General features: G+C 53.3%; 3 protein-coding genes and 1 long non-coding RNA gene across 22 annotated transcripts; 3 read left to right on the top strand and 1 right to left on the bottom strand.

Annotated features, from left to right (window-relative positions):
* Window positions 1-3,671: 3,671 nt before the first annotated feature.
* MZF1 (myeloid zinc finger 1) lies at window positions 3,672-15,242 on the bottom strand. Of its 2 annotated transcripts, none has more exons than XM_082436343.1 (6): window positions 12,862-15,242; window positions 11,527-11,962; window positions 10,951-11,134; window positions 10,380-10,450; window positions 10,161-10,281; window positions 3,672-5,288 (listed from the first exon to the last, which is right to left on the bottom strand). In XM_082436343.1, exons 2-6 carry the CDS (start codon window positions 11,920-11,922, stop codon window positions 3,853-3,855), a joined length of 2,208 nt encoding a protein of 735 aa, XP_082292469.1. In that variant the 5' UTR covers window positions 11,923-11,962; window positions 12,862-15,242; the 3' UTR covers window positions 3,672-3,852. The 2 variants fall into 2 exon arrangements, with proteins under 2 accessions (XP_082292469.1, XP_082292468.1); XM_082436342.1 differs by having other exon boundaries at window positions 13,207-15,242.
* A 635-nt stretch (window positions 15,243-15,877) lies between these two features.
* LOC309648167 (tigger transposable element-derived protein 1-like) lies at window positions 15,878-23,904 on the top strand. 2 transcript variants are annotated; one of them, XM_082436495.1, is made up of 2 exons: window positions 15,878-18,030; window positions 20,810-23,904. In XM_082436495.1, the coding sequence occupies exons 1-2, from the start codon at window positions 17,968-17,970 to the stop codon at window positions 22,526-22,528; spliced, it is 1,782 nt and encodes a 593-aa protein (XP_082292621.1). In that variant the 5' UTR covers window positions 15,878-17,967; the 3' UTR covers window positions 22,529-23,904. The 2 variants fall into 2 exon arrangements, with proteins under 2 accessions (XP_082292621.1, XP_082292622.1); XM_082436496.1 differs by having other exon boundaries at window positions 20,673-23,904.
* Window positions 22,453-36,438, top strand: LOC309648126 (tigger transposable element-derived protein 1-like). Of its 17 annotated transcripts, none has more exons than XM_082436317.1 (4): window positions 22,453-22,572; window positions 26,797-27,254; window positions 30,180-30,259; window positions 30,682-32,620. In XM_082436317.1, the coding sequence occupies exons 2-4, from the start codon at window positions 26,855-26,857 to the stop codon at window positions 32,512-32,514; spliced, it is 2,313 nt and encodes a 770-aa protein (XP_082292443.1). In that variant the 5' UTR covers window positions 22,453-22,572; window positions 26,797-26,854; the 3' UTR covers window positions 32,515-32,620. The 17 variants fall into 17 exon arrangements, with proteins under 17 accessions (XP_082292443.1, XP_082292438.1, XP_082292447.1 ...); XM_082436312.1 differs by lacking the exon at window positions 22,453-22,572 and adding an exon at window positions 24,269-24,745 and having other exon boundaries at window positions 30,702-32,620; XM_082436321.1 differs by lacking the exon at window positions 22,453-22,572 and adding an exon at window positions 24,269-24,745.
* Window positions 36,439-38,032: 1,594 nt separating this feature from the next.
* On the top strand, window positions 38,033-54,355 carry LOC309648327. Its single transcript, XR_014256579.1, has 5 exons — window positions 38,033-39,089; window positions 40,150-40,226; window positions 42,054-42,171; window positions 42,797-42,985; window positions 54,276-54,355. It is a non-coding gene; the product is annotated as an uncharacterized lncRNA (long non-coding RNA).
* The last annotated feature ends 7,657 nt before the right edge of the window (window positions 54,356-62,012 follow it).

Raw genomic sequence — 62,012 nt, 5'->3', positions numbered from 1 at the left:
TACAGTTCCAGCGGAGGTGCCCTACGACCTTCCGCCGGCTGCGCGTGAGATGTGGGCGGGGCCAATCTCCCCTCCAATCACGGCTCAGCGTGCCCCGGGGTGGGCGGGAGGAAGCGGCGCGGAGCGGTTGTGCGATTTCAGGCTGTCACCAAGGGAGCCGTCAGGCGGTGAGCGGCGCCGCGAGGGCTGGTTGGGGCGGGGGGCCGGGCCCGTGGGGCGGCGGGGGCTCTGTCTCTCAGCCTGCCCGCGTCCGAATGAGGCTCCTGCCGCACGTCCCATCCAGTCGTTGAGGCGACGTGCCGCCATCATACGGCCCACCAAGGGAGAAGTAGTCCCGGCGGCCCAGATGGGCCCGCGCTGGGGGTGGGCAGGCTCAGTCCATGGCCTCCTCTTGGCGAACGACCCCGGCCCCATCCTCACCCCAGGGAGTCGGCTCTACCCCTTCGGGTCTTGATTTGGCGTCCATCCCGGCCCCAGCCTCCTCAGAGGCCCTGCCCGGGTGCCCTCGGCGTCTTTGGGCTCCGTGGACTGGTCCCAGTGGTGTCTGTGCAGCCGCTCCCCCTTTCGCCCCTTTCCATTCTCTTTCCACCATCCCAGACGCCCCTCTTCAGCCCTCTAGTTGTCCTAGCCTCACACTCCCAGCTTCGTTGACTCCCTTGAGAGCTGAGCGCTGGAGAGGCGCCGGGGTGAGGATGGGAGAGCAGAAGATGGAAACGGCTCAGGTTTGGGGCTGACAAGATTGCAACCGTCCCAGCATTCTCAGGCTTCAGACATGGCTGGTCCTGGGACCCAGAGGGCTCTTCCAGACTCAGTTTCCCTCTCCCTCTCCGTTCTTCTCATCCGCTCTGCTCTTGCTGATTATTTATTTTTGTACAGGACGTGAGGGTTGATGACCATACTGCGGTTTCCAGCCAAAGTCTCAGGGGCGGTTTCTATTGGTCAGCCTGGTTCATGTGCCCATCCCCAGGCCAGTTGCTGAGGCCCTTCCGCTAAGGGCCCATCTGGGGATGGGGAATTGGTTCCCTGGAGAGGACTAGCCAAAGCTCGACTCGCGTGATCTCTGATCTTGTGGCTTCCCCACCGTCCAGTGGGGGAAGACTTGACCATGCAACAGAATGCTAGGCAAAGGGGGCCATGGTTTCTGGACCAGGGAGGAGAGAATGGCCTAACTGAGGCAGGGGGCTGGGTTGGAAGTGGTGCAGCTAAGCTGTATATTCCTTGTCACCTTCGTGGCCACTCAAGTGGCAGAGAGGCACAGGTGGTTTTGGTGGCAAAGGTGCCTGTGGCCCTTGGGCCTGCAGCCTCTTAGGATGCAACCTAGGGCTTAGCACATGCAGAGGTCCTGAGGGAAGCTGGGGCCAGTGCCTTGGAGGGACTGGGCAGAACGTGGCGGGTGAGTTGTGAGGGTGGAAGTGCACGTAGGGTTGTTAGCGTAGCCTCTGGGAGCTGACACTGGGAAGAAAGGGTCTGTTTGGGGAACGAGGGAGCGGGAGTAGGCAGGGAAGAGAGGCTGAGTGCTGTGGGCCTCCAGGCTGGAGATGGACGGCTGGGATCAGAACAGTGCTGGGGCGTGGAGAGAAGTGGATAGATTCGGGAGGCTAGGCTTCTGGTGAGAATAATTGGATGGACGTGGCATGGGGAGGCTGGGCTTGGGAGTGAACAGTATGGGCTCAGGTACAGGCTGGCTGGGCACTGTTGTAGCTTTCTTAGATGACTAGTGCTTTGGTATTCCTCTCCTGGGTGCCTCATATGGCTCTGGCCAAGTGGGGCGAAGTGGTCATTCTGTCCAATCCCTCAGCCCTGATGATAGTGTGGTAACACTTGGTTCTCGACCTGCAGCCACATGACTGGATTGCAGAGGTGTGCCTGGCCAGCTGCAGAAATGACCTTTCATGGGTGGCCCTCACATAGCTGTTCATGTTGATATCTTCTCAGAGGGCTGTTTTGGCAGGTGGGTCCATGGACTTCTCAGGGCTTCGGGTGTGGGGCCCTGGCCGGATGTCTCCATGCTTTTCAATTTTTCCTGTGTGAAATTTCATGTTTTTATGTAGTTGTATCTGCACAGATTTCCCTTCATGATTAACACGAAGATGATCAAAGATGAGAGCTTTCTTGTTTTCTTTGTTTCAGATTATAAAAGTCATACAAGTTGTAAAAAAAAGAAAAAGAAAAAAAAAAAGCCATGTTACAGGATTTATAAAGTTCCGGCAGCATTCCTCTAACCTGAGACCACTGGCTACCTCAGTGTTCATTCATATGCCTTCTCTGATCTGATTCTCCCAACCCCTCCCTGCCTTCCTCTCCCCTCTGATTCTACAGATCCCAGACCAGGTTTCCTAGAATCCCCTTTGTGATCAGAGAGAACCGTGAGTGCTGTCAGAGGGTCCGGGGACGCCCCACCCCTGACTCTGCCACACAGGAGTGCCCCTGCATGGGGGGGGTTGCTGACTTTGCCAGACGTAGTAGATGCCAGAGTGGCTCTGGTCTTGGCTGGGGCTAGACTAGCGGGGAGGTGGGGAAAAGAGAGGGATAGGGGAGGGGAGGAAGGGGGGCTGAGGCAGGGAGCATGCCTTCTCTAGCATGTCTGTAGGAAGCCTCTGGCCCAGGCTGGCTTGTCTTTCCCTGATACCAGGGCCCAAGTCTTGAGGGGATCAGGGTGACTCAGTGGCAGGGGCAAGTCCAGCTGCACTTCTGGAAGAAGCTTGGACATACAGGCCTAGAAGGGCTGTTCTGGAACCCTCTAGGCCAAGGGCAGGCTGACACCCTCCTGGAGTGGGGTTTAAGTCCCAAGCCAGACCCTGCTGCATGAAGATGCCCTCTTTGGAGCTGCCTTTCTCCATTGTCTCTGGCACTTACAGCACCCATGGGTGGAGTGGGGGACTGTGTCAAGGCCTGAGCAGTAGGATGGAAGGGGAAGATGGGGCAAAAGAAGCAATGGCACCGGAAGAGGCTGGAGGGTTCCAGAGACGCCCGCCCTCAAGTCTGCAGGACACGGAAGTGGAACTGGCAGTATCTGTCCATCTTCAGAAAGCTGCTGCCGGCTGTGCTTCCTGCGACTCGTTACTGAACACACTCACGATAGAGCCCTCCCAGCGTGCGGGAGCCCTTAGGGGCTGTGCGTGGGGCCGGGGAGGGAGGAGAACGGCGCGTGATGGGAACGATACTAGAGGGCTGGGGAAATGGCCTGGGGCTTGCAGCCGCCTGCGGGTCGCGGACTGGCTGGAGTCTGCGGGGAACAGAGGAAAGTCTCGCAAGAATATGGATTCCCAGGTAAAGACTTGTAGCTTTCACACCTAAGAAGTGGCTCCCTAGGTTTAAAGTTTCATAAACACATTCTCAGGCCGGCTCTGGCTTGCTGGACACCAGCCTGATACTTCAGCACCTGATGATGTTGGCTGGCTGGGGAGAACTCTGCCAGTCCAGGTCCTCATCTGGCAGCTGGCTGGGCCGGCAGATGTGTGGGTCGAAGGGAACATGGGCAAATAGTACAGGAGCCGTGGTGCAAGGGGGGCACCCCACAGATATGGCCAGGCTCTGCTAGGGGCCACATCTGCAGGGGGCTCTGGCTCTTACAGGAATCATGTGGTTGCAAAGAAAGTGGTGGACCTGTGGGGTGGGCAGAGAGGGACCCAGGCAGGTGGGGAGGAACTGAATTGGTGCAGACCCAGACGCAGGTTCCGTGTACTGTTTATTGAGCACCTACTGGGCACCGGGCCCTAAGAGGGCTGGCTTGTACCCACGTTATCACAGGCCTCACAGCATCCCCGCGAGGTAGGTGTTCTGCAGCAGCGCCCCCCCACCCCCGCACGGAGGACCGAGGTGAGGGCGGAGAGGGGGTGCAGCGCGCGCTGGCTACTCTGCACTGTGGACGCGCTGATGCTGGATGAGCTTGGTGCTCTGGTGGAAGCAGCGGCCGCAGTCCTGGCAGGCGAAGGGCTTCTCGCGCCGGTGGGTGCGCAGATGCTGCGTGAGCGTGGGCCGCTGGCGAAAGGCTTTGCCGCACTCGGGGCATGCGTACGGCCGCTCGCCCGTGTGGATGCGCCGGTGCTGCGTGAGGTTGGCGTGCTGCCGGAAGCTCTGGCCGCAGTCCGGGCAGGCGAAGGGCCGCTCACCTGTGTGGATGCGCTGGTGCTCGGTGAGCCGCGAGACTTGCGTGAAGCCCAGGCCACACTCGCTGCAGTGGTAGGGCTTCTCGCCGGTGTGCGTCCGCTGATGGCGAGTGAGCTTCAGACGCTGGCTGAAGCGCTGGCCGCACTCAGGGCAGGCGAAGGGCTTTTCCCCCGTGTGCACGCGCAGGTGCTGCGTGAGCGTGGGCCGCTGGCGGAAGGCCTTGCCGCACTCCGCGCAGGCGAAGGGCCGCTCGCCCGTGTGGATGCGCCGGTGCTGCGTGAGGTTGGAGCGCTGCCGGAAGCTCTGGCCGCACTCAGCGCAGGCGAAGGGCCGCTCGCCGCTGTGCACGCGCCGGTGCTGCAGTAGCACCGAACGGCGGCCGAAGCGCTCGCCGCACTCCACGCAGCCGAAAGACTTGTCGCCCGTGTGCACCGCCTGGTGCTCCAGCAGCACGGCGCGCCGCGCGAAGCTCTCGCGGCACTCGCTGCACGGGAAGGGGCCTGGGGGCTCCGGCGCGCCAGGAGGCGCGGGGGGTGCCGCGCCGGGGCCCGGGGGGTCGCCGTGGATGCGCTGGTGCTGCAGCAGGTTGGAGCGCTGCCGGAAGCTCTGGCCGCACTCGGCGCAGCGGAAGGGCTGCTCGCCCGTGTGCACGCGCCGGTGCTCCTCCAGGCGCGCGCTGCGTACGAAGCCTTGGCCGCAGTCGCCGCACACGAACGGCCGCTCCTCGGTGTGGGTGAGCTGGTGGCGCAGCAGGTGCGAGCTGCGGCTGAAGCTGCGGCCGCATTCGCCGCACACGAACGGCCGCTCGCCCGTGTGTATCTTCTGGTGCCTTAGCAGGTTGCTGCGCTGGCTGAACACCTTCCCGCACACGTCGCAGCGGCCACCTCGCACGGCTCCGGCGCCTGTGCTGGGGCGACCTCGACCCCGGCTCCGGCCCCTGGGGGCACGCCAGCGAGCGGCAGCCAGCCCGGGGCCCACGCCCTGGCGGGGATCGTACGTGGGGTCCTGCTCACTTCCCGGGTCGCTGGAGAGCACCAGCGCGTGTGAGAAGCCACCTTCGAGGGAGGGTGACTCGAGTCGGCCCGTGAGGCTGGCCACGCCGAGGTCCCAGGGGAGGTGGACGTGGGGGCTCACAGTGTCTGGGCCAGCAGAGATGCTGTCCATCTGGAGTGTAAACCCTGCATTGCAGAAGGGGATCCACTCATTCATGACAGAGAACCCACTTGTGCCCAGAGCCACTCCAGCCCTGCGGAAACGGTGCGAACTAGAGCGACCTGAAACTGACCAAGGAGGCAGACAGAAGTGATGTGGGCAGGGGCAGGGGTTGTACCTGTGCAGGCTTCCCTAAGGAGGTGACAATGGGACAGACCCTTCAGGAGGTGGAAGACTGAAAAGCTGGGGACAAGCTTTCCAGGTCTGACTTAAGTTTGTAAAAACCACCTTTCTGGAAGGGCTGTAGGGCAAAGGTGGGGCAGGTGGCCCTTGCACTGTCCGGGTGGGTGATGATGGTTTCCACAAAGGCAGAGCTGTGGGTGGGTCTGAGGGAGGCTGGAAGTGGAGCCAATAGGAAGGGAATAGGGCAGGGGGTAGAGGCAGGGAATGCAGGCAACCAGGACTTTTGTCTGCCGTGCCTTCCTTGAGATGCCCACGGGACTCCCGAGGGTCAGAGGCCACACGCAGGCTGTGGGGCACAGGAGTTGGGCCCAGTCTGCCGGGAAATGTGAACATGGGTGCTGTGGCATGTACATGGCCTACGGAGTCCTGGGCCTGCATGTGATCAGACAGGGGTGGGTGTCTGCGGATAAAAGGAGCAGGTTCCAGCCACGCTGTGAGCACTCCATCATTAGATGCTGGGGGAGGCAGGCGATGTGAGCACAGGCAACGGAGAAGAAGGAAGTTAAAGCAAGGAGACTGGGAGACTAGCAAGGGCTTCAGTAGGTGACAGAAGACCTATCAGCTGCCAAAGAAAACTCAGAAAAACTATACTGTGTCAAAGGAAATCATCTGTGCACAGCAAAAACCCTCCGAGTCAAAAGACGAATGACAAACTGAGAACTCTCCAGAGGCAAGAGACTAATTAACCAAAGTAAGGTGCGCCAATCAATCAACAAGAAAGACGGACAACCTGACAAACGGGAAAGGGCAGGAAAAGGAAAGGAAATGTCACTGATGCTTAAATTCTGTAAAACATGCTCAGTCCCCTCCTAGTAAGCAAAGTGCGTATTAGGGCCGTACTCGTTACCGGTTCCACACCCTAACTCCAGGAACCCAAGCATTTGTGTGCACCGCTGGCGAGCATCAACAGAAGCCAGTGTGGCAAAGTGCATCAAAGCGTCCAATTTCCCACCCTCTGATCCAACAGTTCCACGTCTAGGTGCTTCTCCACCAGTTGTGTCCCCCCTGTGTGAAATGACCGATGTAGGAGGTTTCTCAGTTCTCACTGAAAAGTAACCCAAAGGAATGTCAGTAGGGGCCTGTGTGGATAAACGGGTGTGTCCACGGTGAGCCCCAGTGGGCTCTATGCAGCTGTCCAAAGAGGAGGGCGCTCGTTGCTGTGTGTTCAAGTGGGAAGATGCGTGAAAAACGTCAGGCGTGGAACAGGGAAGATTAAGCATCCACGTGTGTTTTAAAAGCGGGCAACGAGTATGCACCTGAATTTGTGTTTGTTCTTCTACGCAGAGAATCTTTCTGGAAGTACACACAAAAAACCGGTGATGTTGGCTGTTGGGGTGCAGGACCATGTGATACAGGAGAGGGGCATTCCACTGTATACTCCCTTGTGCTTTCTGAATTTTCTAACACGTGAATGTCCTAGCAATTCAAAATGTTCTCCTGATAAAAGCACTGGCTGCACAGAAGATGTTCGGTTGAGGGCAAGGGGAGCAGCCAGGAGACCTTATGGGGAGACCAAGGCGGCTGAGGTGAGCTGTGGTTGACTGTGGAAGAGTGCAGCCTGAGGAAAGAATGGGACTGCAGAGAAAGAACCCGCCGAGGAGCCTGGGGTGGAACTGCCGGTGTGGCTGGAGAGAGCAGAGAGACCGGGGGGCTGTGGGCTGAGAGAAGCAGGTCCAGGCTGGAGCGTCAGCTACACAGCATGAGCCAAGCCTGGCCAGCCAGCTGAAGACTGAAACAGCAGAAGGGGCATGTATCAGATGCTACTCTCTCAGCTTCAACATGCACAACTGACAGACGGAACACAAGAAAAGAGCTTTCAAAATACCTGGGGCAGCTCCAAAGCAAGAAAGGACGGTGAGATTCAGGAATCCAGAGCCTGGTGCACCGTGCTGTATGGTGCCGAGGCTGTGGACACTGAGGACGAGAGCCAGGCTCTGTCATGAAGTTGGGGGTTGAGGACACAGCCTGGGTGAGCCCTGTGCACCCGCGGACCTTTTGCTTTCAGTGAGGCTGCAGAGGTATCTCCATTGAATGGCTAGGGGCCCAGACGAGCCTTCCAGTTCAGAGTTATGCTGGACCCTGTGGCAGTCCCTCACCCAGGATGACGCTTAGGGCAGGGACAAAGAAGAAGCCCCCAGAGCTGTGAAGGGCAGGCTGTCAGCAGTGCACCCAGTGGGAGCATTCACACCCAAGGAAACTGAGCTAACTAACAAGGCCGGAAATAACATAAGGTACTTGCAAATTCTCAAAGGATGGATCAGTATCCACAAAACAAGGACGTTATGAAAAAAGAATGAGTTTGGATCCTTATTGATAAAAAACAGCAAATGGGGACTTCTGGGTAGTAATGGTATCTATTTAAATTTGTTTCATTGTGAAACAACATTAAAAACCACCATAAAGGTTTTGTTTTGTTTTTACAAGGCATAAAGTCCACAGAGATGAAGAGAAGAAGAGAGGAAACAAACAAATCCCTGATATTTTCTACTCTGGAAAGCAAAATGGGCAAATGGTAACTGTGCAGCAGACTGGAGAAGGCGAATAGTAAGTCAGCAGTGGGGAAGACTGAAAGAAATCAACCCGTTTTACCCCAGAGGTTGAAAAGTTCAGGAGTTGGAGGTACCAGGTATCTCTGGCCAGGCAGGTGAAGGGGCAGGGGCACCAGGCGGGCTGGGGAAGCTGTTTCAGAAGCTGAAGCTGAAGCTGGGCAGGGCTACTGCAGGGAACAGCCCTGGGTCTGTCTGCACAGAATTCTGAGGAAGCAGTGGGCAGTGCTGTAGCTCTGACTTCTGGACCTCCTCTCCCATCCTGGCAAAGGGCTGGGTTGAGGGCGGGAGAGGACCCTGAGGGAGTCAAGGGAGTTAAGGGAAGTCACATTGGGCGCTGCGACGCTAGCCTCTCTCCCCGGATACTGGCAAGAGGCTAGGAGTGCCTTCTTAGAACACTCAGAGGAGAGAACTGAAGATCCTCACAGCAGGGGTGCCTTCAAGCAGCCCAGCCAGACTGCCCTACGACTGCTTCAGTGGCATCCACTCATGCTCCACCCACCCACTCACGTTTCCCAAGAAGTGAGTCTCCTTGGGGAGTGAACCCCTCACCCTCCCCTCCCAGCCCCGATTTGTTGTCCTGGCCGATAAGACCCTCACCCATCTGCTCAGAGCTGCCAGAGGGACCAGAGACCACACTGGAAGAAGAAAGCTTAAAAAACAAGTTATTGTTATCCTCAGAGAAATAAGGAAAGATGTTACAACTGTAAGAATAACAGAAGGTGGTTAAAAAAATGAATGTTCAGGGAAAGAAGACACTCCTGGAAATTAAAACTCTGCTAGAAGATATGCAAATCTCAAAGGAGGGTCTGGAGGCTATAACTGAAGACATTTTCCAGAAAATAGAGCAGAAAGAAAGGGATGGGGAAATCGCAGTGGAGAGAACATTGGAGGATCTGTCCTAGAGTCCGATAGCCAAGTAACAGGCATTCCAGAAACAAGAGAACAGAACAATGGAGGGGAAGGAAATCAAAGAAACAATGCAAGCCAGTTTCCCACAATTGAGAAATGTGAATTTCAAATTGAAAGGGCTCACCAACAGTGGTGATAAAAAATGTTTTGACCCAGTTTCACAGCAATTAAAAAAAATGCTTTGAGACAGAGTTAATAAAAAGAATTCTTCAGCCAAAATTCAGTGTAATACAAATGTGTTTCAGATATGGAACATAGCTCAGAACTTTACTTCCCACACCAGAGTTCACAGGAAGGTTCACCAGAACAAGGGGGTGGGACTTCCCTGGTGGCACAGTGGTTAAGAATCCGCCTGCCAATGCAGGAGACACGGGTTTGATCCCTGGTCCGGGAAGATCCCACATGCTGCGGAGCAACGATGCTCGTGTGCCACAACTACTCAGCCTGCGCTCTAGAGCCCGCGAACCACAACTACTGAGCCCGCGTGCTACAACTACTGAAGCCCGTGTGCCTAGAACCTGTGCTCCGCAACAAGAGAAGCCGCTGCAACGAGAAGCCCGCGCACTGCAACGAAGAGCAGCCCCCGCTCATCGCAACTAGAGAAAGCCCGCGCGCAGAAACGAAGACCCAACGCAGCCAAAAAAATAAATAAATAATGAATAACAAGGGAGTAAACCAACAAAGAGAAGGGGTCCAGGGAACAGGGAGGACAAAGAGGCAGGGAGCCTGGCCGACGGCAGACCGTCGTAGGCTGTGTGGCTGAGGGGGACAGCACAGGGCATCTGGCCTGAGAGCAGGGCACCGCTCTGTCTTGCCCAGGCCCCACCCTGTGTCAAGGTCCCCCCTGTCTGCCCACCCTGTCTACTAACCTGCTGTCCCTCTCTGCCCCGCCCCCCAATCAGTGGGATGCAAGCCCAGAACCCGGGGGCCATCCAGGGTGCCGGGGCTGGGAGCGGACGTGGGGAACACAAGTCCTGCTCTCAGGAGGTTTTATTGGGGGCGGGGAGCAGCAGCTGGAGGGGCCATGACGTTAGTGGGGGGCTTGGCTCTCGGGGGTAGGAGATGCTAAAGCAGGTTGAACGCTGCAGGCGATGGAAGAGCTCGGGGAATGCCGGAGTAAGGGGGCCACCTGAGCAGGGCCAGGAGTGGGAAGGTCAGGGGTGGTGCTGCCCGTGCGGAGGGCCCCATATTACTCACCTGGGGAGAAGATGCTCCCAGCTTCCTCCTGCCACAGGGCCTCAGGGTGCTCCGTCCATGAGGACCCCTCAGGCCCAGCTTCACTATGCGGAGAGGCCTGGTCCAGCGCCACACCACAGCCCTGAAACCACAGTGGTCACTGCTCGCCTGTGTCTGGCTAGGCCCAGGGAGGGACCTACCCAACCCCCACCCACTGAGGCTCCCAGAGCAGGGGCTCACCTGGGCCTCCTCAGGTAGGACAGTGGAAGTGGCCTCCTGGGGGTTGGTTAGAGGCCCAGAGTCCAGAAGCTCTGGAGAGGAAGGGTGGGGTCAGGCGGCTCCAGGGGCCCCCCACCCTGATGCCCTCCTCAGTGGTGTGCCAGGTGCTGGGGTCCAGGTGAGGTGAGACCTGGGTGTAGACTTGGGGCTGGGCATGTCAGGGGGGCTCTAAGGGTCCACACAGGAATGGCAGAGAGTGTGGGTGGGCATGTCTGGCACCTGCCTGGGAGGCGTATGAGAGAAGGGAATGCTCCCCAGCACTTTGGGGTCCTTCCTCAGCTGTGCCCACCCATACTCCAGCCTTCTGTCTGCTCTCGAGCAATCGGCTAATGTCCCCCAGTGGATCTCCTCAGGGAGAGAACCCCACTTGCCTCCCACACCAGGAAACCCCAATAGCCAGCTCCATGCCAGTTGAGAACATGGAAGGAACCACAGTGGTGACAGTCAGGCTTGGCATGCGAGGGATAATGACGGCCACTGGCTGGGCGGGATGTGGGGACCACCAATGCATGGGCACGTTGCCTACCCTCACCTGGATCCTCTGTAACCCCAGGCTCCTCTTTCACCCGTAGGCCCAGCGACGACTCCTGTGTGGCCCCATGGGGCATCTCAAGCCCAGGTTCTGGAGCCCGAGGTGTGACTTGAGGGAGGGGCTGGAAGTCGGAGGGCTCCGTCTTCTCCGATAGCACCTCCTGGCCTTGCACCTGGACTGTGACCTGGGGAGGTGCCCCTGCCATCAGGAGCTCAGGTCGGGAGTTCACGGGCATCCACCCTATCTTGGGACCCCAGGGGTCCCGACTGACTAGGTCCTCTAAGGACCCATGTCCACCAGGGACTGAGCAAGGCGTGAAGGGACCACCTGCAGTTGCTCTCCTGCTGCTGACACCCACCCTCTCTCCCCACCCTGCATCCCTTGTCCATGCCTCTGGGTGATGGAGGGATGGGCCAGTGAGGCTGGCCCTGGAACCCCGTCTGCCCTCACACAGGGTCTGCCGCAGGTGACCACTTCCAAACCACAAGGGACCAGTGTCTGGCTGAGCATGGCACCGCCCAGGAAGAGGCAGAGATGCATACTGTTCCAGCCCCGACCCCAGGGCCACTGACTCACCCATCTCCGGGGCCCTCCTGGCTCCCGGCGCAGGCCCTCGACCAGGGCAGCGGCCTCCTCAGGGCTGCCCGGCTGCTGTCCCCGCACACGGGCCTGGATCTCGGCGGGCAGCGCGCCCAGGAACTGCTCCAGCACCAGCAGCTCCAGCACCTGCTCCTTGGAGTGCACCTCGGGCCGCAGCCACTGGCGGCACAGCTCCCGCAGCCGGGCCAGCGCCTCGCGGGGACCCACTGCCTCCTCATAGCGGAAGTGCCGGAAACGCTGTCGTGCAGCCTCTGGGCCGGGATCCCATGGAGCGGCTTCACCCTCCTCCTCAGACTCCTCCAGCTTCACCGTGATGGGTCCCTCATCTTCTGGGGGTGCGTGGCCCGGGGAGCCCAGAGCCGTGGGCCTCATTGGAAAGAGCAGGCTGGGGCTCTGAGGCCAGCGTCTCCCCCTGGGGGAGGAAGGGGGTGAGGCGGCTGCGATGACAGCGGTGACGATGCGCTTTGAGAGCCTACTGGATGCTGCGCTGTTGAATCCCGAGACCCGCCAAGTGGAAGGAGGATGAGGAAACGGAGGCACGGAGGCCGTCCCGTGCCAAGGACCTGTGGGGCTGGTGAGCCCTCAGTGAGCCTCTCTAGCCGGGCCTGTGCAGGGTCTCTGGTAGCCCCCTGTTCCTGGGCTGCTTCTTAGGCCCAGAAGGCACCTCGTCTCTCCCCCAAAGCCCACGCTTCTTCTACACGCACCACCTAACCCCTGCTCTGCATCCCTCTCCCTACCAGGTGAATGCCACCTACAACATCCACTGCCTGGGCATCTGCACCACTACCACCCCTCCCCCCACCAACGCCAGTCTATCACTGCAGCGTCCACTCTCCCGCCTTGTCTCTCAGACCACTCCCCTCCCAGCGCGGTTTCACAGCGCAGCCTGACTGCACCTGCCCCACCCCACACCTGTGCAAGGTCACCTGTATGGCCCAGCACCCAGACACCATTGTCCCCCCATTCAGCCCCATTCTCTGAGCCCGACTTATCACAACACGCAATGCCCCACTATCTCCTCCGTTTCCTGATTTAGGTGGCACTAGGAGGTAACGGGGGAGTTTTCAGAGGGGAGCTACAAAGGTGCCGAGACCACTGGACTGCAAGGAAAGTCGGAGATTCTGCCCAGCCTATTTGCCACGTAACCTCGGCATGTCGCTGTGCCACTGTGAACCTCCGTTTCCCCCACCCCCACCACACTCGCGCTGCTCCTTCTGCAGCTGGAGGTACAGTGCGACCTTTGTGGAGAGATTTGAGTTTATTAAGGAAGTGGATTCGATTTCGAGGGCCGCCTGACCCCGTGGGTCTAACCTTCGCTCCTCAAGGTTCCAAGTCAACCTGAAACCCCAGGAGACAGCTGGGCCTCCGTAATCGGGCCGGCCCTGCGGAGCTCCCTGAACTACATTTACCAGAAGCCTGGGCGGGCACCTTCTGCTTTAGGGAGCCGGGGCAGGTCCGGGTGCCGCCATGGCAACTGGGGGCGGGGACTCCAGATCCTGTCGCCGTGGCAACGCGCAGTGATTGACGAGCCTCGCGCGACAGCGCTGGGCCCGGCCACGGGGGGCACCCAGGCCCCTGTCCTGCGCTCCCGATCCCGCTGGGCCGCCGCCCCCGTCCCCGCCCGAACCTTCCCGGTTGAGGGGCCCCCGCCCTCACCTCCGCGCTCAGCGGGCCGCTCCGCGCTCCTGAGCATGCGCACTCGCCGACCTGCCCTCCCTGGCCGGACTATGTCTCCCAGAATGCTCCACGCACCAGCCCGAGCGCCGCCTTGCCCGTCCCCCACCCTCGCCTCAGTTTCCACCCTCCTCCCGCTGTGCCCCGGGGCAGCGTTGTTCGCAACGATCGGGTCACACTCCGGGCCGCGTCTTCCCGCGCTCCCAGCCTCAAATCCAGGCGTCCAGGCGCCCGTCGACGCGAGCAAGCTTCTCAGGGGGCAACAGGCGGCCGCACCGCCTTCCCAACCGCGCATGCCTCCACCAAGTCACCCTGAATTCTCTACGGGGCTTCGGGGATTAGCAGGGTTCTGCACCAATCAGGGCCCTCGCTAGGACGCCGTCAGCCCCCGTCTCCATGGCAACCCCCTGCGGAGACCCGGCCACCCGTTCCACTGCCCTCAGGACTGCAAGCGAGCCTCTCCCACTTTCGCCTTGGAGAGAGGCTCGGCCGGCTCCTGTCCGGGACGAGGTCAGCCAGTCCTCCGCGCGCGTGCGCGGCGCGATGACAGGTTTTTTTTTTTTTTTTTTTTTTTTTTTTTTTTTTTTTGTGCTCGCGGGCGGTAGGCGGGCCCGGGCGTCTCCATGGTAACCAGTGGGCCGTGCAGGCGGTTTCCAGGGCAACCCTGGATACCGGCCGGCGTCTGAAAGAGGATGGGAGAGGTAGGGTGAGGGTAGAGATGCGGAGCGAGAGAGACAGGACAGACAGACACAGGCTCGGGGGCGGGGAGAGTTGTGAGGAGAGACAGTGAAAGTAAGTGAACAGACACGGACAGAGACACGGGCAGGACAGAAAGAGACCTAGGTCAGAGAGTCAGGGCTGGGCAGACATGTGTGTCAGAACAGTTAACAAGAGGGAGAGCGATCAGGGCGGGATGGAGAGGAAAGGAGAGACAAAGATTTACAGCGACAAGACATGCAGCTCGAGATTCAAGGGACAGACAAGGATCAGGAGTACAGAAGCAAGAGGGGAGAAAGGGACAGAAATTAGAGATACAGTAAAGTGGATCGAGAGTTTTCAAAGACTCAGAGAAGGGTGACAGCAAGAAGAGAGAAAGACGGAGCGGGAGGGACACATGTTAAGAAAACTTATCCAAAACTTGCCATTAAGAGAAAAAAAGATGACTAGAAGAGCTAGCACCGTCTCTACCAAGCCTGCTTCAGGCCATCTGATTCCCTAAGTGAAGCAACTTTTTTTAAAGTTAACTGCTTTTGATCAGAGTCCAGATACTGTGACGTTAGATGCTAACGAGTAAAAGGTTGATAGGTTGTAAATGCCTTCTGTCCAGTAGAGAAGGGTACCCCAAGTTTTTTGTCACCCAGTAGGACACTAAGCAGAACACTAAGATGCCTGCCCACTGCCCCATGGGGCACTACCGATCCGACTTGGCGCTTTTATTTCACTGTTCGTTCTTTCACCCTTTCTGTTGTTCCTTCTCTCTCATCTTCCCAGAACCACCTATGTCATCCTGCTAGTTCCCACCGGAGGTAAACAGATATTTGACACGTGCTCACGGAGTTTGTCTTTAGCTGTTTCGAAAATTATATTTTGACAGTCTAAAGGGAACCATTTCTCCGGAATGGGGGACAGACAGGGAGAAAGAGAAAACAGTGAGACAGACCCAGGAAAGGAAAAGAGGTAGCGAGGATGGTGGGAAAGAAAGAGACCAGGTCCGGGCGCGGAGGCTCCGGTGGGCCTCGCAGTGAGCTGGACCCTGACTCGTCCCGCGTGGGGAACACGAGCCTCAGCTGGGCCTGGGGGTGACCCTCGGGGCGGCTGGTCCAGTCATGGCAGACTACTGGAGGTCACAACCAAAGAAATTCTCTGATTACTGCAGGTGCTGGATTGCGACAATAGGTCTAGTGTTGAACTTCATGAAAGAGGAAAGAATCATAAGGAAAATGTGGCAAAGAGGATCAGTGAGATTAAACCGAAAAGGCTGGATAGGGCAAAGGAAGAAGAGAAGGCATCAAAGGAGTTTGCTGCAATGGAGGCAGCTGCCCTGAAAGAATACCAAAAGGATTTGAAAAGCCTTGGCTTAGAGTCAGAAACTTCAGAGCCAAGCATATCACCAGTAACCAGCACTATCCCACCCGCCTCTGCATCAAATCAGCAAAAGAAAACAAGAAAAAAAAAGACCCTTCAAAGGGCAGATGGGTAGAAGGCATAACCTCTGAGGGTTACCATTACCATTATGATCTTATCAAAGGAGCATCTCAGTGGGAGAAACCTGAAGGATTTCAAGGAAACGTTAAAAAGACGGCAGTGAGGACTGTTTGGGTAGAAGGTTTAAGTGAAGATGGTTATACCTATTATTATAATACAGAAACAGGGGAATCCAGATGGGGAAAACCTGATGATTTCATTCCACACTCTGGCGATCTGCATTCTAGTAAAGTCAATGAAAAGTCACTTGGTACCCAAGAAGAGTCCAAATCATCAGATTCACGTTGTGATTCTGATGTGAAACACCAAGCAGAAAAAGGGGGGGGGGAATGGGACTTCCCTGGTGGCGCGGTGGTTAAGAATCCCCCTGCCAATGCAGGGGACACGGGTTCGAGTCCCGGTCCAGGAAGATCCCACATGCTGCATAGCAACCAAGCCCGTGCGCCATAACTACTGAGCCTGCACTCTAGAGCCCGCGAACCACAACTACTGAGCCCGCGTGCCGCAACTACTGAAGCCCGCGCGCCTGGAGCCCGTGCTCCGCAACAAGAGAAGCCACCGCAATGAGAAGCCCGCGCACAGCAACGAAGAGCAGACCCCGCTCGCCGCAACTAGAGAAAGCCGCGCGCAGCAACGAAGACCCAACGCAGCCAAAAATAAATAAATAAAAGAAAAAGGTGGGGGGGGGGGAAGGAGAGGTCTCTACAGAAATGCAAAAGCTAAAAGTAAAGTTTAAAGAAAAAAAAATAGTGATAAAGGAACTGAATCGGAAACACAGAAAGAAAAAAATGCCCAAGGGTATTCATCAGGTCCAAATGAAGAAAAATCCAAAGCTCATAAAAAATCAGACCCATATGGAGGGACTTCCCTGGTAGTCCAGTGGTTAAGACTCTGTGCTCCCAATGTAGGGGGTCCAGGTTCTATCCCAGGGAACTAGATCCCCTATGCCAAAACTAAGACCTGGCGTAGCCAAAATAAAAGTAATAATAATAAAGAAAACTCCTCTGTGTTTGTTTTACATTACTTAATGCTAAAATTTTAGACTTATTCTAAATGTATTTTATGTGAATTTAAAATAACTCTTTTTTCATGTGAAATTGATTTTTGTTCCTAAAATGGAAGCCTACCACATTGCATTGTAATACAGTGTATTATGTTCAGTGTCTAAAAATTGCTAATTACATCATAATATAAGATGCTATGTATCTGTTATTTAAAACATGGAAAAGTAAGGCCTTTATTCAATTCTTACTCGTATGAATATACTTGTACTGCACTGAAAATGCATTACTTTTTTTTTTTTTAATATTTATTTGGTCTCACCAGGTCTTAGTTGCGGCAGGCAGGCTCCTTAGTTGTGGCATGCGAGCTCTTAGTTGCAGCATGCATGTGGGATCTAGTTCCCTTGACCAGGGATCGAACACAGGCCCCCTGCATTGGGAGCACGGAGTCTTATCCACTGCGCCACCAGGGGAGTCCCGAAAATGCATTACTTTTGCACACTGATATTATTCAAGAAATAAGAATTAGACCATGTAAGAGAAGATTCACAACCTGTGATAATTCAGTTCTGAGGATCCCGTCAGAAGGCTGATGTAGAAAGTGTATGCATATTGGCTTACCTTACTCAATTTAAGGTCAAGGGCCAAGAACCGGGCCTGCAGCTCAGGTCATGCTTAATATGGAATGAAAACTGGACCAAAGATGTATCTGCCTGGTTCAATGTAAGGCGACAACCATTGCTTAAGCATTTTCACCTTGAGCCAGGCACTATGGTAGGAACTGGAGATGTAAAGGTGAACAAGACATATCTCTGTTCTTCATGGCTTCTCATTCTGACGGAGTCCTTTTTTCCCTAGTCGTGCGCTCTGTGTAGAGGCCTTACATATACTGGAAAATATTTTTTAGGGTTTATTTAAAACTATGTAGATGAAGTCTTGAACAAAAATAGTAAGTTCTCTGACTTCAGTAAAATGTTTTGGTGTTCCTTTAGAGAAATTGGAAAGTTCCCATTTCCTGGTTAAATTTCTTAAAAAGTGGAATTTTCTTATTTAATCCATTTGAAGTAGGTACCTTCTCTTTATTATTCCAAATTCTTAAAATTATATCTTTTTGTAAATTGTACAGTAGTTAACATTTGGTAGTAAATATTTGTCTTTTTAAGGTTACTAGTGTACATGTAAGAAAATTATAGGTTATTAAAAACTTTATGAAAGAAGAAAAAAAAAAGAAAGAAAAGAAAGAGACCGAAAGTAGACGGCAGGAAAGACAGGAGAGAGAAATTAATAGGCGAGAAATCCGGCCTTGGGCAGAGGCGGCCTTGGGCGCCCCCGGCTAGACTCTGTGCTCGGCGGCCTCGTCGCCGAACTACGTTTCCCGGTAGGCCCTGGGCGACTGGACGCAGCACCTAACGCGCCGTCGGGGGCGGGGCCCACGCTGCCTCCTCCAATCCCGGCCGTCGCCCGGCAACCTCCGCCTCCGCCGACAAGATGGAGGCTGGCCTCGGCCGCCGCCAGGAAGCGGCACCTGAGGCCGGAGATGGGGAGGGGCCGCAGCTCAGTCGGCCCACTTGAGGAAGCCGGCCCACGTCGCCGTCCGGAGGTGAGAGCGGTCGGGCGCGCGGGAGCCCGGGCTCCGGGGGGAAGGGGCCGAGGCGCCTATACCCTTGGTTCCCGTGGGGGGAAGGGAACGGACGCGCGCGAGGGGGCCAATCGGGGCCTCCGGCGGCCCCGCGGCCTTCTGGGAAATGTAGTCTGGCGCCTTCCCCGTCGGAGGGCTTGGGGACTTTCTAGAGCGGGAGGGAGAGAATGAATGAATTTAATTTAAAATTGTTGGTGAGGGACTTACCTGGTGGTGCAGTGGTTGGGAATCGAGCCTTGGTTGGGGAAGATCCCACATGCCGCGGAGCAGTTAAGCCCGTGCGCCACAACTACTGAGCCCGCGTGCCACAACTACTGAAGCCCGCGTGCCTAGAGCCCATGCTCCTCAACAAAGAGAAGCCACCGCAGTGAGAAGACCGCGCACCTCAACGAAGAGTAGCCCCCACTCGCTGCAACTAGAGAAAGCCCGTGCACAGTTACGAAGACCCAACGCTGCCAAAAATAAATAAATAAATAAATTTATTAAAAAGAAAAAAATTGTGGGTGAGCAGGCAAAGGCAGGGATGTGGAGACGGAGGGATGGACGCGTGAGTGGTTCGGGATTTGGGGCCTCCTTCCAGGCAGGAAGTCTTCCCCATGCCCACCTCCCCTTTAAGCCAGGTGCAGCCCATGGGTCCCTGAAGGTACTCTTCCTCAGTGCCATGGACACTCCCAAAACACAAAGACCTGTCAGGCACTGTCCTTGTTTTTCACACGCATTCCTTAAAAAAAAAACTTTTACTGTTTTGATCAGGTGCTACTTTCACATGGTTTGAAATGCAAAAGGGACAAAGCGAGAAGCCTGCCTCCATCACTATACTTCATTAAATAATTCAGTCAGCAAGTGACTGTTGGATGCCTCCAAAGTGCCAGGCTCTCTTCCTGGGCCTGGAGACCCAACAGAGTGCTCAGTAGGTACAGCTCCTGCCCTCCGGCAACGTGTGATGGATGCATAATAAAATATAGGTGGGGAGGGCCTCTCTGGTTAGGTTACATTTGAGCAGAGACCTGCAGAAGAGGGAATAAGCCATGCAGATTACGGGGAAGGGCCCCCACTGTGGGCCAAAGAACCACAGTAGCAAAGGCCCCTGGGTCGGGAGTGCCCTTAGTCTGCCCTGAGGATGTGGTCAGGAGTACGCAAAGGACAAAGGAGGCCCTTGACAAAGCTGGTGATGATTGTGGCTTTGACTCAGAGATGTGGGAGGCCTGGGAGGGCTCTGAGCAGAGAAGCGACTGTTTTGTTTGTTTGCTTTTTTTTTTTTTTTTTTGCCGTGCCGTGCGGCTTGCTGGGATCTTAGTTCCCTGACCAGGGATTGAACCTGTGCCCCCTGCAGTGGAAGCCCGGAGTCCTAACCGCTGGACTGCCAGGGAATTCCCCCCTGACTTGGTTCTTACTGAATCATTCCGACTGCTGTGTGGAGAACCACCTTCCTCCTCTATCCCCAAGTACTCCACGGTGGTGGCAAGAATTAAGGAGGTTACCTTCTGTGTTAGTTTCCTGTGATTGCTTTACCATATTACTACAGACTTAGTGGTTTATTTATTTTTAAATTAATTAATTAGTTTATTTTTGGCTGCGTTGGGTCTTCGTTGCTGCATGCGGGCTTTCTCTTGTTGTGGCGAGCGGGGGCTACCCTTCATTTCGGTGTGCGGACTTCTCATTGCGGTGGCTTCTCTTGTTGCGTAGCACGGGCTCTAGGTGCGCGGGCTCAGTAGTTGTGGCTCACGGGCTCTAGAGCGCAGGCTCAGTAGTTGTGGCTCATGGGCTTAGTTGCTCCGCGGCATGTGGGATCTTCCCGGACCAGGGCTCGAACCCGTGTCCCCTGCATTGGCAGGCGGATTCTTAACCACTGCGCCACCAGGGAAGTCCCGACTTAGTGGTTTAAAAGAACACAAATTTATTATCTTAGAGTCTTGGAGGTCCGAAATCTGAAATGGGGCTCCTGGGCTAAAGTCAAGGTATTGGCAGGGCTGGTTCCTTCTGGAAACTCTAGGCTTCAGTGGTCACATTGCCTTCTGACTGAGTGAAATCTTCTGTGTCCTCTTACAAGGATCCCTCTGATTACGTTTAGGGCCCACTGGGATAATCCAGGATAATCTCCGCCTCTCAAGATTATTAACTTAATCACACCTGCAGTGTCCCTTTTGCCCTGAAAGGTGAGCTTATCATAGGCTCCTGGGATTGGGATGTGCATGTGGGTGTGGTTAGGAGCCGTTATTCAGTCTCCCACACTGATGTTTCATGTCTCTGGATGGCATGGAGATGCTTCTACTCATCAGTGTCTGAGAGATGGGTCAGGATTTCTAGACTCTCTTTGCATCTCCTTGTGGTTGCAAGAGGTTTTCTGGGGGAAGAACAAAGTCTCCCCGCAGAACTTTTTTTGGTCTCATAAGCTAAAACTAAATGAAATGCTCCTCTACCTGCAGAGAGTGCTGGGAAGTGCGTATGCAGTGTCTTTAGCGTTAGGGAGAGAAGGGACTGGGCCTGCCTCTGAGGCAGTGGTCAGCAGGGCTGGGGGCCTTAGGTCAGAGCATGGGAAGGCCAGGAAGTGGTCCAGGCTCTCATGTACTCGCACATTAATGCCCACGTGTTCTCCTCTTCAGGCAGAGGAGGGCGTGGCAGGAGAGGCCCAGAGGCCATTGTGGGCACGGCAGTAGCTACCGCGGACGGGCAGTGGGGAGAGAGCTTGTTGAGGTGCATGGCTCGGGGAAGCGGCATGAAGACAACCCCCCACCCGCAGGTGCTGGGGAAGGCGCCCCTTGGGATCGGCCTCCGCCACAGTGCCAAGCGGGACCGGAAGTCCATCACCCTGCATGTGAAGTTGGAGGTGCTTCGGCGGTTTGAGGAGGGTGAGAAGCTGACGCAGATCGCCCGGGCCCTGGGGCTGGCCACCTCCACTGTTGCCTCAATCCGCGTGAACAAGGACAAGATCCGGGCCAATTCTCAGGCAGCCACGCCCGTCAGCACCACCCAGCTGACCCGCTGCCGGGGTGTGCTGATGGGCCGCATGGAACGCCTCCTGAGCCTGTGGATCGAGGAGCAGAGGCGGCAGAACCTGCCCGTCAGCACGCTTCTCATCCAGGACAAGGCGCGCCGGCTCTTCGCCCAGCTGCAGCGCGAGCAGGGCAGCGGCGCCCAGGCCGAGACGTTCGGGGCCAGCAACGGCTGGTTCGCCCGGTTCAAGGTGCGTCACAATGTGCTGTTGACGGGTGAGCCGGCTGTGGCCGACGCCCAGGCTGCCGCACGCTACCCCCCAGTGCTGCGCACCGTCCTGGACGAGGGCTGCTACTCACCGCGGCAGGTCTTCAACGTGGACGAGACGGGCCTGTTCTGGAAGCGGCTGCCTGAGCGCATGCTTCTGGCGCTGGAGGGGACAGCGGGGCCTGGGCCCAAGGCCTCTAAGGACCACCTGACCCTGCTGCTTGGTGGAAACGCGGCTGGTGACTTCAAGCTGAAGCCCCTGCTGGTGTACCCCTCGGAGAACCCGCGCGCCCTCAGGGGCTGCTCCAAGGCCAGCCTGCCTGTGGTCTGGCGCTCCAACCGCAATGATTGGTTGACACCTAGCATCTTCCAGGAGTGGTTTACCGGCTGCTTCTGCCCAGCCGTGGAAAGCTACTGTGCCAGCCATGGCCTCCCACACCGCGCCCTGCTGCTGCTGGACAGCGCACCCTGCCACCCCGTCCACTTGGGTGGCCTCTCAGCCCACGTGCGTGTTGAGTTCCTGCCCAAGAACACGTCAGCCCTGATCCAGCCCATGAACCAGGGTGTCATTGCCGCCTTCAAGGCCCATTATCTGCGCCGCACACTCAGCCAGCTCGTCCAGGAGACGGCGGGTACAGACCGGCCCTCCGTGCGGGAGTTCTGGCGCAGCTATACTGTCATGACCGCTGTAGACAACATCGCTAAGGCCTGGGCAGAGCTGCAGCCTGCCACCATGAACAGTGCCTGGAGGAAGCTCTGGCCCGAGTGCGTGCCCGCTGATGCCCCCGAGCACAATGCCGTCCCCCAGCTCCATCACAGCATTGTGACACTAGCCAGCCACGCAGGCCTCGGGGATGTGGCCGAGGCCGACGTTGCACACCTGCTGCAGGCCCGTGGGGAGCCCTCGCCCCGCAGCACCCCCCGGGAGATGGAGGTCGGGGATGTCAGTGGCTCTGGGCTGCCCTGTGAGGCGGGGAAAGGCCTGGCCTCCAGAAGCCCAGGGTCAGATCTCATGGAGGCCATGGTGGATGTGGAGACCGAGGAAGCAAGTGTGGGTGCACTGCGCCCTGAGCACCTGGCCCAGGCGCTGTCCCATTTCACTGCTGGCCTGCGAGTCCTCACAGAGAACGATCCCAACCGGGAACGCAGCCTGCGGGTGTCCCGGGGTGTCCACTGTGCCCTCACCCACCTCCGAGAGCTGCAGCGGGAAAGGAGGCGACAGGCTCGGGCAGTTGTGGGGCCTCAAGAGGCCCCATGATGGTGGCAACAAAGGAGTTGGCAGAAAGCCTGCACTCACCCCAGGTGGGGCCCACAGCGGGTGGGCAAGTGGCCAAGGGCACAAACCTTGAAGGACAGACCTCTTTGGCTGTCCTGTGTGATTTAGGGCTTGGGCCTGACGTCAGATGAGCTTTGTCTGATGATGTGTTGTTTCTGGAGGGTAGACACTGCCACTTCCCACCCATGGTTCTCATACCTCATGCACTGCCATCTTTGTACAGTGGAACACAGAGCGTCAGGCTTGGGGAACAAGAGGGTGGTGTTCTCTGATTGGCAGATGAGCTGCGGGACCCAGGAGTGCCCATCCGTGTCAGAGACACACCCTGTAGAACAGCAGTTGCCAAGCACAGCCCACCAGGGTAGCCTTCCTTGTGGTGAGGGGCCAGGGTTGAGACAAGCCTCTCCTATTTGCCAACCCTGACCTGCCTGTGCACCGTTGTGACTCTTCCTAGCCAACTCTAGATGGGGGTTTCCTACTCTCCTTGCTCACCTTCCGTGCCATCCTCACTCCTTCTGGCTTCCACGGCTTGTGTTGTCTGAGGTTTCTGGTACCTTCCCTGTGCCCGAGCCTATGGGCGTGTGTGGCTTTCCTTGGTTTGGAGATGTTTTCTTCCCTGGGTTTCTGTGCCGTGGTTGTCTTGGCTTCCCCCCAGCCTCTGAGGCTGAGCCTTCTGTCACTTCGATGGTCTCCCAGATCTAGAGCTCTTTGGAAAATCTCAGCCATTCTTGAGGGCTCAGTGGCCACCTCAGGGTCAGCTCCCAGCACACTGGCTGCAGCCCAGCCTCTCCCCAAGGTTAGAAACATGGCTCCGATTCCAATGGATTGACTCCTTGGATGGTCTTGTTATCTCCCGTCATTCCAGCTTGTTCTCCTGTCCCCCTAGATTGTAACAGCAAGCGCACTGGGGTATCCACTAGACTCTGTAGACATGCCATATGGGCCACCAAAACCCAGAGTCATCAAGGGAAGGAGTTCTTGTACTCCAGCTAGGTGAGCCACAGGTGGTGAGACAGGGCTGTCTGGCCTCCTGGACTCCTTTCGACTCAGGTACCTGCATGTGTCCGTGAACGTGTGCGCGCGACACACACACGCATGCTAAGAGTAAAGCTGGGAGAAAGGATTCCTTCTACCTCTGTCCCAGCTAACACTTGCAGTGCTGGGCCTGCTGTCAATACGTAAAAGGGGCCGGAGGCCAGGGAGGGGTTCCAGGGTCCAGCCTTCCTGGGAGAAAGGTCAGATGAGGTCCCTTGTTTGCTTTCTTGGGGAGCGTGGCAAAAGGGATGGCAAGGAGAAGTAGAAGAGCTTTTCTTAGGAGCCTGGTGACTGACTGGATTAATAAACTGCACAAATTATGAGCACTTGTAATGTGCTGGGTGTTGGGGAGACCAGGGTGGGAGAGACTGGCTTCAGGAGCTGCCGGTCCAAAGGCTGTTACATTCTGTGTGACAACGGCTATGACGGGCGACTTGTGAGGGACCCAAACCTAGCTGGGGTCAGAGGAGAGAACATGATAGGGAAGGCTTTCTGGGGAGGTGCCGCCCCAGCTTATGGAAACCGGTCATTTCAAAATGCCAGGCATCAGAGAGGGGCCTGTTTTAGGCGGCCCAGCACGGTGTGGCTGGTGAAGCCCTGAGGACGGGGAAGCAGGAGCAGCCCCGACGGAGGCAGAGTGCGGCACAGCAGCTGAAAGAGGCAGGTGACCAGGTGGGAGGAAATGCCACATCCGCCGGGCGGCAGGAGTAGAGAGGCAGCTGAGGGGCAACCTGGCACAGTCGAACGGACGGAAAGCGAGGGGATCTGAGGTCGCACGGGCAGGGCGTGGCGGAGACGACGCACGGATGGGCCCATCTAGCTCCACAGCTCTTTACCTCGGAACCCGGGACACAGCCAGGACCTCAGGGAAAGCGCCGCGGAGCGTCGGCAGTCGCACCACTGGCGCCCCCTTGCAGGCCCCTGAAGAACTCCATTTCCCGGCGGCGCTGAGCGCTGGTGCTAGCTGCCTTCTGGGAAATGTAGTGTCTACAGGTCCCGTGGGCTGTTACTCTGGCGGGCCAAGGACTACATTTCCCAGAGGGCCTCGCGGGACAGGGCCGGGCTTGCGTACGTTCCACTTCCGGGCGCCGGACGTCGCCAAAGAGTTGCAGAAGTATATTGTTACCTCCCCCTCACCTCCGGGCGCTAGCCTGTCGTGGGGAGGTGGGTGGTTGCTAGGGAAGGGAGGGAAGGGGCGGGGTGGGCACAAGGCACCGGAAGTAGTCCTTGGGGCGGACGGAAGCTCGTGGTCCTGGGGCCCCAGGGTGGTTGTTCTTTGTTCCTGCAAGGTGTTGTTTGACGCCGTCCGCGTGGCTTCCGGGGGCGGTGAGTCTGGGCGCGACGCGGTGGAGGCGTCGGAAAAGCCCGGGGTAGCGTGTGCAGCTGGCCAGAGGGCAGCAGGAGAAGGGGGACGTTGGAACACTAGCCGCTTTCCGAGGACTCCGGCGAGTCCGCGGGGAAGGGCGGCGCGTGGGCTGCTGGGACATGGAGTCCGGCGGGGCTGGGCCTGCCCCGGAAGTGATTCTGGCCCGAGCTGGGCTCTCGCCACGCCTCGGGGGTCGGTGCACGTGCACCCGCGCTAGTCCCTTTCTCGGCGGAATTCCTGGGCTTCTGTCCACCTTTCCACCCAGCTCCCCCTAAACTTCTCACCTCCCCTGGAAAGTCTTCCTGGATCTCTGCAGCTCAGACCACCTCTTTGCTCCTGCTGCACCTGCGTGCGTGCCTGTATAAAGTGAGAGTGCGGGCGGGGTGGGGGGACGCTCACCGCATACGGGGATTAAATCCAGATCCTTCCCTGGCCGAAGGCTGTACAAGTTCGCCCAGGCCACACAGCCTTCACATTTGCTGATTCCGCTGCGCAGACCGTCCTCCACTCTAGCTGTCATCTCAGGGTACTTGGGGGAGAGAGCCGGGGGTTGGGGGCTGTTGGATGGGGCGGCCTGGTTCAGGGGAGCCCTGACCAATGCTTTAAAGACGTGCATTGGCATTGAAAATGATTTGTGTTCTCTTTTCTTAAATATTTATTTATATATTTTTCTTTTTGGCTGTGTGGGTCTCAGTTGCGGCACGCGGGATCTTCATTGCGGCGCGTGGGCTTCTCTCTACTTGCGCGCGGGCTTCTCTCTACTTGCGCGCGGGCTTCTCTCTAGTTGCGGCTCGCATGCTCAGTAGTTGTGGCGCGCAGGCTTAATTGTCCCGCGGTATGTGGGATCTTAGTTCCCGGACGGGGCATTGAACCCACACCCCTTGCATTGGAAGGCAGATTCTTAACCACTGGACCATCAGGGAAAAAGTCCCAATCTGTGTTCTTTTCTGACGTTACAGTGGTAGTAAATGGCCGTTGGCAGAAAAATTCAGATGCTCTGCAAACATTACAAAAGAAAAAGCAGATGTCCTACTCCAGTTTCTTTCTCCAGAATTGACAGCTGAGGCGTTGCTGGTTTTCAGGATCCTTTTCTGAACACTTGTAGCAGTAGCTCCTGTTTTTTGTTTTGAAATTTTAACATTAGTGGGATCGTGTCAAGTGAGGAGGACCACAGCTTACTTTCTTGTTTAGCACTGTAGCGTGGACGTCTCTCTCACTGTCCATTGTTGACCTTGACTAGTTGAGTTGGGCCGAGCCTCTCAGGCCTCATAGGATTGTGCCATGAGGGAAGGAAGTCTTTCCAGTGTAGGAACCAGCTCTTGCTCTCCCCGTGCGGCTGCACTGCAGCGGTCCCCACTACCATCTTGGTCTTCCAGCCTGTCCCCCACATCACTCTTTCTAGTGCCCCACAGACTGCATCCTTCGCTTGCACAGAGCCTCCCTGGGATTGGACCCTCCCTGGGCACGGACCCTCCCTGGGCACTGAGTTTCTGCTAGTTCCCGCCAGCACCTCTGCTTGGCTGCTGATGGGATTCTCTCTGCCACTGAGACACTGGACATGTCCACGCCCCATCCCCAGGAGCAGCCCTCCTACCGGCCCAGTCTGGCCTGAACTCCTGAAGGCTTCCCTGCAGGAAGGGCTCCCTCACTGTCCTAACCAGATTCCCAGTGTGAGGCATCCTCTTGAGGGCACAGATAGGGAGGTCGAGGCTGGAGGTGTCCCCCTTCCAGGTTGTCAGCTGGCCAGGTGTGGGGACAGATTCCGCCACAGCAAGTGACCTTGCAGGGTGTGAGTCGGTGGAGGGGTGTGGGTGGTCCATGGCCCTGACTGGGTGTGTGTGTGTCCCAGGAAGACGGTGTGTGTGGCCTGAGTGAAGGCAGAGAGGCCAGCTTCCCCAGGTTTCGCCATGGCAGCCGACCCAGCACCCATCGGTCAGGAAGAGCTCGTGATCATCAAGATGGAGGAGGATGAGGCCGCCCTGTGGGATCCTGAACCGTTCTTCAAGCCTCAGCCCCAGACCCTGTTGCCTGGGCTTGGTAGGGACCCCCGGCAGTGCTTCCGGAGCTTCCGCTACGAGGAGGCAGCAGGGCCCCGCGAGGCGCTGGCCCGGCTGCGCGAGCTGTGCCGCCAGTGGCTGCGGCCCGAGGTGCACTCCAAGGAGCAGATGCTTGAGCTGCTGGTGCTGGAGCAGTTCCTGGGCGTGCTGCCGCCTGACACCCGGGTCTGGGTGGAGTCCCAGTGCCCCGAGAGTGGCGAGGAGGCTGTGGCGCTCGTGGAGGACCTCGCTCAGATGTTGCAGGAGACTGGTGAGCCGCGGGGGAGTGGGCTTGGGGGCAGGGAAAGTGCAGGGGGACACAGCCCATGACGCCGGGTCCTGAGTGCCTGCCCGCGCTGCCCAGGCCCTGTGTCCTCATCTCTGGGAAGAAGACTCAGAAGCTGTGGCATGTTTGGAGACTTTCCTAGACTCTGAGCCTCCCAGAGGTGTGAGCCTGGGGTTGGCGTAGCACTTCCCCTGCTCAGGTGCACTGGCCTTCTTTCTCTTCCTTTTCTCCTTCCTGGCAAGGTCACGGAGTGCATGCCATGTGCCAGGCCCTGTGGGTCCAGCAGGGGAGGGAGAGAGGCAAGGTCCTTGGCCTGTTGGAGCCCAGTCTGGTTTGAGAGTTGGACAGTGAGACCTCGAATCACAAGTAGGGTGTCCTTCTTTTCTCTAGAGGGGGTGGACGCAAGAGGAGGTGGGCACGGAGGTCGGCCCAGCCAGGGGTGGCTTTGCAGTTCGTGCTGTGTGACGTCGTCACCTTGGACGTGTGCTTGCGCACCTGTGAGGAGGTGACAGCCGTGCAGCAGGGAGGAGAGATGGTTGGTCACCGCCTCGGTCCACCCTGGCATGTGTTTACTTGTTTACTCGTGTATTTGTGCAGTTCCTTTTGCCTGCTTGGCCCCTTGTACCGAGGGGTGGAAACCGTAGCACTTAAACAAGCAAACAAAAACCCAGCTTTATTAGGCTCTAACCCACATAATCAAAAAATTGTACACTTTGTGGGTTTTAGTACAGTCACAGGTTTGTACAACCATCACCCGTGTCTAATGTCATCACCTTCAAATAAACTCCGTGCCCGTCAGCAGCCACTCCCCATTCTTCCCTCTCCCAGTGCCTTGGCAGCCAGGAACCTGCTTTGTGTCTCTGTACACTTTCTTATTCTGGACGTTTTATTAAATGGAATCATACATGGCTTTTTATGGCGGGCTTCTTTGATCGACTCTGATGTTTCCCGCGTTCATCCGCAGTGCAGTATGTTAGTGCCTCACACGTTTTTATGCCTGGTCGTATTCCATTGTGTGGTTATACCACATTCTGTTCATTCGTTTATCTGTTATGGCTATTTGGGTTGTTTGTACCTTTTGGCTGTTACAATTAATGCTGACGTGAACTTACGTATACTTTATTCTCTTGGTTATATACCTAGGAGTGGAATTGCTAAATCACATGGTAACTCTGGCCTTTTGAGGAACTGCTAACGCACCACTTGTTTTAAGAGAGGGAATTTAATGGAGAGAGTGTAACCTAGGCATTGAAGGAGTGAAAAAGTACAAAAAGAACTCTAAGGTGTCATGGCGGTAGGAGCTGCAGGGAGCTGTGTCCGCTCCGGGAAGAGGTCGGAATTCTGACAGTTAGAGACTCAGAGGAGGGGCTGGGAGGTGGGGCTGCTGCTGGATGGTGCTGGGGTCTCCCAGGGGTACAGGATGAAGCCGGTTCTGCACATGTTGCAAAAGTTGCTGCTAAGGAAAACCTTGCTAATGCAGGACTGGTTTTCACCCAGGCATGAACGTGAGGCGCAGGTGAGACACCTTGTACGCATGGGTCCACAGTCCTCCCAGGGTGTCTGGCTGTCGTGCTGGTCTGTCCTCTGAGCCATGGGCAGCGTTTGTCGTCTTAGGGGACTGTTCCCTGGTACCGGTTCCCAGCTTCCCACTGAATGGATGCTTAGGTGATGCATGCTAATCTCTATTAAAAGAGATTTTGCATCGTAAGAGTGTGGACGTTGGCAAAGCAGCCTGCTGGCTCTGCACGGACTCAGGCCTGGTGCTCCCGAGGGTCCTGTGGGGCATGCATGGTTATGTCCACTCAGCCCTGAAGCCGCACGGTCTCACGTTTACACGAAAACTCCTGCCTTTGCTGCGTACCCTTACCTGCTCTCAGCCTGTTGCTGGCCCCTTCGATGCCCCCACATGGGAGAGGGTAGGGGCTGGCCCTGGCTTTCTCTGGGTGGTTTTGGAGGTGACTGCTCTGATGCTATCAGGGAGACCAGAATGATGTCCCAAGGTCTTCCTTGGCTGTCGCTGTTGCTGTGTGTTCAGGGGTCCCCAAGACCCCCCTTAGCCTCAAGTGATTTGCTAGGAGGAGTCACAGAATTCAACAAGGCTATTATATTCGTGGTTGTAGTTTATTACAGTGAAAGGATACAGATTAAAGTCAACAGTGGAAAAAGGTGCCTAGTCTGGGAGATACCAGGCACGAGTTTCCGGGTGTCCTTTCCTGTGGGAGTCGTGTGGGTCATGCTTAATTCCCCCAGCAGTGATGTGCAGCAACACGCACAGGATGCTGCCACTGGGGGGCTCGCCTGCAGTGACGTCCAGGATTTTTACTGGGGGTCAGTCACCGAGGTATGGAACATGACTGACCTTAGTTACTCAGCCTGAACTCCCCCCAGAGGTCAGACCTGTACAGTGCGGCCCAGGGTTACTCCCATGTCACATCGTTAGCATGAACTATCTGTGTGACCCAAGAACTTAGGTAAACAAAGATGTTCTCATCAGGCAGAATCTTCCTAGGGCTTAGAGGTCCCCTCCCAGGAGCAGATCAAGGGCCAGACTTTCGTTTGGAGTGTGGAGGGTTTGGACAGCTCAGGCCTGCTAAGTCAGCCCTTTACTGACCACCCAGCTGCAGCTGAAGGAAGCTTCTAATGACTATTTCCTTGGTGTTTCAGTGACTTGGGTTTCAGGGGCCTTGGGTGTGCTCTTGAGGTACGTATGTGTGTGTGCATTGGAAGGGGCTGCCTGTCAGCCAGGGTAGGGTGTTGTGTGTGAATCAGAGGGCAGGCGGTGTCTCACCTGGCTCAGAGTTCCCGGCCAGTGGGACATGTTGACCTCCGGATTGAGTAATGGGCCTGGGTGCCTCACCCCTTTGTCCCCAGGTTGGGCCTGCAGACACTAACACTGCTGTTTCCCCTCAGCACTGGCCCAGGCCCCTCCCGAGGACCAACGGTTTGGAGACCTGGCAGAGCCGGCCAAGCCCTTCACGGATGGAGCTCAGGTGAGCTGTGAGTCCTCCAAAGTCAGAGATGCCACATCCTGCGGGACCCTGCCCGCCCCCCCCCCCCCCCCACCTTCTTCACCCCAGGCTGTGGAGGGTCACATTCAGCAGCTGTGCACAGCCCCCACCCCCACCGCCCCTCGCCCTCAGGCTGGGCTCAGGACCTGCCCTGCACCCTCTCCCAGCTCCTGGGTCTGAGGATGGGGCCTCCCCAGGCTCACACCATTTGAATACAGAGTACAGTAAGTCCCCTACACACAAACCTCCAAGTTACGAACTTTCAAAGATGCGAACATGCGTTCGCATGTCCAATCACGTAAGTTAGTTCACGTGTCTGGCGTACATTGTCATGTGCGTGCATCCTCTACAAGTGGTTGTGCTTTTGTGTACTTTACAGTACTGTATAGAGTACAGTAGTACAGTATCTTTATTTCAAGCCCAGGATGTCCGGAAGCAAGCGTAAAAGCAGCGGTGATGTAGCTGGTACTGCTAAGAAGCGCCACGCAATAACGATGGAAACAAAAGTGAAAATAATTGAGAGAGTGGAGCGAGGCGAAAAGATGGTAGACGTCGCTCATTCTTATAACCTGAATCGTTCAACCATCGGCTCAATCGTAAAGAACAAGGACAAGATCATGGAACATGTGAAGTCTGCTATGCCGATGACGTCGACAATAATAACGAAGAAGCGTGGAAAAGTGATGGAGGAGATGGAGAAGCTTCTCAGTGTGTGGATGCAGGATCAGCGTCAGCGTCGAGTCCCACTCAGCTTAATGCTCATTCAAGAGAAAGCTAAGAGCCTTTATGAAGACTTGAAGAAGAAACACGGCGAAGAATCAGAGGGCAAATCTTTTAATGCCAGCCGTAGCTGGGTTCACCGGTTCAAGGCTAGAGCCAAACTTCACAATGTAAAAGTAAGTGACAAGGCAGCGAGTACAGATACAATAGCTGCCCGGGAATTTCCTGAAACGCTTCGAGAAATTATTGATGAAGGCGCGTATTTACCCGAGCAGGTGTTTAATGTGGACGAGACAGGACTGTACTGGAAGAGGATGCCAGACCGAAGTTACATCAGTAAGGAGGAAAAGTTGATGCCAGGCTATAAAGCATCAAAGGATAGGCTCACGCTGTTGTTTGGTGGCAATGCTTCCGGTGATATGAAGCTGAAGCCTCTCTTAGTTTATCACTCAGAGAACCCAAGAGCCCTTAAAAACATAGCCAAGGGCTCTCTTCCTGTTGTGTGGAAGAGTAACCCCAAAGCCTGGGTTACACAGGCCATTTTCCAGGACTGGTTTTTCCACCACTTTATCCCGGAGGTAGAGAAATATTGTTTGGAGAAGGAGGTCCCATTCAACATTCTTTTGCTGCTTGACAATGCTCCGGGCCACCCCCCATTCATGGATGACTTTCATCCCAACGTCAAAGTAGTGCATCTGCCACTGAATACTACGGCGCTCATCCAACCTATGGACCAGGGAGTTATAGCGACTTTCAAGAAATATTACTTACGTCACACTTTTCGTCAGGCAGTTAAGGCGAGTGACGAATCAGGAACAACCTTGCGACAATTTTGGAAGGACTATAACATCTACAAGGCCATAAAGAACATTGACTTTGCCTGGAGTGAGGTTACGGCCGTCACCATGAATGGGGTTTGGAGGAACCTTTGCCCGAAGTTTGTTCACGATTTTCGTGGATTTGAGAAGGTGGACGAGGAGTCCAAAGAGGTCTTCAGCAACTTAGTGACCCTCAGCGAGAAGCTGGAGCTAGATCTGCAAGAGGACGACTTCATTGAACTCCTTGCTGTGCAACACGAGGAGCTGACTAACGAAGACCTGATGGAATTGGAGGCCCAGAGAAAGGACGAAGAGGGGCAGGAGGAAGAAGAAGTAACTGAAGAACCGAAGAGATTCACGACGCAGGAAATGGCACGGGGGTTTTCTTTATTTGAGGAGGCACTGGTAGTTTTTGAGGCACAGGACCCGAATGTAGAACGGTACACGAAGGTGGCAGCAGCCGTTCAGAATGCAATCCAGTGCTACCGTGTCATCTATGACGAGAAAAAAAGAGCTACCACCCAGACATCACTGGATCGTTTTTACAAGAGGGTAGATAGAATTAAATCCAGCAAGGAACCAGAACCTGTGCCGTCAACGTCAGGCGTGAGTGAAATTGCAACTTGCCCTCCGTCTCCTATTGCTGACGATCCTTCAGCTCTACCATCTCCCACCTCCTCTTCCTCCTCCAGTCAGTAACTCTTCCTGCCTGTTCCCTCAATGCCAGCCCCTGGGTGCCAGCTATTGTACTGTACTACGGTACTTTTCAAGGTACTGTACTGTAAGATTAAAAATGTTTTCTTTATTTTTTTGTGTGTGTTTGTTTTTTATGTATTATTCGTGTGAAAAGTATTCCAGTACAGTACTGTATAGCCGATTGTGTAATTTGGGTACCTAGGCTAACGTCGTTGGACTTACGAACACATTGGACTTACAAACGTGCTCTCAGAACGGAACTCGTTCGTACGTAGGGGACTTACTGTAGTTGCAGTCTCTCTTGCACAGAGATAGAAATACAGCAGTCGTTATTTATCCTCCCATTTTAAAGAAAATTTTAAAATGTATATAAAACATGTATGTGCATTATAAAGTAATTCAAACCTTCAGAAAAGCACATAAAGTTGAAACCCCACAGCCAGTCTTCCTCTCTGGAGATGGCCACTGCCACCCACCATACATCCTTCCTCTTTCCTGTGCACAACGTGCAGTTCACACACATGGGCGTGTGTGTGAACGGGGCACACAGACATTTCCAAAGGAAGCCCCATTAATGCTCTGCACCCCACTGATTTCACTGCGTCTCGTGTTGAGTTCCCTTCCAGTGGCACAGGCAGTTCCAGCCTTTCTTTTTAGTGGCTCTCTTGGAGTCATGTGCCCAGCCCTGCTAGGGCATGTGGGCCGCTGTCGGTTTCTCATCCCAGAACACACACCCTCATCTTGGCTGCTGCCCCTGGGCCTGCCTGTCCTCTGGACGGCCTCAAGACACAGGGACCAAAGCTTATCTCTGTGTCACGGGGCGCCTGCATGTCTTTGATCCTGGTGGGTAACCCAGGGGGCTTCCCCAGGAGGACAGAGGGACTTGCTCACACATGGGAAGGAGGGCAGACCAGCCAAGGAGCATGGCTGGGGTCTCCTGCCAGGTGAGGGGGGAGAGTGGACCACACCCTGGCCTTTCCCACCCTTGACTGCCATTCCTGGGTCTTCCTGAGACACTGCGAGGCCTGGGAACGCCTGCGGTGGCCCTGCCTAGATCTGCCCAAGTCCGGCTCAGCCGGTGTCCTGCCGGCAACTCTCAGAGAACACCCAGGGCTGCTTTACTGTCAGACTCCCATCACCAGTCGAGAGTGTAGAGCTGGGCTGTGAAAGATGCTGCTCCTGGAAGAAACAAGGTGCTTGGCCCACCGCCCTGTGGGAGGACACTGGGAAGTGGGTCTCCTTGGCCACCTCGGGGCCCCAAGGCGGGAGGCAGGCCTGCTCCTTGCCTGGTTCTCCGGGAGCCCGTCTGGGTAATTGAACCCTGCACAAGTATTTCCTCCATTAAAAAAACCAAAAACAGGGACTCCCCTGGTGGTCCAGTGGTTAGGACCCCACTCTTCCACGGCAGGGGGCACGGGTCCGATCCCTGGTTGGAGAACTAAGATCCCCCATGCCGCACACAGAACAACACACAAACAAAAACCTTGAGTCCTGACACCCTTAATTACATTGCTCAAGGTCTTGCGAGCTCGGGGCTATGAAGCGTGTTGGCTCCAATTGGACAGCTTGTTCCCCTCCTTTCCCCGGCTGCCACCAAGCTCTGAGCTGAGGCTTATACACTGTGGCTGCCTGTTCCTGGGCCCAGCTATGACGTGCTGGTAATTTCTGCTTTCTGTATTTGGTCTGACATCAGTCTGTGGTGTAATACGCCACCCTGGATGCTTCAGGAGGCCGGCGAGTAGGTGACTTGGGATGGTGGTGTCAGCGGGGGGCTCCCTCGGAAAGTGGTAGTGGGTTTTCAGAGGCTTGCTGCAATCCTGAGGGTGAAGTTTATTTAGTCCACGGGGCCAGAATTCATCGAGTGGCCGGATGTGGCCCCGAATCTCCCACCTAAAGAGACTAGTCAGTGACTTCTAAGGGTTTTACCCAGGCCCATCGGCACTTCCCACCGATAAACGTTGTCTCCCCATTTTACAGCGGGTCAGGGCTGGGGCGGCAGCGGCCCTGAAATCAGCGGGCACAGGGCGGGAACATAAATATTCTCTTGTGGTGTCCGGAGAGAGTGATGCGGGCCTGAAGCCCCCCCTGAAGAGGCCGCCGAGGGCGGGCCAGCGCCGAAGTGCCAAGCGGGACCGTAAGGCCATCAACCTGCAGGTGAAGCTGGAGGTACTGCGGCGCTTCGAAGCCGGAGAGAAGCTCAGCCGAATCGGGAGGGCACTAGGGCTCTCCACCTCCACTGTGGCCACCATTCGTGACAACAAGGACAAGATCCGAGCGAGTTCCCAGGCGGCCACCCCGCACGCGGCCTCTAAGCTGACGCGCAGCCGCAGCCTGGTGATGGAGAACATGGAGCGGCTGCTGAGCGCGTGGATCGAGGAGCAGACCCGGCGTGCCGTGCCGGTCAGCGTGGTGCTCGTCCAGGAGAAGGCGCGCAGCCTGTTTGAGGAGCTCAAGCGGGCGCAGGGGGAGGGCGCCGAGGCTGAGACTTTCGGCGCCAGCCGCGGCTGGTTCGCGCGCTTCAAGGCGCGGCACGGGCTGCGCAGCCTCGGGGCCGGGGGCGAGGCGGCGCGCGCAGACGCAGAGGCTGCGCGCCGGTATCCGGTGCTGCTGCGGCGGGTGATCGAGGAGGGCGGCTACACGGCCCGGCAGGTGTTCAACGTGGACGAGACCCGGCTCTTCTGGAGGCGGCTGCCGGGCAGGACGGTCCCTTCCACGGCGGAGAAGCCAGGCCCCGGGTTCACAGCCGCCCAAGATCTCCTGACCCTGCTGCTCAGCAGCAACGCTGCCGGCGACTTCAAGCTGAAGCCGCTGCTGGTGTACCCCTCGGAGAACCCGCGCGCCCTCCGGGGCTTCTCCAAGCCCAACCTGCCCGTGCTGTGGCGCTCGCACAGGAAGGCCTGGGTCACTGTGAGCCTCTTCCAGGAGTGGTTCGTGCACTTCTTCTGCCCCGCCGTGGAGAGGTACTGCGCCCGGCACGGGCTCCCGTATAAAGCTCTGCTCGTCCTGGACAGCACTCCCGGCCGCCCCGGGAACCTGGACGACCTCTCCGACCACGTGCGCGTGGAGTACCTGCCCAAGGACACCACAGCCCTCATCCAGCCCATGACCCAGGACGTGGTCGCCACGTTCAAGGCCTGCTACCTGCGGAGGGTCTTCCGCCTCTTGGCGGCGAGGGCGGGAGGCGCCGGCGAGCGGTCAGCGGCCCCGGACTTCTGGCGGGACTACAGCATCCTGGACGCTGTGCACAACATCTCCGAGTCCTGGGAGGAGGTTCCGCCTGCGACGTTGAACCGGGGTTGGAGGAAGCTGTGGCCCGAGTGCCTCCAGCACGACGCTAGCCCCCGACCCGGGGAGGCCCTCCCGCAGATCCGGCGGGACGTCGTGGCGCTGGCGCACGGCTTGGGTTTCGGGGAGGTGGCAGAGGCGGATGTGGCTGAGCTGCTGCAGAGCCAGGGCGCAGACCTGTCCAACGAGGAGCTGGTGGGGCTGGAGCAGGAGCGGGCAGCCGGGGAGGAGGGGGAGGACAGCTGGACGGCCTCCCGCCAGCTCACGGCCAGGCACCTGGCCAAGGCCCTAGCACATTTCGATGCTGGCCTGCAGATCGTCAGGGACGACGACCCCAACCTGGAGCGCAGCCTCCGCGTCTGCCGGGGCGTGAACAACGTGATCAGCTGCTATCGGGAGCTCTTCAAGGAGAAGAGAAGCCCCAAATAGTGTGTGTTGAGGGGGAGGGGGTGTTGGGAGTTCTGAGGCCTCCGGACTTTGTTGGGGAGAGGGGGTCCTCCCTCCCCATCTTTCACATGGAAGTGACACTGGTCTGCATGTTTCCATTTCATTATATTAATCCCTCAAATGTTTTTCTGTCAGCAAATAATTTAGTGTCTCAAGTGAACTTCTCAAATATATGGTTTTAGAAGCCTTGATGAATTCTCAAGTGACTTTATTGCATCCTGGGCCCTTTTGGAGCGGTGCATCCTCGGTTTCCTAGTGGAAGCCCACGAGGAAACCGGCGTCACTGGGTAGCACCCCTGGCACGGTATTCCTGCCACCTTGCTCACTGCACTGAGCTCTCCCTGTATTCAGAGCTGGGGGGCTCACGGAGCTGAGAGGGGTTCAGAGAGGGGTTCTGCTTGTTTTCTGGCCCGCTCACCTTTCAGCTGGGCTTCAGGACCTGCAGGTGGCAAAGGCTGGCCCCAGATGAGCACCCAGAGAGACTCAGGGCTCCAGAGAGTGGGCCTGGGTGGGAGGAGTGTCCGGCCACACACCTCCCATCGCTGTTCTCCCGGGACACTGGATGCGTCTTGTCATCCTCTTCTGTCCTCTGAAATGATGCTGTGCCCCTGCTGACTGGCCGGGGGGAGGGGGGGGGCGGGAGGAGAGACTACAGCCCGTTGTGGGTGAGCTGGTGAGGCAGCACACTCACCAGGCTCCCCGGCCCCGGCGCGGGCGTCCTCACGGCTGCAGGCACCCCTGCAGGCCTGCTGCTAATTCTCCCTCTTCTTGTCTCTCTCCTCTGGTGCTCCCTCTCTCCACCAGTTTCCGTTTGACTCCTGCCATGCCCCTTTGACTCTTCTTCCCGTGGACACGGGCTCATTCCAGGCAGTGGTGGCATTTGGAGACAAGGCCCCGGATGCCATGTGCACACGATGCCCCACAGAAGGAGGGGTAAGGATGTGGGTTTTGGGGTAGGGTTGGCCTTACTGCAGGACGCACGGGTCCTCAGGTGAGTGGGGCCTGTCTCCAGCCAAGGGGCCCTGTTAGAGGGAGCCTTCCCTGAGCCTGCCTTCCTCCTGCAGGAGGTAGGGGGCAGGGGGGTGGGCGGGCTAGCCCGGGAGATTGGTTGGGGGCTAAATTTGGCCTGAAGGTTTTGCTGGGGAGGCCAGGGGCCCTCACATCTCCCATCTGCTGTCCATACACCCCTGTGTACACCTGGCTGAGGTATGCCCAGAGCCGACCTCTGATCACATGCACAAAGCAAGCACTCCCTGCTGGCTGGACCTCTTGCATCCGAGCAGGTAACTCTTCTGCCCCAACTCTTGGGCCATCGTGGGTACCCGCAGCTCTAGGCTCTCCTGGGGGTGGCCACTGTGGGTATACCTGACCAGGGATGCTGGTCTGCTCCTCCTGCTTGGCTGTCTGCACCATTCAGTGTAGAATCAGAGCCAGAGGAGAGACTGACTTTAAAGGACACTTTTGGGCATATTAATCACGTAAGGCTGTACACGGGTCTTCTCTTCCTGGCTGGGGTCTGGCTGGACTCGGGGTGTTTTCCAGCGGTGCTGGGCGCGGAACCGGGCCCCGGGCGTTGGGGGCGGAGCAGGGTTCGGGCGCTGGGGGCGGAGGCGGGCCCCCGAGCGCTGGGGGCGGAGCCGGGCCCCGGGCGCTGGGGGAGGAGCGGGGTTCGGGCGCTGGGGGCGGAGGCGGGCCCCGGGCGCTGGGGGAGGAGCAGGGTTCGGGCGCTGGGGGCGGAGCCGGGCCCCGGGCGCTGGGGGAGGAGCGGGGTTCGGGCTCTGGGGGAGGAGCAGGGTTCGGGCGCTGGGGGCGGAGCCGGGCCCCGGAGCACAGGAGGCGGAGCCGGGCCCCGGGGCGCTGGGGCCCTTCGGGTCCGGGCCAACAAAGAACAGCCCGGATACCCACGCCCACGGCTGGGCCTGCTGGTCTCTCCGTCCTTCTGTCGGACACAGTGTTCACGTTCCCCTGCTGCCCCGGCTGGCCTATCTCCTGTCGGGTGGTAAGCTCTTCGTCCCAACCGCCGTCACCCGGCTCCACACCCCTCCGCCAGCCTCAGGCATGACCCAGGACCTCCCTGGGCTTCTCCCGCCTGCCCCCCTTGGTCGGTGTCCTCAGTCCACCTGTGCTGACAAGTGAGGGTTTCCTCCAGACGCTCCCAAACGCTTCACCCCAACATCCTCCCCGGGGTCGGCCCCATGTCCTGTCGGGATGTTCCCCTGTCACCAAGCCCCAGCTACGTGGCAAGGGCAGGCATTGGGCTTGCAGCAGGCACCGCTGTGCGTCCTGCTGTACACACAGGCATGGCCCTGCCCCAGGGGGCAGGGAAGGCAGCCCTAGCTCAGGATACGGGGAGACGACTGACTGACTACAGGGCGGCCGTCAGCTCTCGGCTCACCAGGCAAGAGCAGCCGGGTTCTCGCTCCTTGGACCCTTTCTCACCTGTGACCCGGATTTGTTCCCACCCCCGTTGTCCCTCCATTGGCCTCGCTCTTCTGAGCAGAGCAGGACAGTGTGGTCAGCGGTCACAGGCTGAGGCACAGGGACACTGGCTGACCCGCGTGCACCCATGCTGACCCCACGGAACGGGCACTGCACCAGGGCTTGTGCAGTGTGGGTTCACCTGCCCACAGAGAGGCCGGGCCTCTGTTCTGGCTCCAGAGGTCACCTTGAGTCTGACGGGAGTGTCCGTGCTCCGTGGGCCTCGCTCCAGGCTGGTCTGTGCTGATGGCGTGATGCACGGTGGGGCTTCCTGAGTCGCCCCCGGGGGCTGGAGGCCGAGGTCCGGCACATGGTGGTCCTCATGTCGACATGACCGACCCCAAAAAATCCTGCACCTCAGGATTCAGGTGGGCTTCCCTGAGTGGCCACACCCAAGGGACCCCCGACGCTGCTCCTGACCTCTGCCTTCGGCTGATTTTAATCTACATCCTACGCAACTCTGTGCCAGCTGCAAAGAGAGGGAGCTTGTTCATACACCCCTCCCAGCGCATGGGGCTCTCGTGGACAGACCCCTCCTAGGATATAGAGCTCACCTGAGCAGGTACCCAGCAGCCCACGGGGCTCTCGTGGTCAGGCCCCTCCGATGATATGGAGCTCACCTGGACAGGCACCCAGTGGCCCACGGGGCTCTCGTGGTCAGGCCCCTCCCAGAATATGGAGCTCACCTGAGCAGGCACCCAGCAGCCCCCGGGGCTCTCGTGGTCAGGCCCCTCCCTGGGTATGGAGCTCCCCTGGGCAGGCACCCGGCAGGGCTGGGCACCCAGGAACCGTGCACATGGCCCTCGTTGCAGAGCACCCCAGCCCACCTGTTGGTCAGAGCTGACCCTGAGCACCTCAGAGCAGGACCTGAACTAACAAACAGCAGCTCCGACAGGTCTGTGACCCTGGGCTTCACTCTGTGTGGCCTCCCTCGACCGGGTCTTCCAGAGGCTTCCACTGCAGCCGGGGCACCAGGCCTCTGTCTCCATCCACCACCCCTCCTCTCCCTGACTCTTGGGTTCTTCTCATTGGGAGAGGGTCTTCTTGAAGTTGTCTCCCACTCGTGGGCCAGATAAAATGATTAGAAAACAAGCCAGATTGCAGCCCCATGTCTGTCCTGACCCTCAGGGTACCTGTTCCTTGGACCTGGCCGGTGCAGCAAGGCCCATTTTCTGCAACTCTGAGCCCCTGAGGGGCGAGGATTGGCTGACCTAGGCAGCCTGACCCGGCCGGCCAGCCCTCCCCAGGTGTGCCTGGGCTGAGGGCTATATAAACACCGCCTCCAGGCAGCAAGAGCCCCTGCAGCTGTGCCTGACGCCATATTCTCTGCCCCGTCAGCAGTCTCGGGGTTGGGCTGGTGGGAGGGAGTAGGGCCCACGGCTCTGTGGGTGGCCCGGTGTGAGTGGGGCTCTGCTGGACCTTCCGCAGGAGTTCTCAAGCTGCCACCTGCTAAAGAAGAGGATGTGTCACCAGTACCTGCTGTTGGAATTTCTCCCCGGGCAGAGGTGAGGAAGGAAAAAAGCAGTGGGGGCCGGGACAGGAGGGGTACCTCAGGCAGGGAAATGGAAAGCTTCCAGAAGAGCGCCCGGGGCCAGGACCATCCTGGCTGGCCTGCAGGCACCAAGTCGGCCTGCGTGCTGTCGCTGGTGTGACTCCAAGCCCCTTCCTCTAGGCTTTAAAGTCTTTGTACATATTCAGGTGTTTTATCTGGGAAGGGTGGGAAAAGTTCAGGAGCACCTGGCCGGGGGGTCAGCTCACGTTTACTCAGAGACGCCTCCTCACAGTCCCCCAGCTTTGCAATGAGGACGGTCCTGGAGGGGGGTCTGCTGGCTGCATGGGAGACGGTTCCCCACCTGTGACCAACTTCAGAATTGTTTACCACTGGAGCAAGTGTCCTGATAGGGTTTTCATCTGTGTAACTAGTGGGTTCTTAATTAGCAACGTGAAGGGTGACATCAGAAGTCCTGAATCAGGATGGAAATACTTATCCCCAAAATGTACAGGTGTAAAAACCTGGGGAGGCCGTGTGCAGCCGGCATCCTTAGGGATGGGCTTCCGACTGACCCTTCAACGTTCTGGTGTCCAGCCACTGCTTTAGGATTTCTGGGGCCCAATGCTGACTCTCAGGGCTCTGCGATCCAGCCTTTGTTGGCCTTTAATGAGACCCGCACTTCCAGGATCCTACAGAGCAGGGTCTGTGTGACTGTTCTGTGGCTTCTGTAACAAATGACCACAAGCTGGGTGGTTTAAAACAACAGGAATTCATCCTCCCCCAGTCCTGGAGACCAGACATCTGAGATCAAGGTGTTGCAGGACGGAAGTCTTTCCAGAGGCTCCAGGATAGGGTTCTTCCTGCCTTTTCCAGCTTCTGGGGGCTCCAGGCGTCCCCAGGCTTGCAGCTGCATCCCTCCCATCTCTGCCTCTGTCTTCACGTGGCTTCTCCTCTGTGTCTGTGTCTCTCCTGTTTTGTCTCTCATAAGGACTCTCTCAATTGGATTGAGGGTCACCCTAACCCAAGATGACCTCACCTCGAGATCCTTAACTACATATACGAAGACCCTTTTCCCAGATATGGTCCTGTTCACGTGTTCTGGGGAGACACATCTTTTGGGGCCAGCATTCAACCCATTACCTGTGTGTAAAATAACCCTCATTTTAGGAGATTACCAAGGTCCCATATAGACTGGCACAGACAGCAGCCATGTGGATGGGGGTCTGGGGAGAATGAGGACCCTGGAATCACCTGGAAAGGATGAAGGCCTGACTTCATTAGGTGAGCTCTTCCACCACGGGGTCCGTGGAAACAGCCACTCCACTCTGTCCGTGGAAAGGGACCCAGTGCCGAGTCCAGAAGTGGTTATATTGCAAAGCTGGCTCTTCTGGGATTTCATCATCAGTAGCATCATGTAACAGATAACTACGGGCTTGGGGGAATCGCTTTCTGGCACGTGATGACAGCAGTGTCACTTTAGGCTCATCAAGCCTAGAATAGGAATGTTTGAAGGAGAAGAGTTTGGGAGATTGCCAAGCTTGGTTGTCAAGGAAACTGAGCAGGTTTGTCAAGGTTGTCAAGGAAACTTCTCAAACTGAAGGCAGGGCTGGGAGAGCTGAACTCCAGGGATCTTTTAAAGAGGCTGCTCTGAAGCACCATCACCTGAGAGGTGGTCTCAGCGTGAGCTGGGGTTTGAGAAAAGTGTGATGAGATTAAGCCTGACTTTCTGTGACAGCTGGGGAGGGGTTTGTAAAGCACCTTGACTTTTTGTTTTTTAAAAGTCTTTATTGAATTTGTTACAATATTGCTTCTGTTTCGTGTTTTGGTTTTTGGCCGCAAGGCATGTGGGATCTTAGCTCCCCAACCAGGGATCGAACCTGGACCCACTGCATTGGAAGGCGAAGTCTTAACCACTGGACCACCAGGGAAGTCCCAGCACCTTGGCTTTTAAGGCAAAGGTTTGTTGCTGGAACAAAGTGTCTCCGAAAAATGGGCTGAAACTCAAGCTGTCTCTGCCCCCTTCTTGTGAGAGTCCAGGGCAGGTGGGTGTCAGGTCCCAGGCTCTGTCCCCCTTGTTTCTCCTCCCTGCTTCCAGGTGAGGGCTGCAACCAGCAGGGTGGGGTGACCAGGTGGGCATCATGCCCTCTGTCCTAGGATGCAGGCTGGGCAAGGCCCTCACCACCTCCACCCCTTCCCCTTGGTAACACGAGACACTATGCCCCAGCTGGAAGGGGTGGGAAGGCTGGGAGGTGCAGGGTAGCCGTGAACAGGAAAAAGGGAAATGGGTTCTGATGGGCAGCTGGGCGGCTCTCCTGTGAGGGTCGCCCAGACGCTAGCGCACAGACTCTGGGCCCTGTGAAGCTTCGATGCTTTGTGGTTCTGGAAATCCTATAGGAGACGGTCCACAGCAGGTGAAGCTAATGCCCTCAGTGGAGGTGGTGAAGCCAAAGATCTGCAGTTCAGACCGAAGGTGCCGATGTACATACAGGACAAGACCATCTCGTGTGAATGGACTTCAGGCACGTTTAACATGAATGCAGTCATGTTAATGCCTAGCACCTTCTATCTTGTGCCTCTCCTCAGGGACCCCCTCCTCAGTTCCTGAGGATCCTGTAACTCCCGTACAGGGGGATGGAGAGTGGGCTCTGTCCAGTCTGAGCCCTGAGTTACCCTGCGTGTGAGTCTGCTCAGGACCGCCGTAACAAATACCACAGACTGGGCCGCTTGAATAACAGACCGATCTCCCAGTCCTGGATGCTGTCTGAGTTCAGGGTGTGTGCAGGCTGGCTTCTCCTGAGGCCTCTCTACTTGGTGCTTAGACAGCCATCTTCTCCCCAGGTCCTCACGTGGTCTCCCCCTGTGCCTATCTGTGTCCTAATCTCTTCTTGTAGGACAACAATCCTATTGGATTAGGATCCACCCTAGTGACCTCATTTTTACCTTGATCGCCTCTTTAAAAATCCCATCTCCAAATACAGCCACATCCTGGGGTCCTGGGGGTTAGGGATTCAGCATGTGAATTTGGGGGGACATGGCTGAGCCTAGGAACCAAGTGTGCCTCGGTCCTTCCTTCCCTCAAGTCACACGAGGTGATGTAGTGGCTCAGGGAGAGGCCACTCGTGCAGAGTCTGTGTCCCAGCTGGGGAGCCCTTCTCTGCTCTGTTTGATCAGGCAGTGGCCGTGCCAGTCCCCTCCTGAGGTGAGCAGTTCTGGGGTTTCCTGCCGTGTCTCCTGGCTTGCTGAGGTGCTCATTGTCAGGGAACCCAGGAGCCAGCAGCCTCGTGGGGGTGCCGGGGACTCTCAGGGCCTTGGCAGATGTCTCTCCCAGCAGATACCCTAGCGAAAGTGGGGAAACATTTGGGGGATTGCAGGTGGAGGAGAATCCACAGTCTTATTTATGCTTCAGAAAGACCACGTTGGGGTGGGATGTGAGGTGCACCATGGGGGCAGGAAGCTTTGTCAGGGCCTGATGGAGGAACCAGGCACAAGATCGGGCTTGGGCCAGGGCTGTGGTTATAGAGGGGAATTAGTGTGGGAACTGGCCACAGACTCTGGAAAAGGAGCTGACAGTCACTGGGGAACAAGCAGAGTGGGAGCCTGGGAGGCCCCAGTGTTACCGAACCTCTTGGGTCCACTTGCCCGAGTGCAGTAAAGCCAATCTACTGACACCGGGGTCTGGTGAAGGAAAGTGCAGCTTTAACTGCAAAAGCGCCAATGCAAGGAGGACAGGTGTCTTGTGCTCTAAAACCCCAAACTCCCTGGAGGATTTCAGCAAAACAATTTTAAAGGCCAGTTTATGGAAGGGGGTCGCAGGGTATGAGATCAGCTGGTGCACAATTCTCTGGTTGATGGTGAGGTAACAGGCGGTTAACACTCTAAATTCTTAGGCACCAGAAGCTCTGGGGCTACCTGTTCATGATCATCAAGTAGTTGATTTCTTCCGTTTGGTGGTGGTTTTAGCATCTGTAAAACAAGTCAGGAAGCGTGCATCAGATGCTGTTATCCAGGTACTTCAGAGAGGAGCTACAGCAGAGGATGTCGGGGAGGGGTCTGTCCTGGGAAGGCCCCATAGGGTCCTGCTCGGTTACACCCGGTGCCTGGGCTCGGCAACCTGGGAAGGTGGGGCTGCTCCTGGGTGTGGGGAGCTGCAGGATCCCGGTCCCCTGAGGGCCCTGTTAGCCCCCAAGGTGAGATGGGGGTGCAGTGGCTGGACAGAGGCGTCTGGCCTGCGAGAGGGGTCCAGGCTGGAAATGTCACGGGAATCATCGCAGGGAGGGAGAGGAAAGGCCAATGGGGGCAGGTAGGTCACAGCAGACTATGTGCAGGTGACTGCAGTCCTGTTGGAAGCAACTCAGAGCCAGAAAGGAGTGGCCGTCAGGGGCTCAGCTCCATTCTCTTGTTCCTTTGTAAAACCACTGTGTCAGAGTTTGAGACACTGCCAGGCGACGTCTGGGGCCAGTGCTGCCATGGCTTCATCAAAGGCGCCCAGGGGGAACACAGAACCACTGCAGACCCCGCCCATTTCCGCACTGGGGATGAATCCCATCGGGGCTCCTGGGCTCACAGACCTGAGGGAACCTCTGTCCTCAGGACTGGTCTTCCTCCTTCCTCTCACCTGCTGGTCAGAGGCCCAGGAACCCCCAACCTGGCTCCACCCCCAGGGCCTGGATTCTGGGACAGCTTCGGGGTAAGCAAGACCCTCATGTTCCTTTATCTGCCTGGGGGTGAGAATGTCTTAAACGCTGCAATTGACTGATTATGGAGGGCTGAGTGTTTCCAGCAGGTATGGGTGGAAAGATGGGGCGTGAAGTTCCTATGTCTGCAGGGTCTTCCCAGCGTGAAGATCTGTGTGTTTCCCCCGACCAGTCAACATACTCCCAGGAAGCCCAGATCCAGGATTACGAGGGCAGAGGCTCTCCCCTTGCTTATCTGTAACTTCCCACTCCCACACCAAGGAGCCTGGCTCCCACCATCTGCCATTTGTCTATGCATTGCTCCTTTGCAGGTTACATGTGCAGAGGTTTCAGAATTGTTAGCTACTACACCCTGGAAAGAACTTCGTAAAATAAAGCCCACTGTATATGTACGGTCCATTTTGCCTTTAGTCTACAGATTCCATTCATTTCCAAAGGTAACTTAGATCAGCAGATTTTACCCCATCCCCTTCAGTGAGTTTTTTCCATATATTTCTTTTTTTAAAAAAAATTAATTAATTTATTTTTGGCTGCGTTGGGTCTTTGCTGCACACGAGCTTTCTCTAGTTGTGGCGAGTGGGGGCTACTCTTTGTTGCGGTGCGTAGGCTTCTCATTGCGGTGGCTTCTCTTGTTGCAGAGCACGGGCTCTAGGCATATGGGCTTCAGTAGTTGTGGCTCTCAGGCTCTAGAGTGCAGGCTCAGTAGTTGTGGCTTGCGGCCTCAGTAGTTGTGGCACACGGGCTTAGTTGCTCTGGGGCATGTGGGATCTTCCCGGACCAGGGCTCGACCTGTGTCCCCTGCATTGGCAGGTGGATTCCTAACCATTGAGCCACCAGGGAAGTCCCTGGATAGCCTCTTTTGATGCACAAAAGTTTGTAATTTTGAGGAACTCCAGTTTATCTATTTTTTTCTATCATTGCGTGTGTCTTAGTGTCAGATCTAAGAAACTATTGCTAAATGCAAGGTCATGAATCCCTTGGTTTATTCGAGAGTACTGTCATCGCTCGGTATCCACTGGGCTAGGGTTTAGGTCTGGGGTTTGAATCAGTGTTACGGTTTAGGGGTCAGGGTCAGGGGTCAGGGTTGGAGAGTCAGGGTAGAGGGTCTAGGGGTCTGGGGTTAGGGTGTTAAGGTTAGAGGTTAGGGTTCTTTAGGGTTAGGGTTAGGTTTAAGCATAACTGGCCCCCATTGCGATTCCTTTCTCCTCTCTGAGGTCTCCAGGATGGATAGGATTTGCCCAGGGTCACACATGAGTCAGGGAGGTGAGCTGGACCACTGTTTTTCTACCCCCCAGTCCTGGGCTCTGAGAGAAGAATGAAATGTCTGTACTGTCTCTGAGTGTTTCACATTGAACTCGATGTCAGTCACGGGTTGTGGAGGGTGCCAGGATCCATGCATGGTTGCTTCCTGCCCTCCCATCTGGGAAAGGTGATGCTGGCCCTGCTCTGCCTGGGCAGCCCCAGTTCCAGCAGAGTGCCCAGAGAGGAGGGCGCTCAGTGGACATGTGTGGATTAATGCAGGACTGGGTGTAGCAACCTGCCAGCCCCCTGCCTACTTGAGGGCTGGTGGGGCCCTCCTGGGACTGCAGGCATCCTTTGTCCCATCTGAGTGGGTAGCAATAGACAATCAAGTCTCAGGCAGGACAGTCCTTGGTCTCTGACCATTCAGGCAGGCATCTGTGGTCCTCTAGCTCAGTTCAGCCTGGGCCCTGTCAAGACCCCATGGGCAATTAGTGAGCTGACCATGCTGCTGAGCAGTGGAACAGCTACCTGGGCACTGTAGACGTTCCTATGAGATGTTTCAACTACCAACATCCACGTGGCTGAGAAAAGGGCCTCCTCTTCGCAGCCTTCACAGCCTCGTAGCCTGCCAAGAGAGGTAATAACCCTCTAAATATTTGAGTGTGTCCCTGACACAACAACCATACAGGAGACCATGGCCCTTCAATCCTTTGTCTTTTTAGTTGTTAGAAATTTTTTTTTTTAAATTTGTGTCATGCTTTATTTATTTATTTTATTTCTTTATTTATGGCTGTGTTGGGTCCTCGTTTCTGTGCGAGGGCTTTCTCTAGCTGTGGCAAGCGGGGGCCACTCTTCATTGCGGTGCGCGGGCCTCTCGCTATCGCGGCCCCTCTTGTCGCGGAGCACAGGCTCCAGACGCGCATGCTCAGTAATTGTGGCTCACGGGCCCAGCCGCTCCGCGGCACGTGGGATCCTCCCAGACCAGGGCTCGAACCCGTGTTCCCTGCATTGGCAGGCAGATTCTCAACCACTGCGCCACCAGGGAAGCCCCAGTTGTTAGAAATTTTGACATTCATATTCATTAAGAATAAAAGTTATGGGAGTAACTGGGCCTCCCAATGAGAGGTTCACAGTGACACTGCATTGTCTTGGAGAGCCATATGCATCCATGTGGCCTCTGGAAAGCCTGCCAATTATGGGTTCCATGGCATGGAATAATTCTTGAGCCTCCCATTACTTCATTGCACAAGAGTTTCCTTACCAACCTAGCATTTGGTTTCTTCCCTTAGTAAAGGAGAGAGAAGAAACTGGAAAAGGAGCAGTATTGTTTTTCAGGGATGGGTAATTAATATGGCCAGGGAGATGGCATAACTCAAGGGCTCCCACCTCTCAGGGACAGGAATGCGGTCTGTGTGTCTTCTGAGGGCACATGGGCTGTTCTGGGCCAGCCTCTGAGATGTGAGGACCTGATGCCCAAGGCAGGAGACTTGAGTTTACCACCACCAATGATCCTGCCTTTTCAGCAAGTGAAAGAACTTCTTGCAGTCTTGGGAGGACAGTAAGAGCACTGGATGAGTAGCTGCAGCCCCTGACCCTGAGTGAACCCCTTTCTTCCTTTTGTGTCAGATTCTGTGCTGTGCAGTGAGCGGTCATTGACTTAGAATCTGTTGCTTTCTGCCAGCCAGCATCTGTTCTTAGGCCCAAGTGCCTCAGTTTTCCTTTGGGAATTACATCTCACCTGCTTCCAGTCCAAACAGTTGCAGAAGGATGAGCCCTTGTTCCACCCAGCTCGAAGATGGGTTTACAGCCCACATCTAGCCAGTCCCATTTTCCATCTTCTGGTGATGGGTCAAGGATGAGAATGCAACCCAAGCCAGATCAAAGGCATTTAAAACCTCGACTTTCTTGGAATCCAAGAAAAAGAGAAACTCTTTCTGGGAAAATGGATGGTGAGTGGTTGTCAGCCTAGAATAGCTGTTGGCCCAAGGGCAGTGAGAGAGCCTGTGCCTGTGAATGGGGTCCCCCAAAGGCACTGAGCAGGACAAAGTTTTGGAGAGAAGCAAGGTCACACTGAGACAGTGTGAGCCACTGGACCTGCCAGGTCCAAACCCATTCTTCAACTTGCCACTTGCAAGTATTAATTTATTTCTACCCTTACAATAAATACTAATTTATTTTACTTCAGTAAGTGTGTCCAGTTGCTGGGAATAAAAAAAGTCCTAGTTGACACATCCGAATCAATAATCCCTGATCCATCCTCAGGTGTCCTCACTGGGTGGGCATGGCTGGGGGAGATGAAGACACTGGGTGGGGTCAGATACTAGGGGAGCTGCCAAACAGCTCTGTCCCTGTTCCTTCCATGTCCTGGGAGAGGGAAACCCTGGAACAGTGATAGGATAACCAATAAGGGAAGAGGTTCCTCAGTGGTTAATTGGTCTTTTTGTATTTTCCTTAATTTAGGGCCCATTTTGGTAATGTGTTTTTTACAAAGAAATCACCTGTTTCCTCTAGATTTCCAGTTTGTTACAATAGGTTTTTCTTATTTGACTTTTAATTTTTCCCGTCTGATTATCTACAGAATCATCACAAACAATGAACAAATATTGATACTTTGTTATTAACTGAAGTCCATAGCCATGTTCCCTTTGTTATACCTTTCCTAGTTCCAGGATCACAAATGACATGTGATCTTCATGATCTCGGGTGCCTCGGCCTGCAGCGGCTTGAAGCAGGGTTTTGGTTCGCGGCCAGTGATTGAGGTCGGGTCGCGGCGGTGAGAGCACCGAATCCTGGCCACTAGACCAGCGGTCAGTGACAAGCCCCTGGCCCTACGGCTTCGCAGAAAAGAATTCCCACAAAGACGGAAAGTATTGAAACAAGTCAAGTATTTATTAGAAAAAAAAAAAAGAGTAGAGTACGTGTGGATAGACACACGGGCGGTCTCAGAGAGAGTTGTGCCCTAGAGGCAGTTTGAATCACTTTTATGGGACATTCTTCCATGTCTCCTTTGGCGAATCATTTTGATTTGCCTGGTTCAGAGTCTGGATTTGGTGTATCTCGGGATCTTCCCATGCGTGCACGTGCATCTCTTAGCCAAGATGGATTCTACCGAAGAGGCCTATGGGTAGACTTAGCCCCTTAGCATCGGTCCCCTTTTGACCTCCAAGGAGCCTCTCTGTGCATGTAGTCTGGGAGGTCTCCTGACTTGGAGAATGAGGAAGATGTGGTCTCTTATCTTCTATCTGGGCAGGACCCAGCCTCCTCTCTCAATTGTCTGTTATTCTCATCTCGGAGTATTGGTTCACAGGGAACGAACTCAAACCGTTTGCCCTGGGGGGCCCATCTGTCTCCTGCCTCAATCATGTCTGTTTAGTCTCTTCTGGGCTTTGACAGTTGCTCAGACTCTCCTTGTTTCCATGACCTTGACAGTGTGGAGGAGGACTGGTCAGGTATTTTATAGACTGCCGGGCACTGGGATTTGCTTGGTGTTTTGGTCGTGATTAGACTTGGCTTTGAAAAAGCAGACCACAGAGGTGAAGTGCTTCCTCTTCACTGTATATCAAGAGCACAGGCTCTCAAGGGAACGTCTCACTGATATTCTCAACTTTGGTCACCTAGCTGAGGTAGTGTTTGTCAAGTGTTCCCACAGTGAAGTTAATTTTTTTAAAATTTATTTTAAAATTTATTTTATTTATTTGGTTGTGCCAGGTCTTAGCTGCGACAGGCGGGCTCCTTAGTTGAGGCTCGCTTGCTCCTTAGTTGTAGCATACAAACTCTTAGTTGCAGTGTGCATGTGGGATCTAGTTCCCTGAGCAGGGTTCGAACCCAGGCCCCCTGCATTGGGAGCATGGAGTCTTAACCACTGCGCCACCAGGGAAGTCCCATGAAGTTAATTTTTCCCCATGTCCATCCTGTGTGTCTTATTTAGGAGGAAGTCATAATGCAGAACCCACACTTGAGGAGAGAGGGGTTAGTTTCACATACTTGATGGACAGCTGAGTGTCTATATGAATTGTTTAGAAGCTTTCCGTGTAGGAGATTTCTATTTAACACCATTCATCAAAAACTATGTGATTTATTTTTAGCAGTGTGGATCCATGAATAATTATTGTAAACTTTTGGTTATAATCCAGCACTACATTATTACACTCCTTAGTTCATTCTTGCTTTGGCTGTTGAGAGCTTTTTCCATTTGCTCCTGTTTTCATTTTACATAATTTTTCTTTTTTTAAAAATTATTTATTTTTGTCTGCGTTGGGTCTTCATTGCTGCTGCATGCAGGCTTTCTCTAATTGCGGCGAGCGGGGGCTGCTCTTCGTTGTGGTGTGCAGGCTTCTCACTGAGGTGGCTTCTCTTGTTGTGGAGCACGGGCTCTAGGTGCATGGGCTTCAGTAGTTGTGGCATGCAGGCTCAGTAGTTGTGGCTCGCGGGCTCTACAGTGCAGGCTCAGTATTTGTGGCTCACGGGCTTTGTTGCTCTGCGGCATGTGGGATCTTCCCGGACCAGGGCTCGAACCCGTGTCTCCTGCATTGGCAGGTGGATTCTTAACCATTGTGCCACCAGGGAAGTCCCTTACATAATTTTTCTTTTGTGGGGTTTTATTTCTTTTGGAATTTGTTTACTTTCTGATATTTTAAGATTATCCTGCTTCACATATTTACTGTTTCAGCCCTAGTATCAGCCCTTTCTTCAAAGAGCCCTTGTTCCTTTTATTAGAGAATGATATTAAAAATGTACTTGTGGTAGCTAGATATGCTCAGCTGACAATGCTTGGAAGTATATGCACGTATCCCAGCCTATGCATATACACATAATTACACATAGTTCCACATGGAAATTTTTATATCTCTGTTAGGCAAAAGATAGTTTATACTGATGTCTCCAACCTGATTTGTTATGACATGGATGTCGTAACCTTCTCCCTTTGTTTGTAACTTCCCACTCCAGTGCTAAGAAACCTGGCTTCCACCATTTGTCATTTATTGAATTCAGTGCTTGTTCCATTCGATGACTCATGTAGTAGTTTCAGTACTGTTAGGTACTACCCACCATGGGAAAGAACTTTTGAGTCCACTGTGTATGTATGGAGCATTTTGCCTTTGGCCTACAGATTCTGTTCATTTCCAAAGTTAATTTAGGTCAGCCCATTTTGTCCCACCACCAACAATGAGTTTTTTCATACATTTCTAAATCAGTTAGATTCTTTGTTACATTCTGTATTCCAATCTTTGACACTTCCATATGCTAAGTAATTAAATTTGAATAGATTATAATTTACTCATTGGGTTGTAAAAATCTGTGAGTGTAGACAGATGCATAGTGGCAGGTGTTCATTGCTCTATTGTATCATATGGACTATTTCAACCACATATTCCATAAACTGTTTCCAAAACATGTCTGTTTTGCCTTTTCTAGAATATCATATAAATGAGGTCGTACAGTGTGCAGCACTTCAGACTGGATTCTTTCACTTAGCAATGTAAGTGTTAGATGCATCTTTTTTTTTTTTTTTTTGCATGGGTTGATGGTCCATTCCTTTATATCTCTGAATACTATTGCATTGCATGTATATGAGAGGAAAAATAATTTTCCCTCTACTCTTCTCTGTTCTTCATTGAGATCCCCCTTGTAATGAAAGGGAGATGAACTGGAGAAAAATAATCAGAAGTTTAATATATACCATGCATACCTCCTTGTATACTTGAAAGATACCCAGGAAAACTGAGTCACTCCCTGAAATGGCCCAAGCCATTACCTTAAATGCTATCTTCAGCTGATAACAAAAGAAAGATGTTAGGGAATGAAGGAAACCATTTAAGGGAGGTTATTAGGCAAAGCACAGTAAACAAGGGCTATCGTTGTTATGCAGATTTATATCCAGGCCTATTTCACTGACAAGATTTTCTTAATATTTAGTCATTCAATTCCTGGTCCGGAGAGGGACACACCCTTACAAATGGAGATATCCTTAACAAATGTAAATTTACTTCATAAAAGGAAATTTTCTACTTGGTTTTCAAAGATTTTCCTGGGTCTGCTGTTTTTTAAATTAATCAGTCCAAAATAATCCTTTTGTCAAAGGGACATATTTTGGGGTGGTGTGTTCTGCTCCCCTTGACATGTTTGTGCCATAATTTGTTTATGAATTCACCTACAGAGGACATCCTGATATCTTTACGTTTTTAGCCATTATGAATAGAGCTGCTGTGCATAACTTGATGCTAGTTTTTGTTTTTTAATACATAAATTTATTTATTTATTTATGGCTGCGTTGGGTCTTCCTTTCTGTGCATGGGCTTTCTCTAGTTGTGGCGAGCGGGGGCTACTCTTCGTTTCGGTGTGCAGCCTTCTCATTGCGGTGGTTTCTCTTTTTGTGGAGCGTGGGCTCTAGGTGCGTGGGCTTCAGTCGTTGTGACACACAGGCTCTAGAGCGCAGGCTTCAGTAGTTGTGGTATGCAGGCTCAGTAGTTGTGGTTCACGGGCTTAGTTGCTCCGTGGCATGTGGGATCTTCCTGGATCAGGGATCGAACCTGTGTCCCCTGCATTGGCAGGCAGATTCTTAACCACTGCACCACCAGGGAAGTCCATATGCTAGTTTTGGTTTGAACACAGTTTTTCAAAGCAGTTGTCTAAATACAAGAGGTGTGCTTCTTGGATCCTAAAGGGTGAGACTGTTTAGATTTGGAAAAAACTGCCAAACTGTCTTCTGAAGTTGGTTGTACATGCATTCCACCAGCATCATGAGTATATTCCTGTATGCTCATTTAGTGTCTGTATATCTTCTTTGTCCAGGTGTGTGTTTCAATCTTTACCAATCTTCATGGGGTTGTTTGGTATAATTTGAGTACAAATCCTTTATCAGATATGTCTTCATAAAGATTCTCAGTAAAATAGAAGTAGAATGGAGTTTTCTCAAGTTGATAACAAAAATCTACAAAAACTGTAACTTCACATTATGCGTAATGGTAACAAACATGAAACTTTCCCACTAAGTTCAGTTAAAATTCAAGGATGTGGACCTCCCTCGTGGCACAGTCGTTAAGAATCCGCCTGCCAATGCAAGGGACATGGGTTCGAGCCCTGGTCCAGGAAGATCCCACATGCCACGGAGCAACTAAGCCCGTGTGCCACAACTACTGGGCCTGTGCTCTAGAGCCCGCGAGCCACAACTACTGAGCCCACGTGCCACAGCTACTGAAGCCCATGTGCCTAGAGCCCGTGCTCCACAAGAGAAGCCACTGCACTGAGAAGACTGCACTCCACAACAAAGAGTAGCCCCTGCTCGCCACAGCTAGAGAAAGCCTGCGCCCAGCAGCAAAGACCCAACGCAGCCAGAAATAAATAAATAAAATAATAATAAAATAAAATTCACTTTACAAGGATGTCTCCTTCCATCATTTCTTTTCAGTATTTTACTCAAAGTCCTTTCTCACGCAATAAACCAAGAAGAGAAATAAAATAAATACAGATTGGGTGGGAAAAAAAATAAAAGCAGCCCAGTTAACAAGTGGACCAACAAAATTTACAAACACCTCACCAGAGAAAACAGACACTTTGCATGTAAGTATATGGAAGAATAATCCAGATTACATGCTGCCATTAAAATGCAAATTTAAAATGCAATGATATACCACTACATTAGCCTTAGAATGGCCAAAATGTGGAACAATGACAACAACAAATCCTGCAGAGCAATAGGAATTCTCATTCGTTGCTGGTGGAAATGAAAAATAATAGAGCTTCTTTGGAAGTGAGATTGACACTTTCTACAATATTGAACATGCTCTTGTTATACAGTCCAGCAGGTGTTCTCATGGATATATGCTGAAAGGAATTAAAAACATTTGCCCATACAAAAACCAGCATATGGGTATTTTTAGCATCTTTATTCAATATTGCCAAAATGTGAATGAAACCAACGTGCCCTTCAGTAGATGAATGGAAAAGTATACTCTAGGGTATTCTGGGAATGGAATAATTTTCAGCACTGAGAAAGTAACCTATCAAGCCATAAAAATATATGGAAATATATGGGAAATTCTTTTTTTCTCTTTTGAAGTATAAGTGACTTAAAATACTGTTTCTGTTGTACAGCATAGTTGGTTTTTTTGTTTGTTTTTTTGCAGATTACATTCTGTGATGCTCCAAGGACAAAGGACGGCCCTGCCAGAAAAAGTTTCAGCCTTTCACCCCCTACCGGACTCTTTAATTGCCCTCCCTGCCATGTTGCGATGGTTATGAAATTCCTGGGCCCACCTGGGTGACGGGACCTGTCCCAAATAAGGAAAGGAATCTGCCCTGTCCCACTTTCACACTATAGAAGGAAGGTATATGTGCCTCGACCAATCAGTAAACGAAATTTTCACCTTGGACCATTCCTTTGTTTTCTGGCTGTAAAAACTGATCAATAGCACATGTTCAGGCTCAACTCTCCCAGACTGCTAGGAAGTCGGCCTGCTGTTCTGGCAGCGACCCTTCCATCTAACAAATTCTACCTTCTTTACATTCTGCCTTATGTCTGGAAATTCTTTTCCAACTGGCGTTTGGACCATGATGCATTCTATTATAGGTTATTACAAGATACTGAATAAAATTCACTGTGCTATATAGTAAATCCTTGTTGCTTATCTATGTTATGTGTAATAGTTTCTGTATGTTAATTCCATACCCTAATTTGTCCCTCTTCCCCTCCCTTTCCCCTTTGGTAACCATAAGTTTGTTTTCTATGTCTGTGAGTCTACTTCTGTTTTGTATATAAATTTATGTATTATTTTTTTAGATTTCACATATAAGTGATCATATAGCGTTTGTCTTCCTCTTATTTCTTTCATTAAGCATAATGTTCTCTAGATCCATTCATGTTGCTTTTTAAAAAAAAATTAATTAATTTATGTTTGAGTTAGGTCTTTGTTGCTGCACACAGGCTTTCTCTAGTTGCGGTGAGCGGGGGCTACTCTTCCATGTGGTGTGCGGGCTTATCACTGTGGTGGCTCCTCTTGTTGCGGAGCACGGGCTCTAGGTGCGTGGGCTTCAGTAGTTGTGGCTCGCGGGCTCAGTAGTTGTGGCATGTGGGCTGTAGAGTGCAGGCTCAGTAGTTGTGGCACACTGGCGTAGTTGCTCCGTGGCATGTGGGATCTTCCCAGGCCAAGGCTTGAACCTGTGTCCCCTGCATTGGCAGGCGGGTTCTTAACCACTGCGCCACCAGGCAAGCCCGAGGTTCCTTTTAGAAAAAAACTTCTCAGGATTAAGGTGATGGTGACGTGGTCCAGATCAAATGTCTTGGTGGCAAGCTGGGGAAAATCATAGGAGAAGATCCCAGGCCTGTTGTCTGTCAGCTTGGGAATGATGTTTGAGCAGTGGCCAATGTGCTTGAGTGCAGTGTGTGAGGAAATAATGATATCCACATCCTGTCGTTTATCTGGTCCACAAGTTGAGAGCAAAGAGCTCAGTACAGAGTTCTTGATGTAAGGCTGTGCAGGGCAGATGGCCCACATATCAGGTGTCTTGAGTGGTGGATGACCTGTGACAACAAGTTCTTGACAAATTTTTTAGTGACTGTGTGGACAGTAATTGGTTTGGAAAGGTGCTGTGGGAGAAGACACCACAAATATACAGTATATTCAAATTACCTCTCAATCAAGAGAAAAAATAGAAACAACAAATAAAAATATTTGGAACCTATGAAATCAAATTTCACTGAAAAAGAAATAAAAACAATCAATTTACATATGAAGAGGCACCCAACCTCAATGATGGTCGGGGAAAATAAATGACAGTGCCAATATAATCGTTTTTGTTCTCCATTATATTGAAAAAGTGCCTTTGTAGCATCTCTTGTCATCATCCGTGGAAAAAAGCCCTTTGACGTACTCTTGCAGGGAGTATACATGACTAATATCCCTTTTGAGGCAGTTTGTCTCCTCTTTTGCTTCTTCAGGATCTGGGCTTTAGGGGTTCTGTGGGGCTGATGTTTGTGTAATGACCTTGATATTTTCTGTGTCCTTGGGCCTCTGGTCAGTCTCTTTCAGGCATTGATAATTTGATTTCCTGAAGTAGAAGAAAAAAGGCAAACAAATCATATAGAGGTTGAATCAAGAGGGCAGAACAGAAGAACGTGGAGTTCACTCCTCTCACAAATACATCAAAAATACATACATGTGGAACAATCCTCACAGAATACCTACTGAATGCCAGCAGAAGATCGCAGACACCCAGACGTGCAAGAAAGATCTCCACGTAATGAGATAGGATGAAAGAAAAAAAGAAGCAGCAGCAGCAGCAGCAGCAGCAGCAGCAGCAGCAGCAGCAGCAGCAGCAGCTCCCTCCTGGGAGGGAGCTGTGAAAGAGGACAGTTTCCCTCACCCTGGGAAGCCCCTTCACCAGTGGGGACGTGCGCTGGGACAGAAACAGAGCTGCAGAGGCTTGGAGGAGAGTGCAGCAGTCAGTTTGCAGCAGACAAAACAGAGACCTGCACAGAGGACCTGTACTCCCTTGCTGCAGTCCTCAGCCCAAGACGTGTGCCTGCTGGAGTGTGTGGGTTTTGGGTGCTGAAACGTGGGCTTCAGAGGAGAGACCGAGGGAGTGGGCTGGGTTTGGCCGCACGCAGACAGCCCGAAGGGGCTGGAGTGTGGTATGTGCCCAACCCGGGGTGTATGCGGAAGAAGACCAGGCTGGTCATAGAAGCAAAACATCATTGTTGAGGGGCAGGTGAAGGGAGGGGCAGGTCCACCACAGCAGCCTCTTTCTTGGTCCCACCTCTACGACGACCTCTGGGAGCACACAAGCGCCAGCAGGTTGCCCACACGTGGAGGTGGGGCTGAAATCAGAGTGGATCCCCAGGTACTGCCTGACTTAGGAAGCAGGGCTGATACCTGAGCCCTCTCCCCATGGCTGTGCAATTTGCAGATTTATGCCACTGCCACTGGCTTTATAAACTCAGTGCCTGTGGGACATCCGAGTGGACAGTGGGCACTCCCGTGGCTGGGATGGGTCCAGCCTTAGTAGCTGTGGGCTTCGTGGGCACGGGCACATGAAGGCTGGGCTGGGCTGGGGTCTAGTCTGCTTCCATAGCTGCCACGGTGGGTCCATTTGTGGGACTACTGTGGTCCTGGAACCTGACATCAGTGGATTAGCACCTACGGATCTGCGCTGGTGGCTTTGTGAACACTGTGCCTAAGGGACACCAGGGCTGATTGCCTGCATTCCCACAGTTGAGGCGGGGCTGAGGGCAGTGCCAACAACAGTGTACTTTGTGAGCCCACACTGTGGGTGACAGGTGGCAATGCAGAGCACACTTCCTGGTGGACAGCTCCAGCAGAGGAATGCTCAGTGACTCCCCTCCCATTGGGAGTGCTCCAATCCAGCCTACCTCATTATGCTCTCTAATCCAGCACAGAAACACACCTGGGGGCTTCTATTCCAACAACTAGGGAGCAGACCCTGCCCCCGAGAGAGCTGTGTCAACCACAGAGCAAAGAGGAGGCCCCGTTCAACATCCAGTGCAAGCTTTGGTCACCACATATGCCTTCTGATAGTCTTCCAAAAGATCGAAGAGAAAGGAAGCCTCCCAAAGACATTCTATGAAGCCACTATCACCCTGATACCAAAATCAGACAAAGACACCACCAAAAAAGAAAATGACAGGCCAAAACCTTTGATGACTATAGAACCTAAAATTCTCAACAAAATGTTGGCAAACTGAACCCAACAACACATAAAAAAGATCATACACCATGAACGTGTTGAATTTATCCTAGGGTCACAAGGATGTTTCAACATATGCACATCAATCAGTGTGATACACCACATCAACAACAAAAAAGACAGAAATGACATGATCATCTCAATAGATTCAGAAAAAGCGTTTGACAAATTTCACCATCCATTATGATAAAAACTCTTATGAAAGTGGGTATAGAGGGAACATATCTTAACATACTAAAAGCTATTTATGACAAACCCACAGCCAATATGATACTTAATGGTGAAAAGCACTTAGCGTTCTCACTAAAATCTGGAACAAGACAAGGATGCCCAGTCTCACCACTTCTATTCAACATAATATTGGAAGTCTAGCCAAGGCAATCAGACAAGAAAAAGAAAGAAAATGTATCCAAATTGGAAGGGAAGAGGTAAAATTTTCATTATATGCAGATGACATGGTAAGATATATAGAACCTAAAGACTCCACACACAAACTACTAGAACTGATAAACAGATTCAGCAAGGTAGCAGGATACAAGATTAAAATACAGAAACTGGTTCCATGTCTTTATATTAACAATGAAATAGCAGAAACAGAATGGAAAAAAAATCCCTTTTAAAATTGCATCCAAAAAAATTAAATACTTGGGAATAAACCTGACCAAGGTTGTGAGAGACTTATAAGCTGAGAACTATAAAACATTAATAAAGGAAAGTGAAGAGGATTCAAAGAAATGGAAGGATATCCTATGCTCTTGGATTGGAAGAAATATTATTAAAATGACCATTGGACCCAAAGCAATCTACAGAATTAATGCCATCCCTATCAATTTACCCATGATATTTTTCACAGAACTAGAACAAAGAATCGTAAAATTTATATGGAACCATAAACAACCCAGAATTGCCAAAGCAATCCTGAGGAAAAAGAACAAAGCAGGAGACATAATGCTTCCAGACTTCAGAGAATACTACAAAGCTACAGTAATCAAAACAGCATGAGATTGGCACAGAAACAGACATATGGATCACTGAAACAGACTAGAGAGCCCAGAAATAAACCCACACACCAATGGTCAATTAATCTTCGACAAAGGAGGCAAGAATATACAATGGGAAAAAAGACACTCTCTTCAGCATGTGGTATTGGGAATGTTGGAGAGGCACAGGTAAACCACTGAAGTTAGAAAATACCCTCACACCATGCAAAAAAAATAAGCTCAAAATGGCTGGAAGAGTTAAATATAACACATGACACCATAAAACTTGTAGAAGGGAGCATAGGCAAAACATTCTCTGTCATAAGTTGTGCCAATGTTTTTGTAGATCATTCTCCCAAGGCAATGGAAATAAAAGAAAAATAAACAGATGGGACCTTTACAAACTTATAAGCTTTTGCACAACAAAGAAAACCATAAAGAAAATGAAAAGACAACCTATGAAATGGGAGCAACTATTTGCAAATGATGCAACCTACAAGGGCTTCCAATATATACAAACAGCTCATACAACTGAATCACAAAAAAAACCAACCCAATCAAAAAAATGGGCAGAAGACCTAACTAGACATTTCTCCAAAGAAGACATGCAGATGGCCAATAGGCACATGAAAAGATACTCACCATTGCTAATTATTAGAGAAATGCAAATCAAAACTACAGTGAGGTATCACCTTAAACTGATCAGAATGGCCATCATTTAAAAGTCTACAAATAAATGCTGGAGAGGGTGTGGAGAAAAGGAAATGCTTCTACACTGTTGGTGAGAATGTAAATTGGTGCAGTCACTATAGAAAACAGTATGAAGGTTCCTCAAAAAAATAAAAATAGAGTTGCCATATGATCCAGCAACCCCTCTCCTGGGCTTATACCCAGACAAAAGTATAATTCAAAAAGATGGACTGCTTGGTGGGAGGGATACATAGTCTGGTGGGACAATCCTTCACCCCAGTACCAGTGCCTGCAACCTTTTCTCCTTCACCTACTCCTGCTGTGGTCAGCAGTGGTCTGAATAACCAACGTGAACTCTCTATGGGGATAGTCATGGCATCTGGTGGATATGGGGCTCCTGAGGCTGTCTGGCTGCCTGCAGTAAAGGCTAAAGGCTTGGAGATTTCAGGAACCTTGACTCACTGCCAAGGGCACATCTATATGGAAATGAACTTCATAAAGAAAGCTCTGTAGCACATGATAGACTTGGCAATTCAGTTTAACAAGAATAACTTTGGTGTCATCCCCAGCACTCCTCTGGCCATCCCTACACCACTGATATCAAACCAGAGCATTGATATCTCCCTGCCTCTCCACACCTTGGACCCAGTCATGAAGATAGAACCTCTGAACAACCTGCAGGTAGCTGTGAAAAACAATAGTGATGTCTTCTACTTCAGCTGCCTCATCCCACTCAATATGTTTTTTGAAGATGAAACGCCAGGTCTTCCTTGCAACATGGAAGGATATTCCCAATGAAAATGAACTTCAGTTTCAGATTAAGGAAAGTCATTTAAATGCTGACACTGTTTCCAACAAATTGCAAAACAACAACGTTTATACTATTGCCAAGAGGAATGTGGAAGGACAGGACATTCTCTACCAATCCCTGACTCACTAATGGCATTTGGGTTTTGGCTCAGCTCCATAGCCAGCCAGAAACCCTAAATTACACACTGTTGCCGAAGTGTAGAGCTAGCTCCTGAAGCCTTCCAGTACATCTATCAGGTCTACGACAGTGTTTTGAAAAACTAATAGACTGGTCCGGTGCCCTCAGGCCATCCTGTGATTGGTGCAAGCCAAGAAATCTTAACTGGAAGAAACTGTATTGCCAGGTGGAATCTGAACCCAAACACACCGATGCCACCCGCTAAGGTAGTGACGGGTCTGACCTGTGCTAATATTAGGGCACAACCTTTTGGATAGTTTTAGCTATCCGACACTTGAGCATTTGTAGCCACAGCTTCAATCACTTCCCACCTCTTGCCACCGGCTGCTGTCTGTCCTTACTTGTGGGCTTCTCCATCCTGTGCCAGTGGTTGGCATTTTTGACTGTAGTTTATTTTGTAATTGAGAGCTCGCTTCAAAAGCAGCAAAAGACAAAATATATTAAAGCAAGGAAAAGTGTCCCTGAAAGAAAAATAAGGTTATTTGTTGTGTTTTTTCTACTCAATTGTTTGAGCATTATTATACATATTAGAGAGGATTTTCAAATATTTTCCCCATTTTGTAGGTACACTCTGCTCACTGTAAATTGTTTCCTTTGCTGTTCAAAGCTTTATAGTTTAATGCAATCTGTTTTTCAATTTTTTTTGTTTTTGTTTTTGCTGCCTGTGCTTTTGTGGTCACATCTAAAAATACAATGCCCATTGCAGTGTCAAGAAATTTTTTCCCCCCTATATCTTCTCCTAGTAACTTTACAGTTTTGGATCTTCTATTTAATTCTCTAAACCAGTTTGAATTAGTTTTTGTATACAGTGTGAGATTCAAGTCTAATTTCTTCCTTATGCTTGTGAATATTCAGTTTCCCAAGAATTTACTGACGAGAAGATCCTTTTCTCATTGTATATTCCTGGCACTTTTGTCAAAGATCAATTGATTGTAAATATGTGGATTTATTTCTGAGGTCTCTATTTCGTTCCATTGTTCTATATGTCTGTTTTTGTACTGTGACCATACTGCTTTGATTACTATGCTTTGTAGTATAGTTTGAAATTATGAAGCGTGATGCCTTCAGCTTTGCTCTTTGTGCTCAAGATTGCTTTGGACATTTGGATAGTATGGACATTTTTAACAATGTTCATTTATTCAATCTAGTAATATGGGCGATTGTTCCATTTATTTGTGTCTTCTTCACATTCTTTCATCAATATTTTATAGTTTGCTGTATACAGCTCTTTTACATTCTTGGTTAACTTTACTCCTAAATATTTTATTCTTTTCGGTGCTATTGTAAATGGGACTTTTTTTTAAACCTTTTCTGATAGTTTCTGTTGTTAGTATACAGAACCATAAGTGATTTTTATATGTTGATTTTGTGTCATGCCGCTTACTCGTTTTATTTATTAGTTTGAACAGTTTTTTGGAAGTGGCATTTTTAGGTTTTTGTAGATATAAAAACATGTCATCTGCAAACAGAAAATTTAGGTTTACCTTTATGACTTGGATTTA

This window comes from Balaenoptera physalus (assembly GCF_965194825.1).
Source record: "Balaenoptera physalus genome assembly, chromosome: 19".
Classification (NCBI taxonomy): domain Eukaryota; kingdom Metazoa; phylum Chordata; class Mammalia; order Artiodactyla; family Balaenopteridae; genus Balaenoptera; species Balaenoptera physalus.
This window is presented reverse-complemented; position numbering and strand designations above follow the sequence as displayed.

What these genes read in the sequence shown, in the direction of transcription:
- MZF1 (XM_082436343.1), bottom strand. Translation starts at nt 11,922, where the DNA reads ATGAGGCCCACGGCTCTGGGCTCCCCGGGCCACGCACCCCCAGAAGAT. An exon ending in CAGGAGGGCCCCGGAGATGG is followed by an intron (nt 11,135 to 11,526) that starts GTGAGTCAGTGG and finishes GCACCTCCCCAG; the next exon opens with GTCACAGTCCAGGTGCAAGG. An exon ending in TGGGGTTACAGAGGATCCAG is followed by an intron (nt 10,451 to 10,950) that starts GTGAGGGTAGGC and finishes CTTCCTCTCCAG; the next exon opens with AGCTTCTGGACTCTGGGCCT.
- LOC309648167 (XM_082436495.1), top strand. Translation starts at nt 17,968, where the DNA reads ATGGGGAGGGGCCGCAGCTCAGTCGGCCCACTTGAGGAAGCCGGCCCA. An exon ending in GCCCACGTCGCCGTCCGGAG is followed by an intron (nt 18,031 to 20,809) that starts GTGAGAGCGGTC and finishes CCCCACCCGCAG; the next exon opens with GTGCTGGGGAAGGCGCCCCT.
- LOC309648126 (XM_082436317.1), top strand. Translation starts at nt 26,855, where the DNA reads ATGGCAGCCGACCCAGCACCCATCGGTCAGGAAGAGCTCGTGATCATC. An exon ending in TCAGATGTTGCAGGAGACTG is followed by an intron (nt 27,255 to 30,179) that starts GTGAGCCGCGGG and finishes GTTTCCCCTCAG; the next exon opens with CACTGGCCCAGGCCCCTCCC. An exon ending in CCTTCACGGATGGAGCTCAG is followed by an intron (nt 30,260 to 30,681) that starts GTGAGCTGTGAG and finishes ACAGTAGTACAG; the next exon opens with TATCTTTATTTCAAGCCCAG.